Here is a 72,089-nt window from a genome sequence, read left to right as displayed (position 1 = left end):
CATACATGGCATGCCTACGCCCCCTTGATCTTTGTGTCTATATAGTGCCTATGCCTTAAAGGATCACTATAGGGTCAGGAACACAAACATGTATTCCTGACCCTTTAGTGTTAAAACCAACATCTAGCCCCCTTGGGTCCCTCATGCCTCCATAAATATAGCAAAATCTTACTATATTCAAGCCTGAAGCTCTGTAACTCTGCATGCTGTTAGACTCAGAAAAACAAGCAGTCTGCTGACATCATTAGGTGGCCTGATCCAATCACAGTGCTTCCCCATTGGATTGGCTGAGACTGATAAAGAGGCAGATCGGGGGCAGAGCCAGCATGATTCAAAAACAGCCCTGGCCAATAAGCATCTCCTCATAGAGATGAATTGAATCAATGAATCTCTATGAGGAAAGTTCAGTGTCTGCATGATGCAGAGCGAGGAGACACTGAATGTTTGGATGCATTTCAGGCAGCCATGATCCAGGAAGGATCTCTAACATCCATCTGAAGGAGTGGCCAGTGAAGTTATCACTAGGCTGTAATGTAAACACCGCATTTTCTCTGAAAAGACAGTGTTTACAGCAAAAAGCCTGAAGGTAATGATTCTATTCACCAGAACAAATTCAATAAGCTGTAGTTGTTCTGGTGACTATAATGTCCCTTTAATTCAAGTTTTTTTAATTTCCCCAAATAAATTTACTCACTACTCCTCGAAATTTTTTGCACCATACCATGGGTATTGGAATAGGTATCATTCTAAGGCAGTAAAGCCATATCGGTATTATATAGGCTTTAACCAAGTTCATTCTGCCAAACAGAGACAAGTTTAGTTTGTTCCATTCACTAGTCTGTTTTATAAGATCCCTGAACAAGGGTGTATAATTTAAGTTGAGTATTTGCTCCAATTTTTTAGGTATGTGTATGCCCAAATATCTTAAGGAGCCATTTGTCCACAAGAATGAGTATTTATTAGTTAATCTCTGAATTGTTGCTTTATCCAAGCCAAATGGCAATGCCTGGGTTTTATGTATATTAATCTTATAATTTGAAATCTTTCCATATTTATCAGCCTCCCTTAAAACTGCCTCTATAGATGTTTCAAGTTCTGTCAAAGTCATTAGCACGTCATCCGCAAACAGGTTTAATTTACATATACGTTTGCCGACTTTTACTCCTTTAATAGTTTCCAAAGCCCTGATTCTTGCTGCCAAGGTTTCCAACGATAGAATATTGGTGCCAGTGGGCAGCCCTGGCGGGTTCCATTATGGATCTGGAACCAATAAGAAATAAAATCCTGTCGCACTATCACATATCTGCTATTTTTATGCGAGTCCGCGTGTTGTCCCCGGTGTTTATAGCAATAAAGTTGGCTTGTGTTCCACGGTGGAACGCACATGCACGGCTGACACTGACGGATGGTATGTCATCACATCGGCGCACGGCTGTGCATGCGCAGACACATAGACGGGACGCCACCCGGCATATTAAAATGCTGAACTAAGAAGATACAAGCAAGCTCCTGACGAAGTCTGAACATTGGAAAAGACGAAACGCGTTGAGCAGATCCCTACCCCGAAAGGTGATTGAAGAATCAGGTGGTGAATACTTTGGTCCACTTCCATCTACCTGCACCTCTGCGCAGACCTACACACAGACTGATTAACCTGGGGATACAGCCTATTTGAGGCATCAGCTTTTAAGCACATATTGCACGATTGCAATTGTGCTACACCGTTGTGAGTGTTATTATTTTATATGTTTAACCATTTCTTAATTAAAGTTTACACTATGATGTTCTCTATTTTATCTTTTTCTATGTGAATGTTACATTTTCATCTGCTGGAGGGTAATTATACTCACCATTAAGTCTTGTGATAAGTAGTGCCCTATTTCTGTATTTTATATACAGTTTTGTTTGCAATTTGTTTTATTAAGGGACACAGGGAGCGCTTCCTCATATATACTGGCTTGCCTGCATCACTCTAAAATCCAGTTTTCTCACTATCCATATCTGACTTTCCACGATAAAAAAAAACAAAAAACCTAGTTCTCCCCTCCCCTCCCCCCGGCGCGGCGGATGGGGGCCCTAAATAACAATAAGTAGGGGGGACTTATTGTCCTCACCCCCGGCCTCCATCCCGGGGCCCTAAAGGATAATGGGGGGGTGGGACCTATTGTCCTCCCCCACTGGGGGCCACCACTGAGCGGTGGGTGGGGGCCATAAATAACAATAAGGGGGGGACATTTCTGGATCCCTGGTGGTCCGTGGGGAATCTTTGGTGGCCCCAGTGGTGAGAGGTAACTCTAGCCCGTAGCTTCAGTAGGTCCCCCCCTCCTTATTGTTATTTAGGGCCCCCACCCACCGCTCAGTGGTGGCCCCCAGTGGGAGAGGACAATAGGTCCCACCCCCCATTATCCTTTAGGGCCCCCACAAGCCGCTCAGGATTAGGGGCCGGGGGGGAGGACAATAGGTTCCCCCCCTTTTTGTTATTTAGGGCCCCCACCCACCGTTCAGGGGTGGGGGCCGGGGGCGGAGGACAATTGGTCCCCCCACCCCTTATTGGTATTTAGGGCTCCCACCCACCGCTCAGGGGTGGGAGCCGAGGTGGGGGTACTAGGGTTTTGTTTTGTTTTTTTTAACAGTGAGCAGCCACAGGCTGATCACTGTTTAGTAGACAGGCCCCTACTTGCGGAATAGCGAGTAGGTGCATTCAGGGGATTTTAATCTCCCTTATGCTATGGGGGGGGGGGGGGGAAATAAGCACCGCTCCCTGCCACTTCTATCTTTACATTTTACAAGGAGGGAGCTGCGAGCCGGTAGCTCCCTCCTTGTAATAAACTGAACGAACGAACACTGATATTCAGTGTTTGTTTGTTCATCTGACATTTCTATTCATTCATTCATCTTTCTGACGAATGAATGAATAGATGAAATTCCCGTTCGCATGCCCAAGTGTTTAACTGGGCTTGTGCGGGAATCTCACAGCGCTATCTAGTGTGGGCAGATGGCGTATCCCACAGGGACTTCATCTACCCACACAAAGATGGTGGCGCCCAGAACATAGGTCCGGGTACAAAATAAAGATTAAAAAATAGGTAATATGGGGGGTGGGGGGCTTAGGGGCATTTGGGGGTGACTGGGGGTCAGTTAGATGTAGTGGAGTCGGGAGGGGGGGTAAAAAAAATGGGATTTGGCCATGACAGTGCCGCTTTAAATAAACACTCATTTTGATCTCTTTTGTAATGAAGATCGCCACCCCCCTCTGTTTCTTATCTTGTATAGATGAGCAAAATCAAAATTAACCCCTTAAGGACCAAACTTCTGTAATAAAAGGGAATCATGACATGTCACACATGTCATGTGTCCTTAAGGGGTTAAAACGAGCAGCATCTGCCAATTTCCAGTGTGTCTCCTGGATAGCTGCAATAGCAATCCTTTCTTTACGCAACATTCCCATCAAAGTAAGACGTTTCTGAGGACTATTTAAAACCTGAATTTGAGATTACCCATACCATCTCCTCCTCCTTGACATTTCACTTTCTTCGCCGAAAATACCGACCAACAGAAACCCGAGACTAGAGGTCGCATCAAACCTAGCCTTAAACACCAAACAACATTCAACATAAAATCCACTCTTACAAGCAGCCCTTTGATCCAAAACTATTTTATGGATCCTTATCCCACAGATGCATCCAAACTGCATTCTTCATATCCCTAGTGAAAGATCTTATCGGGTGTAATCCTTACTGGATGTATTGAGGGGAGAGCTATCCTAAACATGGATCAGGGAGGATAGGAGAGGAAAAGATGATCAACTTATAGCATCACCCCCTAATCAAAATAAATTCCTAACTATTCATCTTTGTGCATTTTAGTGACTCTCAAAGTGAAGTCATTTACAGCATTCTCAATCATAACCTTAATGCCTTGTTAAAATTTTAATTTTAGGTAAAATAGTAGTGCCATTTTCGATGCTGACCCATAAGCAAAACTTTCATTAAAAATAAAACTCCAGTAGAGCAAGAAAATTCTTTAGTGTAGTAATACACCCCTTATTCTAAACTTGATCTTGACTCGTACTTATATACTAAAAAACAAACACTTACAAATTAGTGACAAACCTCTATGTCTCCTACATTCAATATCAACATCATTTTGTGAATCACTCTATTAACATTATATATTTTAGATTCCACATAGACACTAATTCCCCCTATAAAACCACTACAACTCTTAGATGGGAAAAGACTGGTATGCTTAGTGCAAAACACAGGGTAGAGGGAGTGCGACTATTGATGTGTAGCTCTGACTGGATAAAGATAGGGATTCACCAAAACCTACCTGATAAAAAAAAGTGTAGAGGTAGTGTCTTACACTGTAAGGCGTGTGTTATCCAGGAGCTAGCCCGTGGGGAAGGTACAACTTTATGTATTAAAATCAACTAAATGTACTGAAATATTTAATAATGTGTGTGAGAATAAAAAAAATAGAGATTTAAGGAATATGAATAAAATATAACATACAGTTACTGTTCCTTTAAGGAATAAGAGTAGTAGATGCTGTGCCTTTAAAAATTATTTGTTGGTTTAAAAAGGTCTAAAATTAAATGTATACAACTATGTTAATATGTTAAATAGTATATATGGGATAAAAATGAGAGAGTTAGAAATGGTTAATAACTGCGTCTTTAAAACGTATGTTTAAAAGTTATTATTGGTTTGCAAAAATCCTAGATGTGAAATGTGAATTGCAACAATTATATGTGGTGTAAGTATCTTGATCTCTGTAAGAATACAGGATTATTGATACAGTCACCAACTAGTATACTTTGAAATAAAGAGAAAAAGGTAGTATATGCTAGTAAAACAGCATGTGGAAGTGTCTACTGTGATGCAGTGCATATACACCGCTTGAAATTGTTTGGAACCACTTGAACAAAATAGATGATAAAAGTGGATAAATAAAAACCAGTTTATAAAACATAAAAGTCAAAAATATATTAAAATAATGATCTGGAACAGTTCACAAGAAAGTGGTCAGCAAGATGGAGATAAAAAAGGACAGTAAACCTGGATGAAAATTGGATTCTGTTGGTGTGTACCCTCTGGAAACCGGCTGCCTGTGAGGATGGCTTGCTTCTCAGTGTGTTCCAGCTGCAGACCTCACTCTGAGCGGTAAGCACTGCTGCGGTCCAGGGGTGTCAGAGGTCACTGACTCTGTGAATCTCCTGCTGATCTCTAGTCTGTGTCTGTATCCTGTTAGATCTGGGTGGTCTTGGTCTTACGCGTTTCGTGGGTGTCAGCCCCACTTCCTGCTACTCTTATTCTGTTATATTTTATTCATATTCCTTAAATCTCTATTTTTTTCTATTCTCACACGCATTGTTAAATATTTCAGTACATTTAGTTGATTTTAATACATAAAGTTGTACCTTCCCCACGGGCTAGCTCCTGGATAACACACGCCTTACAGTGTAAGACGCTACCTCTACACTACAACTCTTACCCTAAATTATTAATCCCTTTGTTAATGAGGTAAATACAATTCTTTGTGTCAAAATTAAATCTTAAAAATGCCCTCCCAGATCCCCCCTACATTTAACAATACCCCTCAATACTCTTCTTAACTCATATCGAGAAAAAAAAAGTTGACGTTACTGCACTCCTACTAGATTGAGATGCTTAGACATCCATTCTTTGGCCTCATCCTTAGAGTTAATAATATACGTTCTCTCACTGTTCGTGCCTAAATTAAATTTTAAAAAATATCCTCCCTAACCCCCCTTACATAATCCTTGGATCCCAAACCCTTCTTGGCTAATGTAAAAAAAATAAAAATAAAGTCGGTGTTACTGCACTCCTGCTTACTTAAGATGCTTAGACATCCAGTCTTTGGCCTCACCCTTGGAGTTAATCATAAACGTTCTATTGCTGAATCTAACAAAATATTTTAGGGGAAACCCCCAATTAAATCTAATCGGTTTTTCTCTTGTCATAGCTGATAAATCTTGGGGAAAAAATAAATTACAGAATTTTTCTTCGGGACTCCTCGCTCCTACAATTTTTTGTTTCACAAAATAGGATGATATCCTTACAATTATATCTCCCGGGAGATCATCTTTTATATTGCTTGGCTTAAAAGTTCTAGGCGCTCGTTCTATGATGGCTTCCTTATGAGCTTTAGAGATCCCATAACTTTAAATAACTCAAGGAGATAGCTACGCAGATCTGTTTTTTTATTTTTTCAGATATGCCTCTTACACAAATATTTTTCCTGCGCGCTCTATCCTCACTGTCAGTTAATTCACACTCTAGGGTTACAACTTTCCCCTTTAAGCCTTGAATCTAAATATTAACCTCTTTAAGTTCGGATTTTAGGTGTTCTATTCGTTCCTTATTTGCTTTTGTCCTACTACCAAGTGACTCAAGCTTTGCATTAAATTCAACAAAATGGTGATCTAATATCTTTTTAAATTGGGTCAACTGGGCTTCCAGACAAAGCTGGAGATATTCATGTGTTAATTGAGTACCACTGACCAGCTCCCCCTCTGCTTGAGTGAAAATACCCTCAAATGCCCCATCACTCAATGGGGAGTCAATTCCTGTGAAGGGGATTTGCATAAACTCTTGTTTTTTTAAACGTTTGAAGGGAGAATAAAGAGGCGATTTCTTTTCTTTGTCTTTGCCATAATCAGTCTCTCTTCTTATCTTTTTTTGGGGGCAATATTAACATATTTTGCCTCGTTGGCTTCCCTTGCCTCTTGGCTCCTTTTAGAGGCCATTGTTACAACTAGAGCTTACTGCAATGAATGGTGACCTATAAGACTTGTTCCCAGTAGACTTTGCTGTGCCTAATATAGCCAGTTACATTTGATTTCTAAATACTAGCTAAAGCCTGAACAGCACCTTTGTTAGATGTTTTCAACAGGTGAGAAGAACAAATACTAACTTGGGCCTAAACAGCACCTTTGTAGATATTATCAGCAGGAAGAAATTACAAATACTAGTAGGGTCTAAACAGCACCTTTGTAAGGTATATCAGTAGGCATAAAGAACAGAAAAAAAAAAAGTAAAAATTGAAAATAAAAAAGCAGACGTTTTTCTCCTGGCCGCAGAAGAGGTAAATATTATATGACCTTATCCTGTAGTTCAAACTTGAGGGCAGTCCCGGGTTCTTTTAAGGAAAGCTTAAAAACTTTCCAAAACTTCCCAATTTTAACTGGAATCCTCCGACCCTTTTTAAGGTGAAAACCGTGAGGTAGTTTTTCACTTGGTGTTCACTGTTCTTTCAGCTTCTATTCTGCAGCTACCACCAATTTTCCTCCACCGCAACGGCCGCACGCATGGAGATCTGTCCGCTCACTCTGACCTACTGAAGCCACATTACACACGGTGTGCAGAAGACGCCAACATCGCTTGTTACACCCGGATCTCTCCGACCCTCCGCCCACTCAGCGTCGTCACGTCATCACGCCCCCCTTGTCGATGTCTGTTTGGCCAAAGATGTTTCTGCTTTATGGGCAATAGAAATGTGTCCCTCTAGCACTTTTTCATATTGACAACAAACTGGTAGATCTTGAGGCGAAAGAGGCCCACAGGCACAAGAAAAACATTTTGGAGAGTCCTTCATGAAGGAATTAAACAAGCACATCAATGTGTTCACCTTTCTGAATAAGGTCTGTACCTCCATGCGCAGGAACAAGAGACTTTCCTGGATACTACAGGTCACAGAATGTTTAACCCCAGGTACATCAGACATTCCCGCTCCAGGGAGTGGACTCCACCCAAACACCTCCTTAAGTTCATGCAATATTGGTTGAGGAAGGCACTGGACAAAGAAATCCGTAAGCAAATGCGGGCTGAATACCCTGGACCATCACTGCCAGACAAAGTGACTTTTTTGCCCAAATTCGACCTAATGCTGGCATTTATGGCACAAGGAGCTTGTGACACTCGCAAAGGGGTCAAAAGGGGGTTCAGGAGAGCACAAGATAAGCTCCAAGACACTATTGGGACACTGGTTTGTGTAATGTACCTGGCGTACGATGCATACGCCCGGGCAGACTCCTTCAATGCAGATATGGTGCGAGAATGGGTGCATGATATTAGAGAATGGGCCCAAAGATGTTTCTGCTTTATGGGCAATACAAATGTAACTCTCTCAGCTGAGAGGTGCTGTGCAACACTTTTTCGCATTGACACCAAACTGTCAGATCTTGAGGCGAAAGAGCTAGGCCCACAGGCACGGGGAAAACATTTTGGAAAGGCCTACATGAAGGAATAAACAAGCATGTCAATGTGTTTACCTCTCTGAAGAAGGCCCATACCTCCATTCGCAGAGTCTTTAGAGGCGACCCCACCAGAGGTGTTTTTGACAGAGTTAGTAGGCAAATAGGCCATGCCACCAGCCGATTTTGGCTATCGGGCTCCCTGGACACTCGCAACAATTCTACCGAGAAGTGGGATCACACCTACCCCAACCACCAGGGATTGGACCGAGGCCGTAGAGGACGCGGACATACCTGCGCCAGATTCCCTACAGGTAAGAGATCATCATGTACATGTTCCTACTCTAATTGTTACCGCCAGACGTATTTCTTTTTTTTCCCCAGAATTGGGTAAAACTATCCGCAGATCTATGGGTGTTACAGACTGTCAAAAGGTTATCACATTGAATTTTCAGACGATCCCTATGCAGAAACATCTCCCTCGTCCCCTGTGCCTCTCAGCCACGGACGCACGGTCTCATACAACTGGAGCTCCGCGAATTGCGTTCGGACAAGGGTGCTTCTTCAGCAACATGTTCCTTGTCCGAAAGAAAACCAACGAATTCAGACTGGTGATCATTTTAAGGGATGTAAATGTACACATTGTATACCGTCACTTCAAGATGGAGGAAATCCACCTCCTCCGGGACTTCCTACAAGAAGGGTACTGGTTCTCAAAGACACATACCTGGCCCAATCCACAAAAACAGCCGTCCTTTCCTTCGGTTTCTATGGCACGGCATCCAGTGGCTGTTCAAGTGTCCCCTTCAGACTCTGCACCGCGGTGTTTCATGAAGATACTAAAACCAGTGGTGGACCACCTCAGAGCTCGAGGGATCTGATGCATTATATATCTGGACGGCATCCTGCTGTTCTGCCTCAACGAAATGCGTCGTGTATTTTCATATTTTATATAACAAAAAGAATATACTTTTTATCTACTTTGGACACACCTAATTCTTTTTAGAAGATTTTATCCAAGAGGACTCCAGAAATATCCTTGGTGGTGATTATACCACCTACGCTACCTGGATTGAGCAAAACTATTTTTTTTTCTTTTATGTCAAATCTGCACTGGTGAGCTGCTATTACCCACGCCGGGACCCCCACACAGTTCATCTGGATCTTGACATGATATCTGGAAAAATTGTTGCTGCACCGGTATATCCACAGGCAGGGATCATACCAGCCAAGTGCTACTATTTGGAGATAATCAGAAGCTCCAAAAAACTGTAAGTGCATTTCAATATTCTCCTCACCAAATATAAGTACTTACTACACTATATTGTGTCTCCTGTCCTTTTATCTTTCATATGCACTAAGCACCATCTGGACCAAAAGATATTCACAAGGCGCTGTGACTCCTTTTTTTCATTTTGCATCATACCAATTTTGTAGTTTTGTGTTACACTATGATTTTATTTTCTTGTTTTACACAGGCATATGTTTCTTCATTATTGTGCAAAAATAAAATATTGCACATATACAAGAATTAAATACACTCACATGAGGTAGAGCCCAAAAAATCATATTGTCACTTATTAAGCACTTATGTCTTTAAACGTAGCATGCCACCTCTCTTCCATCCTGGTTTTTCAATCTCAAAAAGAGAAACAGGGACATATGATGGTGCGGTATGTAGCAGGACAAAGTGCAATGATCTTGCTCACCTGGAAAGCATAGTAAATCCTTGGCTCCAAGGTTTATAGCCCAGTATCAATGTATGGAGTGACACCTCTGCCTCTGTACATATGGATCCTTAAAATAAAGTGCTTTTAAAACCAATAAAAATGCACTTAGCCCAATGTTCAGCCTTTAAAATCATCAAAATGCGTTTCACTGTCCCACAGAGCTTCCTAAGTCAGGATCCATCTGAAGTCTCTTTTATATTTAAAGTCATGTTACCAGTCTGTATCCAATCACACTGTACTTAGGACATCTTGCCCTGTCTTTGTGGCTTCCGGCACCATCCTGTAGATGGGACAGTTGGGAGCTTACTCCGAATGCGCCCATTTGGACGCTCGTCATAACCAGAAGTGACATTGCGATGTTCGCGATATGTCACTTCCGTTTCGCTGGCCATCCTAAAGAGTGCTTTATTTTAGTGAGAACCAAAGCGCCATATTGCGGTTGGGCATAGGAAAAAGACATTGTGCAAAGAAAAAGGAAGGGGAAATATAGGGAGTGAGGAGAGGGAGTTACTTCTTAAAGTTATATAGTGGAATAAAGAAGTTTTGTTTTGTTAATTTTTCACACACAAACAAATTTAAACGCTAACTTTGGCCAGCATTTGTGACTAAGTGGCTACTAAAAAAGACTAAACATACCCCCCTTTGAATACCCTGGGTTGTCTACTTTAGCAAATGGTGTGCCTGAAGGGGATAATTCTCGTTCCTGGGCTGCCATATGGTCTCAAAGGCAACATAGACCCCACAAACCATAAAACTTGTGCATGGGTGGTACTGTTGTACTCAGGAGACTTCTCTGAACACAAATATGAGTGCTTTAAAAAAATCAAATGCATCAATAAAATGATATTATCAGTGAATGTTCAGTTTTTATGTGAAAAATGCAAAAAATAAATATGAACGCTAACATTGGCCACTGTTTGTGATTAAGCGGCTACTAAAAAAAGATAGACATACCCCATTTGCAATATCTTGGGTTGTCTACTTTTTTAAATGGTATGCTAACATTTTCCATTACCAATCTGGCAATATTCAGTGTGTATAAACTGAGAACTGGAACATGCCATGTTTCACCCTGTAACTTTCAAAAACACCATAAAACCTGTACAACATGGAAAGTACTGTTGAACTCATTAAACATCGATGAATACAAAAAGTTTTATTTTATTGTAGTAAAAGCTAACAGCATTGACATTCACAATTAAAATGCCATGTAGAAATAAAATTTTGTAAAAAAAAATAATTTCTCACACCTTTTTAGATTGTATATCAAATTATGTTTCATGTATAAATATTTGATGTGAAATGAAAGTCCTGTTTCTCCTGAACAAAATTATATACAAAACGTGTAGGTGCAACAATATCAAAGAGGTAACTTTTGATTGAACAGACATATAGTTAAATTCCAGGTTTTGCTTTGATCAGAACATGTAGAATTGCCTTTGCCCTTAAAGGATTAACCCCTTAAGGACGGCGGGCGTTCTATACCTTCTTTTTTTGGGCGGTCCTAAACCCTGTAAGGAGGCATAGAACGTCCCCGCCGATCCCACGCCAGTGGTCGCTCTCAGGCAGCCCCCTTCTGCACGATCCGGCCCTCCAGGGCCATGTGATCACAGGGTCCTTGCGATCACATGGCCGGAATAGCCGGCTCATGCAGTGCCAGCAGGGGGACTGCCTGAGCTCTCAGGTTGTCCCCCTGCTGCCTGTAAAAAAGTATGTAAAGTTAATAAAAGCTAATGTGGGTGCATTTAATGTGAAAGAGGTGAATTACGGTTGGACAGACATATAGCGCAGATGCCAGGTTTTGTTTAAGTTTTGTTTTGATCACAACTTGTACAACTGGCTCATTCTTTAAGGGGTTAATCAACAGCGTTTCCATATTTGAACACAACATGTAACGTTAGATTGTTCACAGATACTACTTGTTCCTGCCACCACCCCAGGTGAAGGTTAGAATACAAGGTGGCACAAGCCATCTTCATCACAGTCCATCTCACCTGGTGGTAATATGTACCACTGATCATAAAGTAGTTATGTGTCAATATGAATTGAAGAAGAAACAAAGAGAAAGTTACCTGCGCTCTGGTCCAAATCCCTACGTACATTTACACAAAATGGAGGCTCTTTCATTTCATTCCAATGGCCATTTGAATATAAGCTCACCTGCCACGTCAAGGCAAGCCTCAAAAGGTGAGTCCTACACTAGCCATTAGATTTGCTGATATCAGCCAAGATTCTCCATTCCTCCAATAAGACAGGAAGGGGTATTATATAAACCCTTTCAAACACCGCTACGTTACATTGCTGCCAGCCCCCCCTATGTTTGCTCTATTAACAGTTTATAAGTATGTAGGGGCAGCACGTCTCAACAAATAAATTTGCCTTTTAGCTGATACCGGCAAGGTGATTTATATGTTGTAGACCTATTCAGGGTATGTAGGGGTTTATAAAACACCCCTTCATGTCTCATTAGAGACGTTTACACTTTGTCTGATACCAGCAAAGTTTATTGTATGTGTAGAAGCCCTATAAAGGGTTAAATGTGAAAGGGTTTCAAAAATACCCCTTCCTGTCTTACTGGAGATTACTGGCTAATATCACTAAATCTAATGGCTAGTGTAGGACTCACCTTTTGAAGCTTACCTTGACGTGGCAGGTGAGCTTATATTTAAATGGCCATTGGAATGAAACTAAAGAGCCTCCATTTTGTGTAAAGGTACATATGGATTTGGGCCAGCATTCAGTTAACATTCTCTTTGTTTTTACTATGTATTTTGAGCGGCTAGATACCAAGCCACTGCTGCTGTAAGAGCAGTGCTTTTATTTTGTGTTTATATACGAATTTAAGGAGGATGATGACGACAAATTTATTATAGACCCAACATGTGCCCCCCCCCCCCCTTTTCCAAAAAGTGAAATGCTGGCTTCATGTGAAATTGAACTATACTGCTCTTCCACATCTAGGGTACACAAAAATGCTTCATCAGGAATCTCCATCTTTGACAGTTTAAAATAGCATTTGTTTTGTATTTCTTTAACCCCTTCAGGACCGCAGACGGTTCAGGACCGTCAGCGGTAAAACGTGCATTTGGACCGCTGACGGTCCTGAACCGTCATAGCAAAAAACGGGCTGCGGGAAGCGATCAAAGATCACTCCTACTGGTATAACGCTGTAACTATCTGCCAGACATCCCAGGCAGATAGTAACAGCCAATTGCGGCGTGTGAGCGATCCGCGATCGCTCACAATTGGCTGCTGTCAAAGCGGCTGTTACAAACACTCACTTTGACAGTGATCTCTGCCCCTCTCTCCTCTGTAGCGTTTTGTGAGGCGAGAGACAGAGATTGTGATAGTTTGTTGCAGCAGATGTGTTAAAGAGCTTTATACAGTATCTAAAGTGGATTATTTTTTTGTCTGTATTTTTTTTTTTTTGCCCTTAAATGGTTAAATTTGTTTTAAAAATCTGTGTCATGGTCTGTCTTGGTCAGTCAGTTTCCTTCCCCCAAATCTTCATTGGTTTTTGTGACAGGAGTTAGTTTAGGGATTGCTGTTTAGTCTGTTTTAAGGGGGGGGGGAGGGGGAAGTATTAAAAAAAAATGTGTGTGTTTGTAATTTGTTTTAGTCATGTGTAAAACATGCAGTGTATGTATAACTTGCAGGAGGCATATGCCTTCTTGGCGTCAGGTCAGTTTTCTGACACGTCTAGTCAAGACGACATGTCATCTGTGTGTGAGCTGGCTGAAGAAAGAAGCTGTGCTTCCTCTGCTATGCCGAATGTGGAGGAGGACTGGATACCTCCACAGTTAGCCGAGCCCAACGTCCCCCTTTTAGTGCCAACACAGGCATTAATGTTAATGTGGATGGCTTCTCCCCAATGCAATATGTAAAACTATTTTTTAGGGGATACCATCTGGGAGGAGATTGCTTCCCAGACTAACTTGTATGCTACTCAATTTATTGATAACAATCCAAGTAGCTATACAGTCAGGGTAAAATATCTTATTTTACAGAAAACATTGCGGGGTCTGTTTTAAAAACGGGAAAAGGACAGACACCCCTTTTCACTGTCCTGATTTCCCTTTGAAACAAGGACTGTGTGTAGGAACATGTTTCAAGCTGTACCACACAGAACAGTTGTAAGACGTGTTCCTGAATTTTTATTTTATTTTCTGTTTCTTTGGAAAGCAGCCATCTTTTGTTAGTCAGTTTCCTTCCCCCAAATCTCCAGTTAGATTCTATTCACAGGAGTCAGTTTAAAGATTGCTGCTAAATGTACATTTGCTACCTGCACATTTGGTCTAATAAGTTTTCTGGCAGTAACACATAACCAGCTGGCCAAAACCAGATGACGTGTGCATAAAAAACAGAATAAAAAAAATTACCACTACACTTTCTTTGGGGGGCAAAAAGGTTGGGGGAAAGAAGTCAAAATACCCCATCTTCTATAACCTTTGATGTCTACTTTATAAAAATATATACTATCATGATGGTAACATTAACTGGGGGGGGGGGGGGGGGGAAGGGGGGAAATGTCAAACTGAAGATAGACCAAGCATACCTATATATCAAGTTGAAAAACTGACATGTACAAGTTCTGACTGTTGCTTTCTGGCCCCCAAACAACCCAGCAACCCTGTACATCGGGGTATCACTGTACTCGGGAGATGTTGCTGAACATATTGGGGTGTTGTTTGGCAGTGACACATAACAGGATCTGTTAAGTCATGCCTAAAGTACAATGTGTGTGAAAAAAAAACAGAAAACAAATTTACTAACTCAATGTTTGACAAAGCCTGGTGGTAGAATTAGTGCATGGAAAGTGTTAAAATACCACCATGTGAAATACCCTAGGGTGTCTACTTTTCAAAAATATATGGTTTGATGGGGGTAAAATACATTGGAGGGCTTCATAAATGTCCCAAATAGGACATGCATGCAGGTTAACTACATGTCAAAATTCCAAGCTGGGAAACTGATATCTGCACCTGCAAAATGTGGCCTTTTAGCCCCCAAACAACCCAACACACCTATAAGTATTTTGATTAGGCTGAATTTGTAAGTTACGCTCTTAAACGAGTACTATTTGCAGACCATTACCAACGCAACTTTGTTCTTATCTCTCAGATATGGTGTAAATTTACTTTTTATTCTGAGTCCCGTTGAAAATGGAGTATCAGTGTAATTACGTTCAAGTACAACATTTATAATCTTACTTCAAGCCCTCATGCATCGGGCCTTTGTTAAAAGAATACTATAGTCACCTAAATTACTTTAGATAAATAAAGCAGCTTTAGTGTATAGATCATTCCCCTGCAATTTCACTGCTCAATTCACTGTCATTTAGGAGTTAAATCACTTTGTTTCTGTTTATGCAGCCCTAGCCACACCTCCCCTGGCTATGATTGACACAGCCTGCATGAAAAAAAAGCTGGTTTCACTTTCAAACAGATGTAATTTACCTTAAATAATTGTATCTCAATCTCTAAATTGAATTTTAATCACATACAGGAGGCTCTTGCAGGGTCTAGCAAGCTATTAACATAGCAGGGGATAAGAAAATCTTAATTAAACAGAACTTGCAATAAAGAAAGCCTAAATAGGGCTCTCTTTACAGGAAGTGTTTATGGAAGGCTGTGCAAGTCACATGCAGGGAGGTGTGACTAGGGTTCATAAACAAAGGGATTTAACTGCTAAATGGCAGAGGATTGAGCAGTGAGGCTGCAGGGGCATGCTCTATACACCAAAACTGCTTCATTAAGCTAAAGTTGTTCAGGTGACTATAGTGTCCCTTTAAGTTTATGGAATTTTTGAAGGACCACATTTTGAAAGACTGAAGTGGAAACTTCAAAGGAAAACGCTTAATTTGTTCTTCTGTAATTGTCACCATAGAAAAGCTGACATTTACCCCTAGAACTTCCTTTGACTAACTATTTAGGGTTAAAAAAGGGGGAGGGGGGGGGGAAGTACACCAAGACTTGTGACATTTGTTGCAGACTTTAATTCTTCGTAAGAGTCTAACTCACTTTATATTTACATGTTGACAGTTGATCTGGATCATATAAGTTTTTTAGTATTAACTGGTATAGCAAGTTTCTCCTACTCTGAGCTTGTCATTTATGGACCAATTTTAGCACTGTAGTAACTTCATCAAAATTAAGGCATTGTAATCCACAAGCATCCCCATACTGGATGTTCACAACCAATTATATTTTTTGGTTGGTCAGTGTACACCCTGTCCAGAAGGATGCAAACCAAAGAAGAGTTTGAGTTGTTTGGCCAATTTATATAAATTATCTAGCTTTTTAAAGGGGTACTATAGTCACTAAAACCACTGCAGCCTAATGTAGTGAGTTCTGATGTCTATAGCCTGTTCCTGCAGGCTTTTCAATGTAAATGCTGCCTTGTTAACATTGGTGCCTAGAAACCCCTCTAATGGCAGTTACCAAGACTGCCACTAGAGGTGCTTCCTAATCGAGTGCCACACTGGCATTTACCAACATTCCCCATATAGATTGATTGGAGCAAAGCATTTTTCCCGCAGATGCGCAATAGCCTCCCAATGCTTTCCCCATGGAGGGGGAGCCAGCCGTGGCAAGACTGGCACTGCGTGGGGAGAAGTAGTACAACCACCTTTTTACCGAGATAGGACAGGTGCCATACACCTAAACAGCAACTTCAGGACTATAGTGACAAAAATACAAAGTTTGCATTCCTGTCACTGGAATGTTCCTTTAGGTTGTTTGGAAAACAATCACGACACTTCTACTTGCAAAGGCTCCACAGGTATGTACATCACTCTTTACACAATTGTTTAACCCCTTAAGGACACGTGACATGTCATGATTTCCTTTTATTCCAGAAGTTTGGTCCTTAAGGGGTTAATCTTGTTCCTACAAAATTATATTAGTTTTATGTAGTTTGCAACAGGACTTTTCACACACGCTTAAGTTATTCCTAAAAAGTGGCACGGCACACCTCTGCTTGTTTATATTGTGTTCACATTTTTCTTCTTTTTACCCCATCCAGGAGCATCTGTCCCTTCTCCTGAGAGACAATCATAATGGATTGAGGCCCTATGGCACATGTGCTGCAATCACAGCACATTTCAAATAGGAACTTCTAACAATTGCAAGTGCCTCAAATACTGCAAAAGCAACTCATATGAAGTGGTATTACACCTACAGTTAGTAGTAAAGAAACAGTGTATTTTAATGAGCTTTTATTGGAAACCTAGAAATTTGTATAAACCACAAGATAACATTTTAAAGTGTTTTAAAAAAGAAATAAAAAAAAAAAAACCAACAAGTCTGTTATTAAACACTCTACACAACATTTAACATCTTCACAAATGAGGGGAAAAAAAAAAAAATTATATATATATATATATATATATATATGAAACCGACTGCTACATCATCTTGAGTAGATATTTTGGGGCAAAAACAAAGACAACCCCTACAGGAGAAAAATTATACGACTCTATACAATATTTACAAAATTAACATTCCCACCTGCAATCTGGTGTTCCATCACGTTTTAGGCCACATCTGGAAAGAGAGAGACCTAGTATTCAATATTTTTTTAGTTTACAACTCATTTGCATGTTTTTTTTTTTCTTTCAATATAATGCCCTGTGTTACAATCCCTGAACACTTCTCTTATAGTAAGCCAGAGCATAAACCTGCCCTTAATTTGTCTTTTAGAAACTAGGACAGTCAAAATTCAACGAGCTCTGCTTGTGTATGAATGTTTTGGGGACAATTCACTAGAGAACGCTTTAGGACTTGTTATTGGACGCCACAGGTCATAAGTGCTTTTTTGTTTCACTTCAGCTTGTTCTTTGCTAGTACTTCCAGTGATGCTCTTAAATTTAGAATCAGTGTCCTGTAAAAAGAAAATAAGATACATTAGTGTTTATGTCACATATTACTCTAGAGTGACATTATACAAGAGTATGCTGCCTTCTTACTGGCTACATCTAGGTTTTAAAATAAAAAACACCAAGTAGCTATTCTTGTCACAGTGGATTTTTTTATAGGAGAAAATGCCAGTGCCATAACAGAGTTAACCCCTTCCCGCCGTTACGACGTGCTATGCCGTCACGGTTTAAGTGGGCTTTAAAGCCGTTGTGACGGCATAGCACGCCATAACGGCTTTAAGCCCTGGAGCGCCCGGGTTACTTACCTTCCCGGCGCTCCGCTTCGGGAGGACTGCCTCACAGCCCAGGCAGCCCTCCCACGGCAAATCAGGCCCCCGGGGGCCATGTGATCGCTCTCAAAGAGCGATCACATGGCCCCCTATAGCTGGCTGTGGATCTGCCAGCAGGGAGACTGTCTAAAATATTAGACAGTCCCCCTGCTGGTGGGAAGTATAAAAAAAAATATATTAAACATGTTTAAAAATAAATCGTATGTATGTATATATGTATATTATATATATTTAATGTCATACATAGTGTATTTTAATACTAATATAAGTACATATATTAGTATTAAAATACTTAGAATGACGTTACATATAGAATATACATATATTATATATATATATATATATATATATATATATACACACACGTAAATACGTATAATTACAATTAATAAATAAAATATTCAAACAAAATTTAATATAAATTATACATATGTAATTTCATTCTAACTGTATTTTGTTATTAATATATATATATATATATATAGGTAACAAAATACACTTAGAATGGCATTCTATATATATCTATCTATCTATCTATAAAATGCAAATAAATATATATATATATATATAAATAAATACATATAATTACATAAAATATTACATTAATATACATGTAGAATTTAAATACCTATAAATGCATATGTATTAAAATTCTACGTGTATATTTAAGTAATGTTTTAACACAATTAGGTGATTTGATTAATTAAAATTTGATTGACATGCCTGACAACACAGGGAGAAAATGCAGAGAATTTAATTCGCAAGCACTATATTTGACCCTGTAACTCTCCAAAACAACATAAAACCTGTACATGGGGGGTACTGTTTTACTCGGGAGACTTCGCTGAACTCAAATATTAGTGTTTCAAATTTGTAAATTGTATTACAACGATGATATTTTAAGTAAAAGTGAAGTTTTTTGCATTTTTTTACAAACAAACTGCACTTTTATGGACTATATTATTGTTGTAATATGTTTTACGGTTTTAAAACACTAATATTTGTGTTTAGTGAAGTCTCCCGAGAATAACAGTACCCCCCATGTACAGGTTTCATGGTGTTTTGGAAAGTTAGAGAGTCACATATAAGGCTTGCATTTCATTTTTTTTACATTGAAATTTGCCAGATTGGTTATGTTGCCTTTGAGAGCGTATGGTAGCCCAGGAATGAGAATTACCCCCATGATGGCATACCATTTGCAAAAGTAGACAACCCAAGGTATTGCAAGTGGGGTATGTCCAGTCTTTCTTAGTAGCCACGTAGTCACAAACACTGGCCAAATATTTGTTTTTTGCTTTTTTAACACAAAAACAAATATGAACGCTAACTTTGGCCAGTGTTTGTGACTAAGTGGCTACTAAAAAAGACTAAACATACCCCACTTTTTAATACCTTTGGTTGTCTACTTTTTCAAATGGTATGCCATTATGGGGGTAATTCTCATTCCTGGGCTACCACACCCTCTCAAAGGTAACATTACTAATCTGGCAAATTTCTATTTGAAAATGGAACGTTCTATATTTGACCCTGTAACTTTCCAAAACGCCCTAAAACCTGTTAATGGGGGATACTGTTGTACTCGTGAGACATCACCGATTACAAATATGTGCATTTTTGTGCAGTAAAACCTAACAGTATTATGACATTCACAGCTAAAATGTCAGACGGAAATACAAATTTAAAAAAAAAAATCTTCTTTTCTCACATTTTTTTTTAATTTTATTCATAATGAATTATGTTCCATATATGAATAGTTAATGGTAAATTAAAGCCCTGTTTCTCCTGAACAAAATGATATATAATAAGTGTGGGTGCATATAATATGGAAGAGGGGAACTACGGTTGAACAGACATGTAGCGCAAATTCTAGTTTTTGTTTACGTTTTGTTTTGATCAGAACGTGCACTATTGACTCCGTCCTGAAGGGGTTAATATTGAAAAAACAAAAACACTCATTACATAGAGGTGACAGCATAAAGAGTGGTGGCATGAATGAGATGTAGAAACAGTCAGGGGAAAATAGGTAAGTTACTTACACTGTGACTGGAAGACTGTCTTTTAGAAGATTTGTCAGGGCAGATGTTATCTTCATATTGCTAGAAATAAGGAGCAGACTGATTAGAAATAGGATAGTAAAATTTGTGGATATAACATGCACAAAATGCTAGGGTGACTTTAAAATGCTCCATTCAATATGGCTTCAGCTTAAAGCTGTACTGCATTGGACAAATAATTATGAGTGTTGGGGGATACGGTTTTAATTACTTGTTAAAATGGCAACTTCCTAGAAACAACAAATCCTATTCATCACAAAAATATATATAAGCATACTATTAAATTGCGGTTTGAGTTTAGAAAGACCCAACATTTGTTCTCACCTGCCTGGTCTAATCAACAGTAATTAAATCACACCATTATCAATTCAGTATAATAAACTTATCTGCACGGATGCATTCCTCCTCTTCTGCAGTCAAAAATAATCTGGAACATAGTTAATAAATTATGAAGTTACCTCTACCTAGTTCCAACGTTTAGCTTATTAAAATAAATGAGTTAAACACAATATATCTTATGAGTTGTGGCAGATGATGTAAAATCTAAGCTGCTTGTGTAAATATATTACAATCTAATGTTTTTCAACTTGTGACGCAAGTAGCCTATGCAGTACTACTTCTGCGGAAGACATAAGTGACTAGCTTAATTATAGAGTTATGAAGAAAATGTTAATACTAAGGACATTTTAGGTGTTTAATGTGTACTTTGACATAAAAGTGTTAAGAGTGGTTCTGGCTGAAGAGGTTAAGAAACAGCAATTAAAAGACAGTCTACATGTTAACACCTCTTTCAGCAGTGTTATTTGTTGGGTGCATGAATATCTTTTCCAGCATGCTTTACAAATACTTTTTCTACTAAATAAACAGGAATTGATAGTCACTAAAAATATCATGAAATCAAAACATCAGACCTGGGATCAATGTGTAGAGAACAATATATGAAATACCAAGGAATACCTATACACAATATAACATTACCACCTGCTTCTTATCCTCAAAGGCTGGAGTTCATATTCATTTCTAAGAAAACAGAAATAAAGCATTTAAACTGTATATTTTGTGGGGGTGAGGGGAGTAAAAGGGCCATTACCACCAGTGTTTGTCAGGTCTTGTCAGTAGAGTAGTTCATACTGCAGTTTTAGTCCTTTAATACCGTCTAGCAGTATTTCCTAAAATACTTTTCTTAAAAGGACCACTAAAGTAAGCCAGGCTGATGCAGTGGTCTTTTAAAATCTACAATGTAAGAAGCACTGGAATTTGTTTTTAAAAACTGCAATGTTTGCATTGCAGGCTTCATATCACTGATAGAGTAAAAACTCGCTCACGTAACACAGAAGCCCTTATAGGAAAGAAAACATTGATTTAATACTTTCCTATGGGGTATGCTTAGATAGTTGCACCATTCTCCGTCCATGCACATCAGGTCCCCAAAGCTCCTCTCTGAGGAGTCTCGATCGGACCATGTAGATATCGTTGCAGGAGAGGTAAGCAACACCAAAAGGAACCTCAAACACAATAAAAAAAAAAAACCCAACCTTCATTTCCACCTACAAAATTGCCAGGTCACTTCAGACATTATCTCTGCATCTACCATCACTTCATGAAATACCAAAGCCTGACCTTACTGGTGGAGATAAAATCCTTCTTTTAAACTTTAACTGGTCATCAACACACTATGTCAAACACTTATGTATGGAGTTACTTACCTCAGAGCGTTTCACACTTGAACTCTTTAATTCTTTTTTCAGGCTTTCTGGTAGTTCAATTTCTTTTCCCAGTACTTTAGATGCATTTATCTTTGCAATTTCCAGTAACTGTAACTTTTCTAAGAGAAAAGAATGGCAATACATCAGCTGCATGGTAGTCCACTAGGTGAAAGCTACATTGATTGTTAGCACATGAAGTGACCTTGTGGCAATTCGAATTCATGCCTACTGTCACTCTGTATAGACTACAGAAGTGGTATGGCCAGTATGAATTTGGCAAACCCTAGCTCAAGCTGTAAGCAGTGGTCTTATCTGAATCCAGTCACTTTGATATAACATGTGTATTAAAAGAATTGCTTGATGCAACTGAAAGAAACATACCCTTTTCACTTAGACGCAAAGGAGTTCTGCTTCTAGATCTTGTTCTTGATCTGCTCCTCCAGCTCCTGAATGTAGGAGAGTAAGGTCGTCTGACAAAGCCATAGCATCTCCTGCCACAGGATCTTGACCTGCTCCTTGAATGACGGCTTCTGAGATAGGATCCATAACGTGAGCGTGATCGGCTACGTGACTTATACCGAGGAGGAGATCTATAGTATCTTCTATAGGCATTAGAGTATCTTTTTCTCTGTCGTGGGCTGTAGGACCTTGAGCGGCTTCTAGTATAGGGCCTCGAAAGTCCTCTGGAATAAGAACGTGAACAGCTTCTACAAGAGGGCCTCGAATGTCCTCTGGAATAAGAACGTGAACAGCTTCTAGAAGAGGGCCTCGAATGTCCTCTGGAATAAGAACGTGAACAGCTTCTGGAAGAGGGCCTCGAATGTCCTCTGGAATAAGAACGTGAACGGCTTCTAGAATAGGGCTTCGAATGTCCTCTGGAATAAGAACGTGAATGGCTTCTAGAATAGGGCTTTGAATGTCCTCTGGAATAAGAACGTGAATTTTTTCGATATCTCTTATACCTGCATTTTCTGTCACGGGAATGTGATCTGCTTGAGCTTCTTGATCTTGAAGAATTAGAATCTGAGCGTGAGCTTTCAGAGGAGGACCTGGAAGATGAAGACTTCCTTTTACTGGAATGAGTTTTGGATCTTGACCGAGACTGTCGCTCTTTTGGAGAATTCAAACTCAGGTCATCCATAAAATTTGTCATTTCACTTGTTCTTTTCTTTGCTTCAGATTCAAAGACATCACTTTTCTGAACATAATCCTTTAAAGTTTGCATTTTGCCTGAAAGCAGCAGTATGATAGAAAGTTAGCACACATTAGTTTTGAAACAGAACAAATATCTATTGAGTATGAGCAAATATATTTCAAAAAGAGTGTAGCCAATGCCTCAAACATTAATTTCTCATTTGTCAAACAGGTGTTAAAGACACCAAAAAACAATACACTAATAGCACAAAAGTGCGGTCTAGCACCCCTTCGTTTAGAGCTATTCACTTACTTAAAGGGACACTCCAGGCACCCAGACCACTTCTGCCCATTGGAGTGGTCTGGGTGCCAACTCCCACCACCCTTACCCCTGCACCGTTCAAGGGCCTAAAAAAAAAAAAAAAAAAAAACACAATTAAGGGACACTATAGGCACCCAGACCACTTTTTATCATTGAATTGGCCTGGGTGCAGTGTCCCTGTCAGTTTTACCATGAAGCTGAAAGCATTGCAGTTTTAGAGAAGACTCCCTCTATAGCGCTTCCTGCAGTTTCCCCAAAGCTAATTTCATAAAACGACACTGAACGGCCTCACACTTTGCAAATCCCCATAGGAAAGCAATGACCCCCACGTACGCGGCGCTCACGGTGCATGGCATTAGTTACCCCCTTGCAATTACATGAGAAGAAGTGGAGACCTCGGCGCTGGAGTCAGTTAAGTGTTTAAAGAGTTTTAAGCCCTTTGACTGTCGCTAAGGGGTGGGTGGCATCATAGTGACATTGTGTTAGCTTGTAATCCTAACACTATAGTGCACCTTTAGCATCCTGCAGCCTTGTCCCATAAGCCATCACTTGTGTCAGGTGATGAAGGCATTCGCAATACAAGTTTGCTATTCTACATGCCACAATCCTTATACTTTCTAGTATCAATTCAAAGCCTCTATGTCAAGGTGATGGGGGAGATGATAGTACAAAGGTGACAGTGCTGCATATGAGCTACTCCCTACACCCCCAGGTTACTAGACATTTCTTGGGAGCTTTTATAGTCACCAGAAGTGGAAGTTGAGGGTTCAACTCATTTTCACGCTCCCATTGCAGACAACTATAATGAGTTTTAAGGTAGAAAAGCTAGTCCGTTAAATACTTACCATTTATGTTTTCACTTGTGCAGTATTTGTCTTGCAAAATAAGCACATCAGAATGAACTCTAAAAATAAAGAGAAAATAAAATTAGTCTTTGCTACGAATTTGTACACCTGCATTCTTCTTCAAATGGGGTGGAACAATAAATACAAGTGCCACACACATTAGACCTCCCCATACATATATCTATCTCTCTCTCTCTCTCTCTCTCTCTCTCTCTCCCCCCTGCCCCCCCCCCCCCCGGTTGGATAACAAGTTTATATTCGCACCGTTGTTTGTCTACTCGTTGACACATTTATTAACCGACGATGTAACGCGTTAACTGCGCGATATGTCAATAGTACTGATAAATCCCATTAAACCCCCACCATACTCACACACGGTCTGATGGCGAACACACCGGCTCCGGCACTTCCAGCGCAACGGTACGAGTCATCTCGCCGAACTCAAAAACAAGGAAAACCCTCCGATAAGAGTGGGAAAAGAATAGCAAGGAGCGCACCTGATCCTCACGGCTCGGCGACCTGCGAGCAACTGCAGCGCAGCGAAGCTTCCAGAAAGCTACAAATCGCACCAGCGAGGAGGCGAGCGCTTATTGGTTGAAAAAGCGAACGTGGGCTAAGCTGATTGGATGAGCCAGTTGTCTGTCAGGACTAGGCATAGCGAAGAGGCGTGGGAAGAAGATTCTAGAGTCTGAAACCACTCAATAGCAAAATGTACAAGGCCATTTGTCAGTCATAGTGCTCCTCCTGTGCTCCTATACATTTACACTCAGTAGTCTATGTTTTATGTAACTTTTGATACTTTTTTGTGGTTATAATTTGACAGCAGCACAATAAGTATGATTAAGTTTTAGTTTCTGCAAATAAAATACAGTGTGTGACAGTTCTTAAAGTGGAGCCACAAACTAACTTTAATTTTATTTAGGACAGCTTAATCAGGGGTGTGGAAATTAAAAAAAATAAATAAATCTACTTGTCAAGGTACTAAAGAGTTTGCCCAATTTATTTGTCCGCCATGACAATCTACTTGTCCTGATACAATTTTTTTTAATCAAAACCATATTTAAATAAGGTCTGTCACCAGTCACCACCTCACTCTGTCACCCCCTCCATAACCCTCACTATCATCAGTCACTCCTTCCTCCACTTGTGAATAGAGGGAGGGGGTGATTGGTGACAGAGAGCGGGGGTGAATGTTGGCAGAGTGAGGGATGAGGGGATAACTGGTGACAGGTGACTGAGGTGTAGAAGTGATCAGCCAAAACATTAAAACCTTACATTCTTTTTTAAAACCACGGACTGCAACACATCAATACAACATACTAGTTTACACCATGCCTCCTGGTTGGCAAACATTCCCAAAAGCCAATTCATTCGCCTCAGGAGGAATTGTACTGGTGAAACAACATTTTCCACTCAATCCAACATCATAAAGAATAGATACATTGAGAAAGGTTATAACAGAGAAAAAATAGAGAAGGACGAACTTGAAATTAAGAATACAGACAGATCTTTGTTTTTTAAGAATACTAAAAAGAAAAAAAATCGATTTTACATTTATTACTAAATATAGTGCTCATGCCCAAACAATAGAGAGAGCCATAAAAAAAACATTTGCATGTATTGAAAAAAGATGAGATTTTAGGAAACATCATCCCTGATGTTTCCACCATCATTTTTAACACTGCAATTCATGTGCTAAATTTAACTTAACCCCTTCAGGACGGAGTCAATAGTGCACGTTCTGATCAAAACAAAACGTAAACAAAAACTAGAATTTCTAACGTAAACAAAAACTAGAATTTCTAACGTAAACAAAAACTAGAATTTACTAGTTCACCCGTAGTTCCCCTCTTCCATATTATATGCAACCACACTTATTATATATAATTTTGTTCAGGAGAAACATGGCTTTAATTTATCATTAACTATTCATATATGGAACATAATTTATTATGAATAAAATGAAAAAAAATGTGAGAAAAGAAGATTTTTTTTTACATTTGCATTTCCGTCTGACATTTTAGCTGTGAATGTCATAACACGGTTTTACTGCAAAAAAATGCACATATTTGTAATCAGCGATGTCTCACGAGTACAACAGTACCCCCCATTAACAAGTTTTATGGTGTTTTGGAAAGTTACAGGGTCAAATATAGAACATTCCATTTTTAAATTGAAATTTTCCAGATTAGTAATGTTACCATTGAGACGGTGTGGTAGCCCAGGAATGAGAATTACCCCCATAATGGCATAGCATTTGAAAAAGTAGACAAGCCACGGTATTGAAAGTGGGGTATGTTTAGTCTTTTTTAGTAGCCACTTAGTCACAAACACTGGGCAAAGTTAGCGTTCATATTTGTTTTTGTGTGGAAAAAGCAAAAAACGAATATTTGGCCAGTGTTTGTGACTACGTGGCTACTAAGAAAGACTGGACATACCCCACTTGCAATACCTCGGGTTGTCTACTTTTGCAAATGGTATGCCATCATGGGGGTAATTCTCATTCCTGGGCTACCATACGCTCTCAAAGGCAACATAACCAATCTGGCAAATTTCAATGACAAAAAAATGAAATGCAAGCCTTATATGTGACTCTCTAACTTTCCGAAACACCATAAAACCTGTACATGAGGGGTACTGTTATTCTCGGGAGACTTCACTAAACACAAATATTAGTGTTTTAAAACAGTATAACATATTACAACAATAATATAGACCATAAAAGTGCCGTTCGCTTGTAAAAAAATGTGAAAAACTTCACTTTTACTTAAAATATCATCGTTGTAATACAATTTACCAGTTTGAAACACTAATATTTGAGTTCAGCGAGGTCTCCCGAGTACAACAGTACCCCCTATGTACAGGTTTTATGGTGTCTTGGAGAGTTACAGGGTCAAATATAGTGCTTGCAAATTAAATTCTCTGCACTTTCTCCCTGTGTTGTCAGGCTTGTCAATCAAATTTTAATTAATCAAATCACATAATTACGTTAAAAGATTATTTAAATATACACGTAGAATTTTTGGATATGATCCATTCTTGGACCCCAGAAAATTTGCTTTTACATCTGAATTTACCGCAATTAACTAAAGATAAGAGAGATCTTTTGATCCAGGCCTCGATGGCCTTTAAAATTAATAGATTCATGGCCACAAATTAAGGCATCTATTATCATTCAATGTAAAATGGAAAGAGGAATAGCCTCTAATTTAAGTATTAATATTAGACAATATGAGATATGGGATGATTGGTTAAAGGTCCTTGGGAATTAATGTTGGAATGTATATATTGGGCAGCAATTTTTCGGTAATTTCTGATTGGTAATTTTGGGGGGAGTGGAAAATTAATCTAACTCTATGTAATTTGAGGGCAGAGTTGAATGAATAAGATAGGATGGTCAACTTTGTTATATGTTTTCTAGTCTATATGTATGTCCTTATTTATTGTATTTATTTGTATACATTGTAAGATATGTAGGATATGTATGCAATGTATGATGATATGTATATATATATATATATATATATATATATATATATATGTTGTTTGTAAAAAAAAAGAAAACTAATAATTAAATAAATTATATATAAAAAAAATATACACGTAGAATTTTAATATATATGCATTTATAGGTATTTAAATTCTACGTGTATACTAATGTAATCTTTTATGTAATTATATGTATTTATCTCTATATATATATTTGCGGTTATTTGTATTATATATATATATATATATATATATATATATATATATATATATATATAGATAGATAGATATATATAGAATGTCATTCTAAGTGTATTTTGTTACCGATATATATATATATTAATAACAAAATACAGTTAGAATGAAATTACATATGCATATATAATTTACATTAAATTTTGTTTCAATATTTTATTTATTTATTTTATTAATGTATTATTTTAATTATACGTATTTATATATATATATATATATATATACATACATACATCTATTATATATATAATATATATATACACATATTATATATATGTAACGTCATTCTAAGTGTATTTTAATATTAATATATATACTTATATTTATATTAAAATACACTTTGTATGAAGTTTTATATATATATATATATATATATATATATATATATATATATATATATATATATATATATATATATAATATATACATAAAAATATATTTATTTTATAACATGTTAATTTTTTTTTTTTTACACTACCTACCAGCAGGGGGACTGTCTTATATTTTAGACAGTCCCCCTGCTGGCAGTTCCATAGCCAGCTATAGGGGGCCATGTGATCGCTCTTTGAGAGCGATCACATGGCCCCCGGGGGCCTCATTTGCCGGAGGGGGGCTGCCTGGGCTGTCAGGCAGCCCCCCGGAAGAGGATCGCGGCGGAGGTGAGTATATATATATTAATAGTAAAATACACCTAGACAGTGTATGTGTGTGTGTGTGTATATATATACACACTTAGATTATATATATATATATATATATATATATGATCTAAGTATATAATTATTTTTTTTTACACTTATTTAACTTTTTTTTTTTTTTTTTATTTGATTTCAGCCAGCAGGGGGACTGTCATTACAGTTAGTCCCCTTGCTGGCAATGCCTGAGCCAGCTTTACCGGCCATGTGATTGTGAGGTCCTCACATGGCCTGGGTGGCTGCTGGAGGGCGGACGTGCCGCGGGGGGCTCCCTGGGAGTCCCCCCACCTGTGATCGCCGGCGTGGGATCGCCGGCGACCAGGCAAGTAAAAAAAAAAAACCGGAGGGCGTACAATTACGCCCAGCGGCGTTTAGAAACGCTTAAAAAAAGGACGTAATTGTACGCCCTCCGGTCTTAAGGGGTTAATGCATTATAGAGACAACACATCAACTATGTTTAGAAAAGATGAGATGCTCAACTCAGGAGGTCCCAGATTTGCTGCTGATCAGAACTGAGAAGGAATGCGCACTTTATCAATGGGTTACTCCAACTCTATTTGCCACTTTTGGGTTTTAAGCACTGAATTGAGCAGTGAAACTTCAGAGGCATGATCTATACACCAAAACTGCTTCATTAAGCTAAAGTTGTCTTGGTGACTATAGTGTCCCTTTAAGCTGTGGTGGTTTTGGTTACTATAGTTCCCCTTTAACTAGAGCCAAGAAGATTGTGTTAGGGTTATACATGTATTCATGGTGCCAGAGAAAAATCACATTTTTTTTTCTGTAAAAAACAAACAAAAAAACTTCAGTAAGTAATACAGACATGTAAAGATATTTACCTTTTATACATCTTCAATAAATGTAATACAATGTGCCTTAGTAAATAAATAGTTTACCTTTGGCGTTGGTCCCCCCCTTTTTAAAAAAAAATTACGGTGAGACCTATACGGTGAGACCTGTTCTAACACATATTATGGTAGAGCTGCAAGAATCACCATCCAATATACTGTACATATATACTTTTTATCATTATGAGAAAAGGGGGGTAAAAAAATCTAAAAAACTGAACTAAACAAATCTACATGTATAGATAATCCGTATCTGGGCTTGGGTAGCAGAGAATCAAACTACATGTATAGGTAATGGTTATGACATATTCATAGTGCATGGCCTTCCTGTTTTTTCCTACAGTTAGAGGGTGGGTCTAGATTCATATATCGAATGTCTGCACTGTTCCAGCACGTTGTGTAGAATGCTGCACTCACTGCCAAGTGATGCAAGACTGTGATAATGGGCGCTCCGCCCACCCGCATAAATAGTGCATGGGAAGCAGGCATCGAACAGTTGCAGCATAGTTAGTGGCTGAGAGCTGTAAAGATGACGGATATCGAAGACTTGCTGCCCCAGAATTTTGCCTATGTCATCCTGACTTTCATCTACAGCTATGTAATGCTGATGTACCTCGGTATAAATGTGGGGAAAGCAAGGAAAAAGTACGGAGTGAAGGTATTGTAGGTGCACGCTTTTCCCTGAAGACACTACATTGTTTACTTGAATTATTTAGTGGGAGTTTATCTTCTGTCACGCTTGAGTCTATGTATCAATATTATTTGTGTGTTATACTAAAAAAAGGGCTTATTCACTAAACTCCTGATTATCATACATGTTTTTTTTAAATAATCAATATGTGACTATAGGTCAGTTCTTTCAAGCCATTGGAAATTGTATTTGTTACAGTTGGGAGTTTATCATTATTTGTGTGGTATACTAAAAAAGGGCTTATTCACTAAACTCCTAATTGTCATACATTTTCAAAAATTAGGTAAAAATAATCAATATGTAGGTCAGTTTTTCAGGCCATTGGAAATTGTATTTGTTACAGTTGGGAGTTTATCATTATTTGTGTGGTATACTAAAAAAGGGCTTATTCACTAAACTCCTAATTGTCATACATTTTCAAAAAATAGGTAAAAATAATCAATATGTAGGTCAGTTTTTTTCAGGCCATTGGAAATTGTATTTGTTACAGTTGGGAGTTTAGAGAATATACCCCTAGTACTTGCAAAGCCCTTTTCAGAAACATGTTAAGATGCATGTTTATCTGCAGAAATACAAATGAGCTCTGAGTCCAACCCTCAAAACAGACCAGGTTTAAAGTTCTCTATTTTTGAGCACTCCAGGCTTGATCCCACTACCACGCCCACACACATATTTAATGCATTATAGAGAAAATACATCAACTATATTTAGAAAAGATGAGATGCTCAACTCAGAATGTCCCAGATTTGCTGCTGATCAGAACTGAGAAGGAATGCGCACTCTCAGTGGGTGTCGGGCTTATGCAATGTATGATCATATACTGTAACTAAACCCCCATAGTTTTTTTGCCTAGGTGAGGTTTGTAAATAAAACTATAACATTCTGTGAGACCTGAAATTGATGTTTAGTGAATGACCGAATGCGTTGGATTTTGTATGGTGTATAAATGGGCCCCAGCAGCACCCTATAATGTATGCATGTTCAGGTGAGTGCATATATGTTGAATACCGTGACCATTTCAGCCATTTAGGAGTAGTAGGAATTTGAGCACAATTTTTATTTCTATGTTGTTTTGTCTGAAGTTTGAAATTTGGTTGAATCCCTAATCATTCATTCTTTCACAAATAACCCGGTTTGTTTAAATAAAATAAGTTTACTTTTATAGGGAGGATAGTCATTGCTGTAACATCGTATCATGTGTGATTTGACAATATTTAGTTAGAATTTTCACTTGTGGCCGGTTTCTTTGTAGCTCTCGGTCTCTTCTTCTTGGTGTTTCTTGAAAACCACTCATTTAACGTTGCAAAACTGCTTGTCATTCTGCCTACACAGAAAATTCTGTAATTGAACTTTTAACCAGTTGTCTAATACTACAGAACACAACCCTGTAGAAACCTGTTAGACTAGAAACAGATTCAGGGAAAACATTCAATATGTAGTATTGAATAGTATCTACTAACAATATATAGCATTTGAAATTCGACAAAACAATAAGTTTGTAAAATTTGGAAACTGAAATGAGCACCTTCCAAATATGATTCTGTAACCTCTAGAAAAATTATGGGCATCAGTATTGTGCTTAGTAGCGCAGCTGAATTCTTTTATTTTTACAGTTCCTCATTCTCTCATCAGACTCACAAAATTCATAGCAACTACGCAAAGTGTGTGCAAAAATAGATCTATAGAAATCTATACATTGTGTCCATAATTCTATTTTGGATAGGTAGGCAGGTAGATTTAATCCAGGTGTTTTCCCCACCAAGTTTGCATATGTATCCTGTGCACAAAATTTACAGTGGGACTGTGACCTCATAAAACCCCCCTGGAGCAGGGTATTAAAAGAGCTTAAAGACTTAGCAAATGAATATTTCGAAGACCATTTCCTAGCTGTTTTTTGGATTTCAACATATTTCATTTTCCATGATAGAGAAGATTTCATATAATTGAATTGACGATGGCCACAAAAGTTCTAATCTCAAAATACTGGCTTAAACATGATATCCCCTCTTGGCTACAGGTTGTAAATCAGGTTGAATAACCATGTAACATGGAAAAGGACATCTATCAGGAAAATATTAAATGGTATGATAAAAAATGGACACCTTGGCTGGGACGGCTGATATTAAAACAAGACTAGTCCTTTCATTCACAACCTTCATCATTTGTACTAGAGTCCAACAGGCCAATAGCCTCGTCAGAGACTATAAATAAATACTCCCAATTTATTTGTCTTCTACAATCTAATATATATAAAAAGCAACAAATGTAGCTGCACTTGCGGTCTGTAGTTAAAATCTACAATTCTTTATTGGTTCACATTAAAATAAGGATCGACGTTTCAGTCCTTCTTGTGGACTTTCCTCAGGATCAGAACAGGAATACTGATGTACAGAAACTCAAATATATGCATACATAATTAGTAACAAGAGTGAAATAGGTTAGATATTCTAACTTACCCCAGGTGTGATGCCGTCGCCGTTTATCTGAATGCCGGGCGCATGCGTGTAGTGACTCCTCCCCCCTTGTGATGTCATCACAAATTAATGTGATGACGATCAACACTTTCTTATGGCAACGCTTGTATACAAATAATACGTGCTCATAAAATTTGATGAGAGGATGATTATGGATCATCTAGATTTAAGGTGCATGGAGTTATATTTAGATTAAAGTGAACGGATGAACAAGAAGTGAAATATTAACATTTTATGTGTATTTAAAACGCCTATTTAGGGTGCAGACACACTTCATGAGAGCTCCCGGCAATCAAAGAATATTACACCCCATCTGGGTCGCAAAAACACCCAATACCTACCCCATTGGAGTCCCATAACCATAGGGAACAGGGATGGGACGAAAAACTAAAAAATTAAAGCCTGACAAACCACATCCGAGCCAGAATATCGGCGACCTTCTGCGCCGGGCTAACAGCATGGCTAGGCCCAAGATGGCTGACTACCCCGAGAACTTCTCGGATGTATCGGATGACTTCTACCTGGAGGGTGAGGAAGACGAAATGTCCGTACCGCAACCCACCAAAACGGTCCCCAAAGCATCTGACTCCTCACCGGTCACCACTGAGGTCCTCACAACGCTTCTAGCGACCCTCCAGAATACTATACTGGCGGACACAGCTAAGATCCGCGAGGACATAAGGGGCCTGTCGGGCAGGTTGGGCACCCTGGAGGGAACCTCCGGGGAACACACCAAGCAAATCTCCTCCCTACAACGAGAGACCAACTTCATCGGCAGCACAAATCATATGACCAACACCTGGCCACAATGGAAGACACAAGGCGCAAAAACAACGTGAAAATAAGGGGAATCAAGGAGGACATACCGAACGATGAGTTACCTCACCTCCTGCGGCGACTATTTACAGAACTACTACCCACGAGACAAGGCCGAACGGTAGGCCTAGAAGAATCCTTCCGGATCCCCAAGTCGCCCAAAGCGCCAAAAGGGACCCCCAGGGACCTGGTGGTCCGCTTCCTGACCAGTAAAGACAGAGCTGCAGTAATGTCCGCGGTCAGAGACCACACGCCATATGTTTTCGAAGGCATGCACCTCACCTTCTTTGCGGATCTATCAGGATACACTCTAGCGTGGAGAAGAACCATGGCACCATTTACTGCCATACTTAGACAACACAAGATTTCATACCGCTGGCGAAGGGCACACAGCCTACAGATCCTGAAGGATAATGTCACACAAGACGCTAAAGACCTCACGGAAGCTGCAGGACTGCTAGCCACCAATGGACAGAGCAGGGCAGAACAAACCCCCCCATAGATTGAATCCCTCCACAGCGAAACCATTTGCACCCAGGGGACAACAACTGGCCTCCAGCTCAGCGGACAATACCTGAGCTCACCGACAACAGGAGGGGGACTCTACCCTAGTAACCAACGTTTACAGACAAAATTTCATTTCCAGTTGATATTAGACAGGTGGATCTCCACCGCTTCCCAACAGTCTCCACGGGCTCCTAAGCGCCGGCATCAGATGACACCAGACTGTAAGATGAACTTGTCCCTCCTAACATGCCTCATCTTTTCACTATTTATCCCTCCTAACATTATAACCTAAAATGAGCACTGTCGGTTTATACAATGACTCTCTAGTAAGATTGATCTGTCAAGATTTATTTTTCTCTAGTCGCAATAGTTACAAAAATTACTATGCCAATAGCTATGAGAGTATTACTCTATTCTCCAATTTGTAAATGGTTTATTCCTCCTAAATGATGTTATGCTGTGTAAAGGCTATGTATTCCGTAGGTATCTGCACTGTTGAAAATTATATATGCAAACGTAACACATTGGGCTCACCACGATGGGTACACCTAAACGATGTCTGCACCTGAGCACACCATCTTACCTGCAAGCAACATAACTTGAATAATCGCTAGAAATAGCTTAATAATCAACACGCAGACACTCATAAGCAACAGCCAGTACACCTTTATTATCATAACTCAGTGTCTTAATGCTTTTGTATTTTTGATTTATGTTCTCAAATTTTAACCAACGACTCTACCTAGGATTTAGCGTGATATTTCGCCCTTCCATGGGCAACATAGATATAAATGAAGGAACACGGCCCCAGGAGCTACCCCCATCTACAGCAGCTTAGCAAGTTTACTTACCACGTGTAAATCACCTAGCCTTGTCAGTACACTAGGCCAGTTCTCCTGCACTCTCCTACGCGGCACTACATGGCTCCTCGTAGGCCACCAGGCACACCACACACTTAACCCCCTCAACTGTCTAACCAGGATTAACGTGCTTAGCGCAAGCTCAAACACGATAATGAACCTCTACCTGAAATCAACTGACGAGTTTACACCTTGCTTAACCGTAACGTTGGCGCTATAACATTATAAGCCTGTTTGTTATACCAGTCTATGTCATTATGTTTCACGTTCAACCGTGACGTGTTACCATTAGACGTTTATGCTTCCATTATGCATCTATATATAAAAAATGTGCACTACTTAAATGCCATAGTTGTGAATCGCTGTATTATGACCATGCTTACGAAAGCTATTGTGGCAGAGTAAGCTGTTTTGTTCACTCATGCACTCAAAAATAAAGAATTAAGGGGGCGGAGCCTAACCAGCGAGCTAACAAGACGCACTCTGTCAGAGCTCCCGTCACAAGGCTACAAAAAGCGACGAATAAACCGGGCTGCAGAGCTACAAACCCCCTAAGTACTAAGGCTCACGGCACTAGGGTAACCCGCCGGAACAGAATGCCACCCAACTAGACACCCGGGATGACTGGGCAAAGTAACAGCAAACTGAGGCCTAACATGGGAGGTGGCGAGGAGAGACTGCCGCTTTCCCGCCAACCGCAAGCAGCCATAAACAAGCAGAACATGCAACCCCCCCCATGGACCGGTGGGGGACATCCCGGTCCCCGCCAGAAGGAGGGCCTCGGGCCCTAGACCCCATGTCTAAACCTGTGATTTATCCAAGCAAAGTGGGACCCTGGACCTCCAAGATGGCGGACACACTCAGCCCAGCAAAACGAAACAAGCAATCAACTAACCGTTCGGGCGCTGACTATAATAACTACATCACAGCGGAAGGTTCACTAACCGCAACCCAACAAGAGGTCAGGGTACAGCCGCATCTTTAAAGCACTGTGGAAAAAGCTGGAGGCCCTCATGCAGACCCCCTTGTCGGGGACAACACTAGGCGGCACACCACAGGGCCCAACAAGCAGCCGTGGCACCCGAGCACCGCGGGCACGGGCTAATGGTTCAGCGGCCCGAAGGAGCCCTCGCAACCCACGACATCACCTGCACATGCGGCGTCCACATGCAGCAGCAACCAAGCAAAGAGAACTTAAACGCCAGGCAGCGGGGCAGGGGCAACAAGCAAGAAATGACCGACCAAATCCGACAAGCAGAACCCGGGGGTAAGAGCACCACGGCGACACACGGGTAGATCTCACAAACCCCCCCTGACCTGGAAGAAGAATAGACCACCAAAACGTGAAAGGCACCGGCATCAAGAAGGGGGGCTACAGAGACCACCAGACCCTGTCACTGTCAGCTCTGACAAGAAAGGCTTGAGGCGCCCACAAACTAAGCATCTCGCCATGCTCCCAGCCAGCTACAGCCCACCCCCACAGCCTGGACCTGAGAAGCCACGTCTGCTGCCACAAGTCACCAAGCTAGTACAAGGGAAAGCCACAGCATCACCTGAACGGAAGAGACACCAACCGAACACCGGAGTGGGATGAAGCCCCAACCTGTGAACCCAGAGACTGAAAGCCACAAACCCACTAGACACAGAAAAATATTAAGACTAAACTTTGTCACAACACTATCACCCAAGGGCAAACCACACAGCACACACTCCCATACTTGATACCAACCTACCCAAAACCAACGCACATTCCAACATGCCACTACAACATAACATAACCCACCAAGCTACACATTTAGTGTTAAGATGTCTGTGCATGTAATGCCTTGCCTCTTTGTCACTCCGCTAACCTCTTCTACCGCTAAGCTACATACCTTCCTATGAGCATAATCTCAAGCGTACCAAACTATTTCATATGCATACCTAGCCTTGAATGATTCCTACTTACCATGAATTGTCGACGTCTCATAGCTAGTTAACCTCATGTTATAATATAATATGTTTATTACCTACTATAATCTGCTGATGTTTCAGAACATAGTAATTTCACTTACTATAAAATGTGCTGTTCAATAAGCCGCAAAACAAAATGCTATGTCTATGCTTGCAGCAGCTGTTGTGGCTCTGCATACTCACTGTTACCCTAAGCACAAATAAAATAAAGAATTTGAAAAAAAATAAGAATTAAAAAAAACACCTATTTTGGATAGATTCCACTAACTTTCTCTGTTTTAAGAAGGAATATTGAAAGTACGGTAAGTTATAAATTAATTTACTTTATTTGCCCCACAACTATGTGACAGGGTTCTAACCAATTGGTATCTATATGTAATAACATTATTATGTAGACACTATTAGTAATGTATTTTTAACATTATATTCCTCCACTAGCATAAGAGATAACAGTATCATTCTGATGTTTGTCACTTATATGGGAGTTTGCTTGGCACTTTTTATGCACTTTAATTTTTATACATTAGCACCATAAGCACTTTATGCACTTTTATCTCGTAAGCAGTGTCACTTTAATTATCGCAAGTATCACTTTATAGTATAGTGGTTATACCCACTTATACTCTAGTGGAATCTATCCTAACCCTATAGTGTTCCTTTAAAGTCAATTGTGTGTCTTGTCAAAGAAAGGGTTGGAGAAGAAATATATTAAGGCAGAGGGTAAAATGGGCATGAACCCAATTATCTAAAAAACAAGGACTGGACAAGTGCCCTGTCCACTAGATGGAAACGGAGTTTAAACTTAAATCCTTATTGGGTATCTGTTAAGAAGAATAAGAAATATAGTAGGAAAGGTGGACAGAATCAATACTACCACATTTACATAAAAACATGAAAACAATGTGAGGTGTGTGTGTGTGGGTGGGGAGAGAGAGAGAGAGAGAGAGAGAGAGAGATAAAATCTACACACACATATACATAAATCTCATGTTAACCAAGGTATTTACAAGTGTGTATAGATAAAAGTATAATAAAACATAACTAACTATATACAAAGTATGTCCACCGGTGTTAGAGTCTAAATGTTGTAAACACAGAACTTTATCTTAATTGTTGTAGGGTATTCAGTCTAAAGGTAATATTGGCTCTGTGACAAGCTGTTAGATCTAACTATGTGTACAAGTTGGGCAACTTGTGCAAAGTCTCTATTCCTGCAGCATCCTTGTGAAACCTAGCAAACCGAAGAGCAACAATGTTGCAAGCAGGTTATCTAGAAAAAAACCCAAGTAGAAACCTCAACTAAATATTGCTATCAAATGAGCATATATTACCAAGTTAGTTTACTCTAAAATCTACACCAAACTAATGCATGTGGTCCTCCAATACTCTAAAAGTAAGTATCACTGTCTTGTGCCCACAGGGACACCTGGGTGGGGAATATAAGCCAAAGCTAATAGTCTCTTGGATACCAAATAATGTGGTGACAGAGCAAAAAAGACATACTGCACTGCTACTATACCTCTATTCTGTGCCTTCGAACTCTCTCTAATAACAGCAGTGCCGTAATAAACCGAGCATACCTGAACCTGTCGAAACAATAGAGAAGGGGGATCCTGCCTTCTCTGAATTGTCGAGTGGTATGAATACTATGACACCAGGTTTGGCTACGATCTAAGGTGTCCAAAGTATAACTGAGCCCCGATGCGCGTTTCCCCGGTTGGGCGAATAAGAGATGCATTTTGTCAACTTTGGCTTTTACCATAAGTCAAAGTAATTCCTGTTTGGTCGTATGATAGCTTTTATTAGCATGGCCAATATGGACAAAGCAGCCAACATAAACATTTAATAAAGATTTTATATTTCTCTGAGAAGAATTATTAGCCATATGTATTTAACTAATATCGCAATGCTTTCATTTGTCTCACTGCAGGCACAGGGCATATGCACCACAACCACTGCATTAGGTTGATACTAGTAATGTGTGGTGTGTGGATAGAATTCCAAGTAGTGGGGCTATTTTGTTTGTGTATATGAAAAATGCAACAGAGGATTTAAATGGGAATTAAGCACCCATATAAAGAAATGCAGATAATTATAGAGAGTTTGCAGAAATATCCACATCCACTTTGTCTACCATTGTTCCACGTATTTAGGTCTATTCGCTAAACAAACAAGTTGATGTACATCTAAATTAGACTTTAGTACACACCTCCAGTTAGTTTCCTTTTTATGTTGGTACTGTGCAATCCGTTTTCTAACAGTCCTTCCTTTCTCATTGCAGTATCCACAGATGTACTCTGACAAGGAGAACGTGTTTAATTGTATCCAGAGAGCACATCAGAACACCCTGGAAGCATATCCCGCATGGTTGATCTTCCAACTGATAGCAGGTCTTGCATATCCAGTAAGTTAATGCATTTGTGTATGTATGAACACTATTGTGAGACCCAGCATTTTTGTTTGTGTCCTAGAACATCATATAATATATGCCACAAACCCTGTCTAAATGAAAAGCTGCACTTCAATGTCAGATTGGTTTGAATTCTAATCTGACATTGCACAGTTGCTCTGATTCACTATAATTTGTAGAAATTCTAAATGTTGTTCATACAGTGGGACATGGATCTAGACAAGGGGTTCCCAATTGATGTTTTCCTGTGGAACCCTTTGACATAGTGTATCAACGTTGTGGAACTCCCCCACACAGACACACACACCTTGAAACAGTGTGTGTGTGCGCATATGTATGTTTGAAGGTGTGTGTATCTGTGTTTGTATGTGTCTGTGTATCAAGGTGTGCAGATACACCTTGACACACAGATACACACAACTTGACTCACAAATACACCCAGTGACATATACACACACTTGCACCCACAGATACACACACTGACACTCAGATCTACACACACACACACACTGGCACATACTAACACACATACACTCTCACTGACAAACAGACATACAAACTCTCTAACAGACACACATTTTTTTTTACAATTTACTCCACCCAGCTCCCCTACCTTTATGAGTGCTGGCATGCAGTCCATGGGGTCCACTTGGGCTGCTGGCGTGCTGAGCATGAAGTCCCTGGGGTCCAGAGGGGCTGCTGAGCGGCTTAGCGGCGAGGGAGCAGTGGTCTCCCTGCTAAACTCCTTTGCGCGCCACTTATTGATGCCGGAGTGACGTCATATTCCGGCTCCAGCAACTCTGCAGTGCGCGCGAGGGATCTGAGAAGGGAGCTCACTGCTCCCTCGCCCATTTTATTTTTTAAACTTTTGGCGGAACACCAATTGGGAAACGCTGATCTAGACGAACTAGGTTCACTAAACAGTACATGGTGCTAAATGAAAAACTGAATTGCATGATTCAGACTAAACTAGCAATTCTGTAGGTAAAGTCCAGTATGAGATTTTTTTCAAATCTGTTATTTTAGACTACATTTTGCAATTTTCTAAAATTAGTGTTTAGTGAATTAATCCCATTCTAATTGAAAAGGGCTTTTCCATTTATCTATTTGTTTGTTTACTGATAAATTATGTATAAAAAGAGATGAATGGGGGGGGCGGAGCCTAGCTTCCTAGCAGGGTGGACGTGCTCCACGAGTGCTCCTGCACACCGACGACTAAAACGGGGGATATACCCCGATTCATCGCTCACTCACTGCTGAGAAGGTGCCTACTGATTGGGGGAGGCCCAGGGAATCGTTTTGATGTCAGACACACACCCGTACCCCATCGGGCCCCCACAATTCCGACCTGAGGCCTAACCGCGATCGAGCCAGGGAGAGGCGGCCGCTCTCCTGGATGGTAACCTCGCAGGTGATACCCATACAGTGCTCACCTCCAACCCCCCCCCCCTCTGGACCGGCGGGGGTCATCCCGGTCCTCGCTGGGGACGATCACCCCCACATCACGACTAGCACGAGAGACAACGACTGAAAAGAGGAGAAGCAACCAGGCCCTGATCAAGATGGCGGCGCAAGCACGGTCTAACAGGAACCGCATACTCAACACGCCACCCCAGCACATAGGGGTGTTCTTTGACAGGATTTGTGCCAGCCTGTGGACCACGCTTCACACTCAGAGACCGGCCTACATGAGGGCGATACAGGAGGTGGCAGCATGGATTCGCCCGGCAACACGACGCCATTTTGGCGGGAATCCCCCTCCACGCAAACACAAGCGGGAAAAAGCCCAATTAAGGCGACAGCTCCAGCACCCAAGCCGACTGTTGCCAGCCAATTCCCTGAACCAGCAGACCGGCACACCCCGGACTGTTTATCGGTCAACACTCTTATGCTCACCGTTAAGTAAACAGCAGACCCGCTCATCACGGCAGACAGGGGCGGAAAGAAGGCGCAAGATTAGATTCACGGATCCCTGGGACTGCTACTCCCATCATCACCATTTGGACATACTAAGATCCAAAAGCCCACAGCATCCTGCCTCACCTCGGGTCCCCATCACAGATGACCGGATTAAAAGCAATATGATAAGTCACTGCATGGACTACCTGCTCCAGCACACCAGTGGCGTAGGGTGAAGGTTTGCGGTAGCCTCTCTCCCTGCCACCACTTCGGTCGGCAGAGCAGAACTAAATAAGTACTTTCTTGCTTATTATTTTATTATTTTATAACCAACGGTCTCTAAAATATAGATTGAGCTGTATACATTAGCTTGCTTTTTCTGCTTTCTAGAGCCGACAGGAACTGTTTGTACATGAATGCTAGATCTGGCTAACTACACCCGTACATTTTGCATACCATGCATCACAAGCGTCTGCATTATCTTGCTTACTTTAAAAATGCTACAAATAGGCAACCTTGAACACATACCCACAGGTTTCCTAGCCTCTCTGTTTAAATTGCCCACAAAATGCTCGCTTGTTTTAGCAAGAAATGTCGGTACAGTGCTTTAGTTCAGAGCATGAATATCCTGTTTCTGTTACATATGTTAAGCCTTTGCTTTGCTTTACTTTAGTCCGGATAACTGGAATGTTAGCCACAGGAGTTAACCTCCACTACTGACTTACCTGTGTAATCCTTCTTAGATAAGCTTTTAACACAGGTGAACATCAGTCTACTCACCTACTTAATCGACCTGGGGTCTTCAGCTGAGTACTAATAACCACCTAGCCTATATAAAGGGGGTAGCCCACACCGGGTTAGAACCTGCATTAGACCTACTCACTCTTATAAAGCGACATAAACAGACCAGACAAGCGACCTCACAGTCTACCTGTAATGGCAACAGCTCAGGTCTTGCACTACATAACTTCGATGGGTACAGAGGAATTTCTTGCAATCACAGAAATGCTTAACTATGCGACTGGTTCCAGTAGTATAAGCCTGTAGATTATGCCTAGTATCCCTGCTCTCCAGGTGATCACTCCATTATATGTTATGTAGGAGACTATAAGCAAATATACCACGCCTGCGATTATCTTTTTATTGCACCTCATAAATATTGTGTTTGAATTTAGCTTGATTCACAGACGCGCTAACTGTTTTAGCATAATGTTTTAGCATAAATTCTACTACTTGTCAAAATTGTTACTAGATTGTTACCACGTACAAAAAAAAAAAGTGCAGTTTCTTTTGAGTACCACATTGTCAATACTGGTGCTTAATCCATGCGTGCTGTTGTGGCACTTGATATATGCTTGTAACTCTTCATGCACAAACAAAATAAAGAATTAAAAAAAAAAAAAGAGATGAATGGGAAATATTACATTGTAGAATTGCTGTTTAAATTGCTGATTCAAAATGTCATAGTAGTAATCTGTTTATTTTAAACAGACATGCCAGTAAATAGTTGACATAGCAGTACAAAGTAGTCTGCACAGATGGCAGCTAGCGAAAACAGGTGGTGTATGATTTTTGTTTGGCCAACATTAGGTGTAAAAATATAATGTACATGGCGGGATTTATCAAGGTGACAATTACCATGGAAACCAATAGATTGCATCTCATAAATTGTTACTCTGCACTTAAAATAAACACCTGTTTTTGCCTTTATAAATCTCACATAAAGTGTAAGTTCCAAATAATTTGTGTGTGTTTTTTGTTTTTTTTGGGTTCTCAAGTAATTCAATCTTTTTTTTTTTTGCAAACACTCCTGCATGCTTGTCAATCCTAAAGCGTAGCAAGGATAATGACTTTGCTCTGTACACAGAAGCACTTTACTCCTCTGCACTCACACCAGTAAAAGCTTAATTAGCATTTACTGGGCTGAAGGGATGTATAAACGTGGAAACGTTGCCCCGGTTGGACTTCAATTATGACATGCTTACTGCAAGCCTGCTTACAATTCTCTGTGTTAATTTGTCTTTGGATTATTTGTTTTTACTACAGATAGACTGACTACCTTTGACAATTCTCTTGTGTCTTTAATGCTGTTCCTGTAACCGAGCTAATGCTGTTATTTTTATATTCTCCCCCCCCAGTTGTCTGCATCGGTATTGGGTGCTATTTGGGTAACCAGCCGCTTTTCCTACGCCTGGGGATATTACACAGGAGGTGAGAGCCTACTTATGTTATACTGGCTAGAGGAGACAGAATCAGGACAGTATAACAATACAATCATTTACTTGGGTAATCAAGCAAATAGTGGGATGTCTGAAAGTATGTTTGTCTGTTTGAGCTTACAAAATAAGCTCATGGAACACACCACTGAAATGTTGACGAGTCTACTGGGCTTCAACTATCCACCAACAATACATGGATAATCCTGACATACCTTAGTGCAGTTATATATTATTATTTGTTTATATTCGTATCTGCTACATAGATAATCTTTTGTATTTTAGGTAATACTATCCCAAATATCAATTAAATATATTACTTGTGGGGTGACAATGCACCATTTATTTTCCACACTGCATGATATGTATGTGAATGTTCCTGAACGGTGTTTCTAATTCTGTTGCTCTACTTGCAGATCCACAGAAAAGAATGAAAGGCGCTTATGGTTATATAGGACTCTTCGGGGTTATCCTGATCTCTCTTGCTACAGCTCTGCAACTTCTCGATGTTATTTGATTAAATAGCTTACTCTTTTTGATAACATTCCAGTTTGTCTTTAGAAATTCCTTTTCAGAATAGGTATGGAAATATATAGCTGGGTTAGCTCGTGTTACTATCAATATAGATTTCTGAAACACATTTTGTTTTATCATTACGTTTGTACTAAAAAATAAAATACTAATTATTCCATCTTACGTGTTGTACTGGAGGTGTTTGTCAGTTTTGTTTTCTTTTTAAAGGGTTACTTCAGACTCCTAGCCAACTTTAGTTTGCTAAAAAGCTTTACATGTGAACAATGTGTAATTTTTTTTAGTTGTCTGGCTTTCAAGCAGACAACCGTTAATATTACTTCCTGGTTTTGTTAGCTCTATGCAGCTGACCTCAAGACGCAGCAATTGCCCAGAGCACCTGACTTACAAAGACTTCTCATTGCGCTGTGATGGACAGCCACAGAAAGTCTAGGCTGGGTTAGAAGGGGAGAGCTTGCAAAGGCAGCAGACACGAGAACTAAAGGTTCTGCAAACTGTTTTTAGATATAACTCCAATGAAAAATACATAATTAAATGCATGCAAGTTTTCATTGGGGTATATTTACTAAACCATGATTTTGTATTTGGGCAGTGGAGTGTCCCTATAAGTTCTTACAGGAAATACCAGTCATGGACTTAAGATTATTTTAGGACTGGTGCTGACAATTATGGTGCTCTTGGGCCTAATTACAGAATCTTACAGACAGAAAACACTATAACAGCCTTGTATCTGGTTGACCTGGTACTAGAGGAACACTTGCAGGATACATTTTAAGTCTTAATACCCTATGTCAATCTTTCTCTCCTACCAATAAGTTCAGTCTGTCTGTCCATTAAACAAGACCCAAAAGCTCTCATCTCCTCTCTCTCTCACTAATCACAAACTGTGAACCTTCTCTTATCAGGATTTACTTTTCCACTTCCTTCCTGGTATACAGACTAAAGCAGAGAAGGTGGATGTAGTAGAAAGTACATATGCCACAAGGTTGACCGGAGGATGTTGGACAGTTAGAAGCAGCAAGAGGATTTGTGCTTAGCTTGCTATCAGTAAGTTAATTTTTAGGATCAATGTCCTATTTAATGGGCATGGGTCATTAGTCCTTATACTAATGCCAGCCCTGAGCACTATATATCCAAACTGCAAGAATGCTTTAGAACACAGCAAGTGTATCTTGCTTAAAAGGTTACTCCAATTAAAAAAAAACTAGTATTTTAATTTAACACCATTTTTGGTTAGCTTACTGTAATATTCTCCCCTCACTAAAGGGGATGGATGTTAGGGAGGACGGGTTGAGAGAAGGATGTATGGCAGAGATCATACCACCACTGGTCAAATTTCACCATTATGCTATGCGTGCTGAAGACAGACGCCAAATATGCACAGAATTAACATTAACTAATGACACTGCTGGAGGTAGAGTTACACCTACTGTAGCAAAGGGCTTTAATTCTGTATGTGCATTGTTTTAGACTGAAATACACATACAGACTCCAAGCACCTTAGACCTGTAAACGTCTATGTCCAAATGTTGCATTATTACACTGTAAATAAGATTGTTACGATTTCTGCATTGAGGCAAATGGTTTTATGGAAATGCAAGTCATTTTTAAGCAGGGTTTGTACATTTCATCTGACCAAAGTTAAGTCAAGGCTGCATGTTTAATTTTATTGTCAGATGTGTACATACGTGTGTGTGTGTGTGTGTGTTTTGTCTTATCTTAAAGAAACACAACCTTTGGAGTTTAGTTTTTGCACTAATAAAATATTTAATATATTTAGAGTTTTACAGATTAGCAAGATAAATAGGCCTGGACTCTAGGACAAACATATTCAAATACTGAACTCCCAACAATTTGCATACTATAGACCCATCGAATCTTTGCCAGTTGCAAAGCAGTTTGCCAAATAACACCTAGAGCAGGGGTTCTCAACCCAGTCCTCAGGACCCCCTACCAGTCCAGGATTTGGGGATTACCTGGGTGTGTCTAAGGTGTTTAAAAGAAAAAAGGGAAAAAAAAAAAACACCTTAGACTCTAAGGTGTTTTTTTCTTCTTTTTCTAAACACCTTAGACACACCCAGGTAATCCCTAAACCCTGGACTGGTAGGGGGTCCTTGAGGACAAGGTTGAGAACCCCTGACCTAGAGAATCTGAATATGTTGGAAAGTAATGTTTAAGGGGGGGGGGGGGTGCTATAGAACTCTGGAATGACCCATGAATCAATTGGCAGGGGGGGGGGGGGGGGCTATAATGCATTGCAATAAACAAATGTAATCTGCAGTGGTTAAAATCATGTATACACAATTGCAGAGTATGACTGCATACCCTGGTAATTGAGTATAAACAATTGTTGGCATGAAGGGGTAAATTGTTTGCAAGGATTTAAGGGATACTTTAAGCACCAAAACCACTACACTAAGATGCATATTCATTTTCTTTTTGGTCTGGTAATGTAAAACATTGCCATCTTAGAGAAAACACAGTCTGGCATTCACACATGAACTTTTAAAATAAAAATAAAAGCAACTTTACTATTAAGATGAGATTAAAAAAAAATCCACTCCTAGAGGAAATGGAATATGAATTTTATTTAGTTTAAAAAGTATATAAAACAAGCATTGCAGCAAGGGGTACTCAGTGTCAGGATTAGTGTTGGCATAGTGCTGAGAGAGAATGTCTCACTACTGAGAGGGTTAGTAGAGATCTAAAAGGGTTCTTAATGCACCATGACTATACCTGGAGTCTGTATGTACAGCATTTAGCTATGAGACGCAACAGATACAGAGTTTAACCCCTTTACTGCCGAAGGTATAACCCCACCTGGCAGCATCGCTGGTGTCAGACAGATCGGAACAAGAGTTCTGTGCTCGCTAATATCCATGCTGTACATATTTCAATGCACAGAATTGTATTCATTGGCTGTGAGAATTCCACTAATGCTCTTACTCAGTGGATGGCGACACTCAAAAACACGGATGTCATTCACCCAGCACCAGAAGAGATAACAAACCTGGTTTGCTCTATTACCGGGTAAGGAGTGAGGCTACTCCTAGCATCATAATCACTTCAGGAGGCTTTAAGGAAACGTAGATCTAACTGGATTTTCGTGAAAGAGAATACCAGAAGCAGGGAATGTGCAAAAGACACCCAGTAGATCCCAGGTAAGTTGTCAAACCGTTCCAAAATAGTTCAACAATTTATACTAGACAGCAGAGCAACAGGACTCGTAACCCCACAGGGTTATATTCTCAGGATTACAGTATGATCCAGCATGTAAAATTGTGTAACACAGAGGACTGATAGGCAACATATACCGGACCTTAGAATGGCTGGACTTACCTACCAAAGATTGGTCAGGAATAGCCGAGGTCAAAGGACACAGAAAGAGACACAACGATAAGGAAAAGTCAGGGATGCCAGAAAACAGGGAAGTCAAACTCAATGCCAAAGTCAAAATACCAGAATAACCAAAATCAATAACGCGCTCTCAAACAACGACAGGGCACTGAGCAAAAGGAGAACTGGGCCTAAATAGCACGCCTGTGCATCTGATTGGTTGTAACTGGCCTATGACCCAAAAGGCAGTTACCAGGTTCCTATTTGCATGATTGCTGCTCTGCACAAACCCTCCTGTGGATTGATTGCTGCTTGGCACAACTTTTCCTGTCAGGACAGCATTGTTGCCCGGCACAACTTTTCCTGCCAGAACTGTATATGCCATTAATCACATTTCTATGTGCGGATGAATACGAGACATATATTACCTGGAGTGTTCCTTTAAGAGGAGGAACAGAGGAAATACAGGAATATGCACAAGCTTCCAGAACAGTTAAAGGGACACTCCAGGCACCCAGACCACTTCTGCTCATTGGAGTGGTCTGGGTGCCAACTCCCACTACCCTTAACCCTGCAAGTGTAATTATTGCAGTTTTTTTTAAACTGCAATAATTACCTTGCAGGGTTAAGTCCTCCCCTAGTGGCTGTCTATCAGACAGCCACTAGAGGGAACTTCCTGGTCCCTAGCACAGGTTTTCTGTGCTAGAGCGTCGCTGGATGTCCTCACGCTGTGTGAGGACCTCCAGCGTCGCTCTATTCCCCATAGGGAAGCATTGAAAATAATTTTCAATGCTTTCCTATGGGGTGCGCTAATGCGCATGCGCGGCATTGCCGCGCATGCGCATTAGGTCTCCTCGGCCGGCGGGCGAGATCAGTCTCGCCCACCGGCCGACGTAAGCAGAAGGAGGAGCGGCGGGGAGGAGGAAGCAGCGACGTGGGACCTGTCGCTGCCTCTGGTAAGTCACTGAAGGGGTTTTCACCCCTTCAGCAACTGGGGATTGAGGGGTGGGAGGGAGAGGGACCCTCCAGTGCCAGGAAAACGGATCGTTTTCCTGGCCCTGGAGTTTCCCTTTAAGACACACATACGTTGGGTCCTCACATGAACAGCCTCCCCACATGTGGATCCTTTGGGTTAGGCAGCCACTGGGACCTTATGCTAATACATAAGTAGGGCATCAGGAAAGGCAACAGATCTTTCAAGGTTTCTAAGCAAGCAAACAGTGATAGAAGGTTTGGTCTATAAAGCCAAATTAATTGGCTCAGGACCAGCTGTCAGCAAATTCATATCAATCCAGTCTGAGTGCAAAAGGCTGCAACAGTATCACAGTGAGCAAATAGTCTTGGTAGGTATTACACCAGACTTAAAGGCGCAGGAAATCTGAGGAATTTTCTTTGAATAACCTTGATAAATACAGTCATATATGCATATTGCACATGTCAAAGCGGCACTGACGGTGACATTGTCGCTGTGGGGAAACAAAGGTGAGTTCTATTTACCTTACCTGTCCCCCATGAATGCCACTATCCTTTTCCGGATGGTCCTCTTCTGCTTCTAGCGCTTCAGCTGAGAAGAACCGATGGATCCTTCATAGAAAGAGGCAATTTTCCTGCAACCATTATTGGTGATTGGTGTGATGTGCACTTCTTGACGGCGGTAGCTCAGTGTCAAGAAGTGTCAGGTGTAAGAAAAATACCAAAACAAATAGTCCCTGCTATGTCTTAGTAAATCATTTGACAGGGTTGAAATTTCAGTCAAATTCTAACACAGTCAATATGATTATTTCATAAAGATTCTTTACAGTACCACTTGCCACATATGTAAATATGCACAGACAAATGTATTCAATTTAAAAACCACGCTTAGTTTATCAGATGCATCCGTATAGCAAGGTAGTACACACGCAAGGTAAAACAAAAATACTTAAAGGGAAACTAATGGCACCAATAAAACTTTAGCTTAATGAAGCAGTTTTGGTGTATAGAACATGCCCCTGCAGCCTCACTGCTCAATTCTCTGCCAGTTAGGAGTTAAATCACTTTATGAACCCAAGTCACACCTCACAGCATGTGACTTGCACAGCCTTCCATAAACACTTCCTGCAAAGAGTCATCTAAAGTTTATCCTTCCTTTATTGCAAGTTCTGTTTAATTTAGTTTTTTTTATCCCCTGCTATGTTAATAGCTTGCTAGACCCTGCAAGAGCCTCCTGTATGTGATTAAAGTTCAATTTACAGAGCAAGCTATAAAATTGTTCAAGGTAAATTACATCTGATTGAAAGTGAAACCAGGTTTTTTTTTTTTTCATGCAGGCTGTGTCAATCATAGCCAGAGAAGGTATGGAAAGGACTGCATAAACAGAAACAAAGTGATTTAACGCCTAAATGGCAGTGAATTGAGCAATAAAACCTGAGAGGCATGAGCTATATACTAAAACTGCTTCATTAAGCTTAAGTTGTTTAGGTTACTATAGTGTTCCTTTAATGAAGCAGTTTTGGTGTATAGATCATGCCTGCGGTCTCACTGCTCAATTCTCTGCCATTTAGGGGTTAAATAATTTTGTTTATACAGCCCTAGTCACACCTTCATGCATGTGACTTACACTTTCTGCAAAGGGATATCTAATGTTCTAAGAATCAAGCTTCCTTTATTGCACATTCTGTTTAATTTTGAATTATTTAACTCCTGCTTTGTTAATCACTGTCTAGACCCCGCAAGAGCCTCCTGTGCGTGATTAAAGTTGAATTAACAGAGCAGGAAATAAAAAAATTCTAAAGCAGCTTAACATCTGATTGAAAATGAAAAGAAAAGGTTTCATGCCGGCTGTGTGTATTACAGCAGTGAGACTGCAGGGACATGATCAAAACTGCTTCATTAAGCTAAAGTTGTTTTGATGCATATAGTATCCCTTTAAATGGTGCATGAATATAATCCCAAAGGTTTTGAAAAGCCCCATTGCCTTTACACTTGATAAAGGCAACACATGTTTGCTAAAATAAAATCTACACCTGTGGTTAGCAGTACAAGCAGCCATACACTACCAGTAGAAAAACCCTACACAAGTCGTTCCCATCCAAGGTCACAAGGCATACCAGTGGTGCAGGTTTTCCCCAATGGAACAGAATTGAACAGCTACCTAGCTTTCCCCAATGGAACAGCTACCTAAATCCTGGACTTTTAGTGTGCTAGGTTGAGAAGTTACCACTGCCCTAAACCACAAGTTCCTGCGCATGACTTTCACAGGTTCCCCTCATTCTGGGAAGTCTTCTCACTAAGCCTCAACCATAACTGGAAGCCAATTAAGCATTGGCCTCTCATGGGTTCCAGTCCTACAAAGAGGCCTTCTGATTGAACCCAGACTTCTCACAATTGAATTACCCTCTATGAGATACTTTTTCCACTGGGCCAAGTCTCTTGTAGGCCCCGATACCAGTGAAATGCTCACTGGGTGAGCTGGCCCAGAAGGCGCCCTAGTGCTAAGAGCCCTTCATAACTGAGCACCAGCCTTCCACTGTTACCACCCTTTCACTTGTTACATGCTACAAGACTCATTCACTTCTAAATATGTTTCACTCCCACTGGAAGGCCCTCTCCAAGCATTAAAACGTGTCTACATCTTTGAAAGAAGGTTTATAGATATTTGTAAAGGTGACCATGCATTATAGTGTCCATGTATATCAAGCATGTCAAACTCAAAGGCTAGCACGGGCCACATAAACAAGGTTTACGTTTATGTAGGCTGCAAAAAAACAAAAACAAAAACAAAAAAATTACATTTTCATAGAAACGTAGGTTTGTTTTGAAAAGTACAGTATAGAAAAAAAACAGCACCCACTTCTCAATACTAAATCCAAGCCCTTGCTTAAAAAACAAACAAACAAAAAATATAAGCCAACAAGCAGACTCCACTTCCATTGCCGCTGCCAGTATGTGACTCCGGAGCCCAGCCTCTGGTATACCCCCAATGGCGCTGTCCGCACACTGTGCTAAAGCTGATCCTCCCGTTACTCCTTGAAACCCTGTGAAGGTGGAGCATGTTGGCGTAATGTCGGAATGTGACGTGGCGTTGTATGCCTCCATGCACCGCCAGGTCCACCACTGTCGAGCCGCGGCCATCGCAACACTGACAGACACACACAATGACAGACACACTCACATACATTATTGCACACTCTCACATAATTTTATTTATTTTCCCCTACCTTTAGGAGCTGGTGAGGGGCCTCTCCCTAGGGTCCAGTGGGGATCTTCTCTTGGGAGGTCTCCTACCTGCTCTTCACTGCTCCCTCACGCGCGCAGTTTAGTGATGCCAGGTGCTGGAATGTCATTCCGGCATCACTACAGAGGTAGTGCGCCAGGAAGCAGTGAGGAGCAGGAAGAACAGACTGAGTTCCCCGCTGCTGCCAGCGACTTCTCCTCCCCGGCCGCGTAAATTTTAGCAGCGTAGGCACCTGTAATGTGGGGACAGCAGGTGCCTACTCTGACTAAGTAAGCATGTCAAACTCGCGGCTCGCTGGGCCGCAAAGATATGCATTGTGGGCTGCAAGTTTGACCTGCTTGATGTATATAATCACCTATGACATTATTGGCAGGATATGCTTATGTTGTGTGTTAAAGATACAGGAAAAGCCAAGAGTCAGTGATAGCAGATAACCAAATATAAGCCAAGGTCAGACTCAGTAACCAGAAAGAAAATGGTGCAGAAATGATGTTCACTAGTCTGAAAATATGAACTTATGTTTTTTTAGTCCTAAGTAGGATCTGATGTAGAATTATTAAAAATCTTTATTGAACTTGTATTGAATTATTGTACTAACTCCATTTTAACCTTACACTGTGACAGACCCTCCATTTTGTCCTCATTACCTGACAGATCCTCCATCTTAAACTACATTACATGACAGAATTTCCCAGCAACATTTAATACAATGAACAGAGACTGTATTTTCTATAAAGACATAGCTGACTCCGGAATTATTGAATCTCCTGTAACATGCAACAAAGTATAACCAAGGCCAGAGCCAAGGCCATGAGAACACTGTACTAATGAAATGTTCTATTCATAAAAGAACCTTGCACCTGACCACAAGATTGACATCACTGACTGTGTAAAATGACGCTCAAGCCCCCCTTTCCACCGAGTAAACCTCATGCTGGGAAAGATGGCGCTTGAGCCGTCTGTCCACACCCGTGTCCAGAACAATACCACCTCCCGGTGGGAGGACACCTAGCTAGTCACTCAAATCCCTGAGCCAATTAATAATATTGATGGGTGGACACTGATATAGTCACATAACATTTAATCCAATTAATGATGTTTATTTGTTATTATCTGATATTCAATGATGATGTCATTTTGCCTTTAACCCCTTAAGGACCAAACTTCTGGAATAAAAGGGAATCATGACGTGTCACACACGTCATGTGTCCTTAAGGGGTTAAAAGGGTCTGCATAACTGTTTTCTAACCAGATGCCATTAAATTTTCTGAAGTGCTTTTAACCTGAACTCCATGTGTCAGTGTGAACTTACTTCTGCGTATACGCAATTTAATCATCTCAGATTTGGACAGGAACAGATAGACATTTAAACATATTTGTTTATTTCTAAATTAATCTACATCAGATCCATATCAGGTAACTGGTCCATACCAGACTAAATACACAACATTATACAAAGGAAATAATGTGCACAGTGACTGAACCAGCAGACAAATAAACATAGATTGTACTGTAATACTGAGTGGTGCAGGTGTGACCCAGCATGGGGTTTATTCATTAAATAAAGAGTTGTAACCTATTAAAAAAAATAATTGCAAAATGTAGGCTAAAATATCCATGCTGTAACTATAGTGGAATTTCAGAATCAACTGCTTGGTCTTCAGCTTTGCAAAAGGCAGTATTTTGTACTTGCGGTTTTATTACCCGTTTTTAATATTCTAAAGTTCTGTGAAATATACTTGCACTATATAAATAATTAACAATATTGCATGCCTGGGCAATTAATTAAGTGCTTCAGAATTCTTTAAACAGATATCCCCTTTTGTGTCTTTCTTGTGTAAAATTGTTCTTATGTAAAAGGTAAACACCTATATCAAATATAGTATTTTGGATGACACACTTTGAATCTCGAAAATACAAAATATTTGACTCTTTAACCCCTTAAGGACCAAACTTATGGAATAAAAGGGAATCATGATATGTCACGTGTCCTTAAGGGGTTAAAGAACTGGAGTTCCAAACCTTATATGGAGGAAGGATATATTTACCTGTACTCAACCATTCCAGGTTGTTTCCCCAAAGCAGGACACACTATAGAAATGTCCATACAGAGGGCAGTGCAAGTGAATGTTTAAACTTCCTTCTGTTTACACTAGTTAATTCCAAGGCGTTTCTGTTTATAGAGGAGAACACCAGCAGCAATGTGAACGAAGCAAATGTTCCCAAACTAACACTAAACCCCTATTTCAGACAGCCATGTGGGTTGACCCACAGATAACCATGTACCATTGTTCAAAATACTCAGAGAGATACCCAATTCAACATTGCACTTTGATTTTGGGCCACAAAAACGCACTCTATGGAATTTATGGCGTTTTATTTTCCTCATTCACATTTTGCCTATTGCTTTGCATTCCCATTACCAGTATGGCTACTCCCTCTGTTTTGCCATTACCAATATGGCCGCTCTTTCTGTTTTGCCATTACCAATATGGCCGCTCTTTCTGTTTTGCCATTACCAATATGGCCGCTCTTTCTGTTTTGCCATTACCAATATGGCCGCTCTTTCTGTTTTGCCATTACCAATATGGCTTCTCTCCATAGACATGTCTATGCTGCTCTCTTTGTTTTCCCATTGCCAGTATGGCCGCTTCATCAGTCACGTGACTGAACCCATGACAGGAAGTGGTTACTCAGAGCATGCGTGTGAAGCTATAACTAGTGTTTATTACAGGGTCGGGTCTCAAAGGTACGACTGTTAACCATCATCGTCTTTTGTATTTTAATTTGTACTTATTATTAACGGAAGGTGTTCTAGTGTTTTGTTTCACAGCTCTTCGTTACTGATTAGTAATGTCATTGTTATGTAGAATGTTAGGTAGTAATATTCTTTGTCTTTGTTCTAAAGCCATAGTTATGTGTACACCATCATACTGGGGGTTCTGTCTTATGATACAGAGAGGGGTATTTTTATTTTTTATTAAAAGCTCCTACATACTTATTAACTATTAAAAGGGAATACGTGGTGGGTGACAGCATTGTAACATGGCTGTCAAACATACAAAATTAAGCATGACTGGTGGATTGGAGTATAATTATCATTTTAAAAAAAGTTATTTAAGTGCTATTTGGTATAATGTGCAAGTACCTTTTTTCTATGTGTACACGTTGATGTGTACTATAGTCATTCCTGCCTTCCAGCTGTAGTGGGAGTTTGAGCGCAGGGCTTAATTTTTGTATTTGCTTTTGTATTACACAGCCATGTTACAGTGCTGCTGCCCACCCCAGTATTATTATTGGCATCTATATAGCGCCAACATATTCTGTAGCACTTTACAGTATTAGGGGGAGGGGGGGGAGAGAGACTCTTGCAAACCCTTTCAGGAACAAAAGGTTGAAGAGAACAAAAAGTAGGTAGGGATTTCGAAAAACACCCCATTCTGTGTCATTAGAGATTTTAGCTTAAAACAGCAAGGTGGATTGTTAGTGTAGGACTCTCTTAAGAGGTTTGCCTTGACATGGCAGGCGAGCTTACGCGTTAATGGCCATTAGAGTGATACTAAAAAACCTTGATATTTAAATGTGCATAGGGATTTGGTATAGTGAAAATGAAATGAAAGCCTGCAGGGACAGGCTATAGACACCAGAACCACTACATTATGCTGTAGGGTTCTTGTGACAATCGTGTCTCTTGAAAACAGCAGAGAATGGTGTGTTGCCACCATCTACTGGCTGATTTCAGCTTACAGGAATATCTCAGTAATGGTAAAAATCAAGCATACCGATTACTCTTTGATTCATGCAGGCAAAGCCCAGCACCACATTTGGCATGGGGAGACCCTTTTAGAGTCTGTTCGGACCCTGTGGGTTTGTTTGTTTTTTGACCACTTGCCAATCCAGAATCATGCGCTTAGCCGCCTTGTTCTCAATAAATTTAAAAGGCTATATGCAGCGTTTACTTTGAGCACTGCACACAGCTCATCTTCTAAAGGAAAACCTTTAAAAACAAAAGTCACATGATCACATTATAGCGGTGTTATTGTAATAGCTGAGTTTTAAACTTTTCTTGGAATGTAGTTTAAAAAAACACAAGAAAAAAACTATCACAATGTCATGTGAAGTCTACATGACCACTGATTAGTGGTTTATGTATATGCTATAATAGTGTTCTTTGTAAACAAGAGTAAACTTGTTTGTTGGGGTAACCAGGTTAATTACTGAGGTGCCAATTTCTATTGAAATGTTCACTTTTTGAAAATTTCTAAAAACGCTAACACATATAAAGTAGCAAGCTATCTGCTTTAAGTGTGTGAATAGTTACTTTAAGACCAAAGTAGGTAAAATGGAAAACACCTAAATCAGTTATGCCACTTACATTTGGCTTTGCTTTCCCACTGCAATAACATTAGGCAGGCCTAACCATACTTCCCACTGTGCTGCTCCCCACTCCACCCACACTTTTCCTGTGTTATTTGCTCATTTGACCTGCTTGCAAATCCTTCCGCAAGCAGGGCAAACCTCCTCCGTGACGCCAACACGCTGGCTTCGTTGCCAGCATGTCGGCTTCTGAATGGAACAACGTCATGTGACTCCATTTCTACACTCCAATGCCGACACTAGTAGCACTGGCATTTGCCACACCTGCGCACTCTCGTCACAGGACGTCGGAAGAGGATGAGCTGCAACCCAGCATCGATGCTGGGATCAGGTAAGTAAATAAAGAGTTTTAAACCCTCTGAACCACAGAGTGAGCTATAGTGCCAGGAATACAGCTTTGTATTCCTAGCAGTTATAGTATCCCTTCAAATAGGTTTCTATCTCCATCTATACATTGTATTAGCAAAACTGCTAGCAATGTATATGTGATGTTGAACGCTCTTTTTAAAAAGCTAAAGTTGTCTTGGGTACTATAGATGCCATTTAAAGGGATACTATAGGCACCCAGACCACTTCATCTCATTAAAGTGGTCTGGATGTAGTGTTCCTGTCCCCTAAACCCTGCTATGTAAAACACTGTTGAAGCACTTCCGGCAGTTTCATGGAGTTTGACTCCTGAAACAAGGGACGTGGGTGCTGGAATCAGGTAATTGTTTAACGTTTTTTTTGTTTTTTAAACCCTTTACTTGGTGTTCATTTTAAGTGCATAGGGATGCTATAGTGTTAGGATTACACTTTGGATTCCTAACACTATAATGTAAGTTTGAAGTTCATTTTGAATTCCTCCATTAGTAAATAACTGAATATTGAGTTGCAGTGCATTAGAGAATGAAAAATATTCTGCAATTCTTAAAATTTTCCAGTTCTATACAATTTGATGCTTAGTAATAAACCCTTTTGTCTAAATAATGAATGACCCATTTCACATATCTCTTATTATACGGATGCCAGACATATTTAGACTAATTTGAATCTTGTTACATTTCGTCCACAGCTCTCTTCAAGATGTCTGGGTTCTTTGATAGCTTGCGATGCTCTGAGTGTATTGATTGGGGCGAGAAGAGGAATACAGTAGCTTCCATCGGGGCTGGCGTTCTAGTGAGTGCTTGGAGCGCAGTATAATGTCTAAATGTTCAAATATTCATGTGAGAGACCTAAAAATAAAGTAGTTTGAATTATAATCCATCTCCATAGAGCATGGTGCCCACTATAAAGTGTACAAGTATTATTGTGTTATGAATTCACACAGCACATTTGAATATTCTTGTACTGCTTGAAGGTATGTATAGGGCTGCAAAACAAAGTGATTTAACTCCCAAATGGAAGAGAATTGAGCAGCGAGACAGCAGCAGCATGATCTGTTCACTAAAACTGCTTCGTTAAGCTAAAGTTGTTTTGGTGACTATAGTGCTCTGTCAATACAATACAATCTTCAACGTTGTCTTGATGGATGTAGATAAATTTGCGTCTATGAAATAATCTTTTAGCTGACATACTGAAGATATTCTATCTGGTATCTTCCATTAGCATCTGCTTCTGAACATTATACAATCCACCCCGTTCAAATGGCTCTGTCACTTCTGAGTATTTCATAAAAAGATATCATCTTTATGAAATACTCATGATGACTGGGTTTGAATTTCCAAATGCAATCCAAAGACAGTATAAGACAAAATAGGGTCAAACCTGAGGTTGACACAGAGTGCCACCACAAACTTCCCAATCCCAACAGCTGTTACAATACCTCAGTGTTGTACTCTCGTGATGTGTGCAAGTACAGCACTGACGTGGCTCCTGGCAGATGACATGTCAGGAGCAGCGGACCCTAACTGGAGATGTCACCCTCTGGGATCTTTGTGAAATATGTAAAGAGTCCTGAAAGTGACACACACACTTTCAATAGTTGGATAACACTATTTATTTTATTTTTATATATTTTTTTTGTAATTTAAAGGGACACTCCAGGCACCCAGACCACTTCAACTAATTGAAGTAGTCTGGGTGCTGTGACCCTTTTGTACTTAGTGCTGCAATGTAAAACAATGTAGTTCCAGAGAACTGCAGTGTTTACATTGCAGCACAAAGTCTGCCCTCTGTGGCTGTCAGCCACTAGAAGGCTTCCGAAATCCAAACCAACCTTTGGTTGGTTATCTGACGCTGGACGTCCTCACGGACCTCCAGCGTCAGATTTTCTCCCTAGGAAAGCATTAAATATACGCTTTAGTTCTCCGGGGGAGGAGCGTGGCCGGAACTTGACCCAGTGCCTAGGGATATCGACACTGGATTCAGGTAAGAAGCTGTTTGGGGTTTTAACCCCTTCAGCGACATGGGGTACGGGGCACTCCAGGATTCTCTAGTGCCAGGAAAATGGGTTTGTTTTCCTGGCACTGGAGAGGCCCTTTAAATTGTTTATTGCAAATATTAAATACAAAAGTTAATTCATCATGTATGCATGCATACAAAGAATAACTGGCAATGAAACGTGCATCAAACAACAATTATCCTATTCTACAAATAGTTATATAAGGAGCCACATCTCACAAAATTAGAAAAGAAAAAAAGTACCAGTATAGATGGGTAAGAGGGGAATTGGTAGGGCCAAGGGAAGGAGAGAAAAAAAGGGTCAACCTAACAAGTGTCAGAAGTGTCATTCTCTGGATGTTTCCCAAGGGTTACACTGTTTTTTTTTATTTTTATTTTTTGTTGTGCAGAGAAATATGACAATGTTCGCGAGGTACCCCAATGGCATTCCTCGCGTTACTTTTCAACATTAGTTACAATGGGGTAGTTATGATTACATGCACATTTTTCTTGTTTTGTTAGTCGCTAGCAAGAGATTTATACAACAGTTATATCTGAGCTCGTCATGCTTAGGTGAGGAGCAATTACAATAATATATGATTGGTAAGTCATAAACTAATATCGGGTATGGATTTCTCCCTTATTTGTCCTGATGGGTGTTTGAGCGTTTCGGTACTTGCCGGTCAGGGGTTCGTTTGTGTCATTTGCCAGCATCAGCCTTGGGTGCAGAATAATGCCTGTATGTTGCGATCGCTGCTCCTCTCAGTGTAGGCAGAGTGAGAGTCCTGGTAAAGTCCCTTTAGGTCTGCCAGTATCACAGGGAGTTGTAGCTTCCGATTCTGTATTTGGGAGCTTGATCTCCGGCTTGCATTAAGCGCCGCGGCCATCTTGGATTTTGCCACGCGGTTCTTGTGTGATCGTGTCGCCGCTCAGATGATAGAAGCGGTCACTGCCTCTCCGGTGGGGTCCGGGATAACCCCCCCGGCCCACGGGGGGGGGGGGGGAAACGGGGCCCTCAGTAGGTGTGCGAGAGGTCCCGCCGGATTAAGCATGGGAGATCGGCCGCCTCTCCCGCCAGAGCCTTGCGACAGGCCTCAATCTCAGTCGCCCAGCAGTCCGCTTTGCTGGCAGGACTGGGGCTGATATTGTCCCCTTTGCCTTCGTGTGGCTGTTGAACATTTTTTCCGGGGAAGAAAGGTAGGTTTTGCCTGATTTTGCTATTTTCATAACGGAGCCGAAGTGCCCCACGTCCATCCGGCTCGGCGGTCAGGCCCCGCCCCCCTACACTGTTTTTTAACTTGCATATAGTTCACAAAACATATTATGAAATTTAAGCTTATAGGTTGTGCAGATATTTGTTTTAAGCAGAGCCTCAATAAATTATAGCATTGTGTACAGTAGTTCTGTATATGATACTTTACACCAGTGTTTATATATATTTCTATTTATAAATGTCTTCTCATAGTATGGTATTTCTTAGTTCTTCACAGGTTGGTGGATCATCATTGATGCAGCTGTTAAATATCCCAGTACAGATTCACTGAATCATTCATACCATGCATGTGGGGTCATAGCCACAGTTGCCTTTTTAATGTAAGTAAAAGTGACATTAATGGCTCTAATTGTTGGGAATTGTAGTCAAACAGTAGAACAACAGGCAAGCTGCTGTTGAAGGATGTTGAGAATTCCATGTGCAAATGTCTGTTTATTTGCGGAGTGGACACCACCTCCCTCGTGCAGTCGTGGCTTATAAAAATGTCAAAACCTATATTGATCAGAAAAAAACATGTTTGATATATATACACATACATACAATTATATATAATTGTTATTGGGAAAATAAAGAACCCAAACATGTCAATATATATAACATGCATATTTACAAGATGCATTTCTGTTACGGTTTACATTACCCTTATTTTATTCTTAATAATTTAGTAGATATACCCCCAAAGAAAACACGCAGAATAGTGCATGTATGTTTTTTTTTAAGGTATATGAAAAAACTGTTTGGAAAAGCTGCAGAACTGCCGTCTGCAGCCTTTGCAAGCTTTCCACTTATTCTGCTGCTTATGAGAAGCTTCTGTGCTAGAGGCATGAGGAAGTGCTTTATTTGAGTAAAGTGAATTGAGACGCAGATGCTCCATAAAAAAACTAATAATATATAATAGTAATCCGGCCAACAAAATATACAACCACAAATTTCTATTGCACTCCTGCTTAACATTTCCGTTGCTCTACTTACCTACCCTTTCTACTTTCTTTATTTTATTTGTTCAATTGTTTTTACAATTCTCTGCCTCCACCTCACTAATCTATTGCACCTTCACATTTCATATCTTTCTGTCGTGCTACACAAAGCTGCCTTTTCCTTGGTGTGTAGCATGGTAGTGTGGTCTCTGCTCTCTGTGGCAGATAAAAGAATTAGGCTTCCTGTCACTTATTCAAGCATTCTTAAGAGCTCTCATTTATTAGACAGTCCTCTTTGTTGTATGAAATTTTATTATTATTATTTATTTATTTTAGGATAAATGCTGTGTCTAATGGGCAAGTTCGTGGAGACAGCTACAGTGAAGGATGCATGGGGCAAACTGGTAATGGTTTCAGATCATAATGGAGAATGCACATATTATTATAGCTGTTCTTACATCCCATGTAAAATGTTGTTGATCTGGTTGGGTGGCAGTATTAAAGGCTCATCCCAAGCAAAAGTGACCAATTCAAGGCTGCAGTCATTAGCTGAGAGCATCAGCTGAGCACTTTAAGCAAGTGTGTTTGGTTCTGCTTTGCTTTAAAGAAACATACAGCTTGATTGGATGATTTGCAGGTGCCTGGCAGAACCCAGGTAACTTGTTAAATCATGCTATAACCGTATGTCATCTTACTATGGGATGGAACCAGGGCAATTCTGGCACAATAACTTATGCAGCAGGCTGTAATGGAGTATCCCTTTAATTTTCATGTGGAAAACTGTTTATTTCAAGAACTGGGGTGGCCCAGGACGAGTCTTTTAAAATGAAATCTAAAGCAAACTTCAACCTCAAAGAATTTTCCTATGCTGTAGTACTGCATAATAATGTATCTGGTTAAGAAGCCATGGCACTTGCTAATCATATCATAAAGTATGTATGTTTTCTGAAACAGTTTATTTGTAAACCATGAGCTGACAAATGACCAAAGTAATAACATTTTTATGTGGAGATTGTGACCCCCTCAACCTGTCTACTGAAGTCTGAATTTAGATGACAGAATAAGACTGGTGTTAGGAGCCAACTCACACTTTTGAGAGCCAGACATTGTGTGCTGCACTACACTTATTCTACAAAACTAAAGCTGTATGATGTAGAGCATCTATGTCACACACTCACTTTTCATAACTGATGATATTACTTAAATGTAGCTCTCTGCATGCTCCATATACATGTATTCCCTTCCAAGCACTGTTGTAGTGGCTGCTTAGAGGGGAGGAAGATGTTGCCCTGGACCAGGTTGGCAATTAGACCTATGTGTAAGACGTGATCACATCCCTCAGTACATGTCACATGTGGGACACACTGTACCATGCATAAACAGGATACTCTCCAATCCACATACTCCTTTAACCCCTTAAGGACCAAACTTCTGGAATAAAAGGGAATCATGACGTCACACATGTCATGTGTCCTTAAGGGGTTAACAAGAGTCCCTTTCTCGACACCTGCATTCTCTAAAAGGTAGAAGTAGATCTTTTATCTGCATTATCATTATAAATCTCCTCTTTTTTTAAATGTATTTATTATTATTATTATGCAATACCCAACTCACTAAACACCAATTATAAAATATTTTTTATCCACTTAACTTAGGCAAAAATAATGGGGGAGGAGGGGGAGGAGCTAGTTGCCGTATATGATCATACACTGCATAAGCCTGCCACAACATCAATGTACCCCATTCTAGCAACCTAATGCCTGCTCTTATGAGACTAATCCACTTACTTGGGGAATACGTCCTCCTTGGACTATCTGCAGTGCAAAGTTAAATAGGGCCCTGCAACAAGGCACCTGTGAGAAGTGCAAAACCACAGGAGCTGGCTTAGACTCCCAAATATATGTACATATTAAACATACTCACCTAAACATGCATAAATTATAAGGGGCATGCAGGGGCCAATTTATTACAACATACAAGATCCAGTGCACTCACTACACACCAAACTCAAAGCTCACAAATTAAAAAACAAACCTATTAAACGCCTCACTTAAGCAAAACTAGTGGGGATTTGGTTACAGTATATTATAATTCATTGCATAAGCCTAGCACAGCACAAATGTATGCCATTTTTGGCAGATATACACAAACACGTGTATATATATTAAACAGAAACAACATTTCCCATGATTGTCATTTAAAACCAGTTATGGTTACTTTTCAGGTGCTCGTATTTGGCTGTTCATTGGTTTCATGTTGGCCTTTGGTTCCCTGATTGCATCCATGTGGATTCTGTTTGGAGGTTATGTAGCAAAAGGTAAGTAGATTACACCATCCTCGTTATACTAGGTATGCTTTCATAAGTTGTAAATTGTATGAATGCAGCAATGTCACAGAATGCGCACATTTTTGAAATTTGAAACTGACAATCCTGAAGATCTCCTTGCTGGGACTACATGAAGACTGTGTGTTTTCTTAGTCAAAGCAAGGTTGTTATGCCAGTGGAAAGGCAGCCAAAGCCAAAATGGTAAAATGGCTTAGAAGTTAAGAGGGGTGGGCTAAAGTGTTGTGTTCCTTTAAACAAAATGTCCAGTGGGTTGACATCCATTAACATTCTGATACAATTGTAACAAATAGTGCAGAGCTTGCAAATCATGTTTTTCATTTGCGTTTGGTGTTTCAAAAGTCAAAAGCATTATTTCTTGTCTATTAACAGGTAGCTCAGAGGTGTATCCAGGAATAGCTGTATTTTTTCAGAATGCTTTCATTTTTTTTGGGTAAGTTGATTTTCTTATTATGTTCTGTTAAAACAAATATTTAGCATTTCTATATACAATCCTTTTTGAGGTATGCATCAATTATTGGCAATAAATAAATGCTAGTAAAAACCATAATGATTTAATTTGGATGGAGGAAAATTCAAGTTTTTTTCTACATAGTCACTCTGTGAGTCACATTTGTGCAAGTGAGAAATTGAGAGAAATTCCCCCAGCCCTAGACTTGCTAAGGGGTTATTTACTTGACAATGGACCCCAAAGTTTAATGCCTTATAAAGATATTGCTTTAAAAAATATTGCAAAGAAAAAGTTAGTTGCCTGTAAAGTCATGCCTGGTTTGCTGATTAGTGAGTTTGTCCACAATTGCAGACTGGTATATGGGGTCTGGTTTTATCCCATGTCCAGAAGGGATTTTTGATATATCTAGTTTCTCACCTACCCACAATTGGAATTATCACAAAGTATGTTTGGAACTGCATTATATTAATAACCGACATATGGCTGCCATCAGTTTATACACAGATTAGTTCACTGTTTAGTGGACCGTTCTATGTTCTATTCTTGGCCACACTCATTGTGCTGCAGTGTCAGTTAAAAGCTGCTGATAATTTAAAAGGTAACATAAAACAGATGTCTTTGAAATGTGACTAATATTGAAGTGTGCTGCCGCTAGGGAACCATTTACCAAAGAGTTGTCAAAACTGTTATAATTTTACTATTTGCTTTTTTTTTCTGCTTATTATAGGGGGCTTGTATTCAAGTTTGGCCGTACTGAAGATTTATGGCAGTAAATTCATGAAAACTGAGCATCTTACACCGTCTTTTCTAATGCACATTCCTAACAATAATGTATTGAGACAAAAAGCTCTGATATTTTAAAAGAGCATATAAATACATGTAATATTAACAATAAACCTTACTTAATATGATCTTTTGCACTTATTTTGTTTTGAAGTATGTATTGTATTCTTGTTTATGTGTGATTTTGTCAAGAAGAAAAATTTTAATAAAGTGGTTATTAGTTGCACATATATGTTTTGTTTTAATCAGTATTCGTTTAGTGTAATTTCTAAAACAATAACATGTTTTACAAGTTGCATTTTTGGGTTGTTCTATTATTAAGGGGGAACGCCACACACCTTAAGTAATTTAGCTTGCTGAAGTGCTTTATGTGTGAATTGTGAGTCTTATTTTTTACATTTTACAAAAAGTAAAGATTTTTAGAAATAGAAATGGAAACTTTTATTTATTAACCTTGTTACACCCCCCCACCGTGGCTGTCAATTATACAACTGGTCCTGCTTACTTCCTGGTTGTTTAGCTCAGTAGAGCTAAACTCAAGAGGCAAACAATTTCCAAAAGCACCTGCCTTGCAAAGAGCTGCATTAGGAAGTATTTGATTGGACAGTGACAGGAAGTCTGGGGAAGAATGGCAGGGCTTGTAAAAGCTGTTCTTAGATAAGCCCCAATTAAAAAAAAAAAAAACTTAAATGCGTGTAAGATTTTGCTTAGGGTATCTCTATTAAATCATTTCCCCCATTTTTTTTTAATGAAAGACACCGTGTAACTTTCAAATGGATCTGCATTTTGCAATGGTAATAGGTGACTCTTAGCACTTGATATGGTCAAACTGTTTGCAAGTGGAGAAATAGTTCCCAGATATTGCAGAGCTGTCTGATACTAGCACAATGTTGCATTATCATTCTGACTGACTGGAGTGTGATAATGCAGGCAAATAAATCATAAGACGGTCCCCTCACACATTTGTGGACTGTCACTATACCCCAACAAGCAGTGCCTCTAATACCTTGATCATTACCAGCTGTTTGTAGAACACATTGTAGTTCTGTAACATCTAGGGATCTTCCTTTCCCACATTTGCTATGTAATGTGTCCATGCTGCTTTTTCAGTTGGCAGTTGGATTTCAAATAAAGTATATGTTATGTTATTGGGGACCATACAAAATACTCCTGGATGTTGTGACAGTGCTCTGATTTTTAAAGGAACACTGCTTCTGCTCCAATATCTTCTTATAAGCACCAGAGGTCTTTCAGAACTACATATCTAATGATGCTTTGCCATGCTTTAGTTGTTAATTTAAACCTTCTGGGGATCTATCCTTATGTAGATTTTCTCTTCCACATCATGCAAGATTGTGATAGCTATTTCCATGCCAATTTGTAATTCTCTGGTTAAAGGAATGCATACACCTGTATTTCTAAAGCTTCTGAGATAACCGGAACATTAGGAGTGGCCACATCAACAGTTTGGTACATTCTGAGAAAAAAAAAAGAATGTACTAGTAAACTCTGCAACACAAAATGGCCTGGATGTAGAAAACAACTGGTGGATGATCATGGGATCATTTCCATGGCAAAGAAAAACCTTCACTACATCTCCTGCTGGAGAGTGAGGAACACTCTCCAGCAGGTAGGCATGTCATTATCCAAGTCTCCATAAAGAGATGACTTCACAAGAGCAAATACAGAGTGTTCACCACAAGGTGCAAACCTTTCGTAAGCCTCAAAAATGGAAAGGCCAGGTTAGATTTTTCCTAAACAAAAATCTAAAAAGGCAACCTTAGTTCTAGAACAGCATTATATGTACAGATGAAACTAAGGTTAACCTGTACCAAAATGATGGGAAGAAAAAAGTATGGAGATGGCTTGGAACAGCTCATGATCTGGAGCTTACCACATAATCTGTAAAAACACAGATGTATTGTGATGACATGGGCACCCATGGTTCCAATGGCACTGGGTCACTAGTGTTTATTGATGATGTGACGGAACAGAAGAAGCTGGTGAATTCTGAAGTGTATAGGGATTTGTCTGCTCAGATTCAGCCAAATTCAATGAAGCTGATCGGACAGTGCTTCACTTTACAGATGGACGATGACCCAAAATACTCTGCGAAAGCAAACCATACGTTGTTTTTTTTTAAGTCAAAGAAGTGGAATATTCTGCAATGGCCGATTGAGCATGCATTTTACTTGGTGCAAATAAAACTTAAAGCAGAAAGACCCACAAACAAAAAACAACTGAAGTTTTAAATTTAAGACAGCTGCAGTAAAGGCCTGGCAAAGCATCAAAAAGGAGGAAACTCAGTGTTTTTGGTGATGTCAATGCATCCCAGACTTCAAGCCGTCATTGTTTGCAAAGGATTCTTGACAAAGTATTAGGAATTAACATTTTATTTATGATTGTATTAACTTGTTAAATTATATCTGAGCCCTAGAAATAAGCGGACTGTGTATGAAAATTGTTGAAATTTCTAAAGATTTCATACAATATTTTTGTTCAACCCCTTGAATTAAAGCTGAAAGTGTGCACTTCAGTTGCATCTTGGTTGTTTCATTTAAAAATCTATTGTGGTGATATACAGAACCAAAATTAGGAAAATGTATCAGTGTCCAAATATTGTCTGACCTAACTGTAGATAATAAAAATGTAGTCACAATTGACATACATTTGTAGTCTGTAAAACCACTGTAATCATAAAATATAATAATTTGCAATGCTTGCCTCTAATCCAGCACTGAGAAGGAAGGTCTCCTCACTGCAGTTCAGCTGTTCTTCTGGCAGAGCATCACTAGCTCTGAACTCCAAGCTATTCCAGAACTTCTCATAGATAAGTTTTGGGATGCAGAATGCATGAACTGCAATGTTATTATTTTTTTATTCTGCATTTTCCAAAGCAAGCTGGGAGATTTTACCAAGAGGGTTCTAAAATAAGGCTGCAGGACATTCTGTTAACCATTTAGCCTTATGACAAGGTAAACTGCATCTGTGGATTAACCGGTTCCTTTACTAAATGAGGTACAAAATACATTGTTTTTGTTCTCTCTAATGATTACCTGGCTAGACAAGGAAAGACAATTCAGAAGATTTTTATTTTTCACTAGATAATGATCTAACCCAAACTGACAAAAATAATTAATAAACTTAATGGGGGTTGGCGCACTTTGTCAATGCAGTGGGGCTATGTTTTTTTTTTCTTTATAATGCAGACACATTATGTGCATGACATTTGATTAGAGACCATTCCTCAATAGAAAATTATTCTGCGATCCATCCTTGCATTTTATTATAATAAACATTAAATAAAACTATAATAAAAATAAACAAAAACATCTAAAACTTTGAATCCCATTATTTCCACCCCCTGAGAAACACACTGAAGCTTCAATGAACTTCATTTGAGCAGTTGCCATTGGTCCTGATGAGGGACTCTGCGGCTCAGTAAGCTGTCTATTAACTCATCATGCAGCTCCCATGGACCCATGCCATCTCCCTGAGCCAGCTTTGTTTACATCCTCCGGCAGTCCTCGGCATCACGTGACCACTGGAGTCACATGACCCGCTGGTGTTCTACGTGACGTCACAGGTTCACCCGGACAGGAAGTTGTTGTTGATGCTGCTGCTGGCCAGCACACTCAGGCAGGTATCATGGCAGCTGCAGCCCCTTCCTTCAACGTGGACGCCCTGCGGGAGGTGCTGGAGTGCCCCATCTGTATGGAGACCTACACAGAGGAGCAGCTGCGGCCCAAGCTCCTGCACTGCGGGCACTCCACCTGTAGGCAGTGTCTGGAGAAGCTCCTGGCCAGCACCATCAATGGCGTCCGCTGCCCTTTCTGCAGCAGAGTGACCCATGTGGGCAGTGTGAGCCAGCTGTCAGACAACCTGACCGTGCTGAAGATCATTAACACGGCAGAGCTGGGCCAAGCTGTCACCAGGCTCATGTGCAAGGACTGTGGCCGCAGGTTGCCCAGGGGCTTCTGCAAGAGCTGTGCTGTGCTGCTGTGTGAGGCCTGCAGGGAAGAGGGCCACAGCCAGCCTGGACACCCTGTGCTCTCATTGAGGGATGCTGCCAATGAGTCCAGGAGGCTGCTGGAGGGGAGGCTCACACGGCTTAGACAACGAATGCTGGACATACAGAAGAGGAAGGCCTCCCTGGAAGGCATCTCAGCCATGCTAAAGTGCAAGTACAAGGCAGTGCTACAGGACTACAACAAGGAAGAGTCCCGTGTCCAGGAAGAGCTAGCCAGGTCTCGCAAACTCTTCACTGCTTCTCTGTCTGAAGTGGAGAAGATCAACACACAGCTCCTGGACGAGCAGGCATACCTGCTGAACATCACCGAGGTCCAGTTGGTGTCCAGATGTGATTACCTTCTTCTCAAGATAAAACAATCAGACACCGCTCTTTTGGAAGAATCTGTGGATGAAGAGGAACCTGAACTTGCAGCTGATTTGCCCAAAGAGATCACCTTGCAAGATGCAGAATTCTTTAAAGTAGGTTATGTTGACCCTCTGCAGGTAGGAGAAGTGGTCAAGAAACCATACACTGTGAATGTGCAGGAGATTCAGCCTGAAATTTCGGGTTTTTCACTGGTTCCGTGTAATGATCTAGAGATGTTGTCAGAAGAAGTTAGCACTGTGGTGGCACAGTGTCCTTCACCTCCCATCAACCGGATACCAGAAGCAGCCTGCAACTTGCAGCAGTGCCAGTTCCTCAGGAAGATGGGGTCGAAAGGCAATATGCCAGGCATGTTTAATCTCCCTGTCAGTCTGCACATAACTCCACTGGGAGAAGTGCTTGTGGCTGACAGGGGTAACCATAGAATCCAGCTTTTTAACAGGAAAGGCTTTCATAAAGAAATCAGACGAAGCCCAAGTGGCATTGACACTTTTGTGCTGAGTTTCTTGGGGGCAGATCTCCCCAATTTAATTCCACTTTCGGTAACTGTAAACTGCCATGGACTGATTGGAGTTACAGACCACTATGATAACTCTGTGAAGGTGTATACAATGGAGGGACGCTGTATCACTTGTCACAGGAGCCAACTGAGCAAGCCATGGGGCATCACAGCCATGCCATCCGGTCAATTTGTAGTCACTGATGTGGAAGGGGGGAAACTGTGGTGTCTTACTGTAGATCGCAGTCTGGGAGTTGTCAAATACAGTCGTCTCTGTAGTGCTGTTCGTCCAAAATTTGTAACTTGTGATCAGGAAGGTACTGTGTACTTTACCCAAGGTCTAGGCCTGAACCTGGAGAACCGGCAATGTGAGCATCATCTTGAAGGAGGCTTTTCTATTGGCTCTGTGGGGCCTGATGGCCAGCTGGGTCGACAAATTAGTCATTTTTTCTCTGAGAATGAGGACTTCCGATGCATTGCGGGAATGTGTGTTGGTGCCAGGGGAGATTTGATTGTTGCAGATAGTGGTCGCAAAGAAATTCTTAATTTTCCTAAAAGTGGAGGATATAGTGTATTAATTAAAGAGGGATTGATTTGTCCTGTAGGTGTTTCTGTCACCCCAAAGGGGCAATTGTTGGTCCTTGATTGTTGGGATCACTGTATTAAAATATACAGTTATAATATACGCAGGTACTCTACACCTTAGGAATAAAGTTATAAAAATCATGAGCTGTGCCCAAGTCAACGTGAATTTTTTAAAAAAATATCCATTCCAGTAATGTGAACCCATGTAGTGAGCTACGAGTATTTTTTTCATACGGCTCCTAATATGAAGTCTTTTATTTGTATCCTCTAGGTTCTGTTTAGACAATGTTTGAATTCTATCCTATTTGTTTAGGTCCTCTAAATGTTGATAGGCACTGAACATTTTTCAGATCACTACATGCACCTTCCACTATCAATGTTCATTTGTTCTAACATACATTGTGCATGTTGCTATAATTAGGAGAATGCATGGTTTAATACGTTTTAATTAAGAGTAAGTTATCTCAGATAATGTTTATAGACTTCTCGAAAGACGCATTTCTTTTAAATGGGGGCCAACAACCAAGGTACTCTGTTTTCACTGACACAAATTGTGTCATTAAAAAGAAAGTCTCCAAATGTTTTTACTTAATTGCAATGTTCATTGTTTGGGAAGCATATCTTATTTCCCCTCATTAATTGGTATATTACACAATATATAAAAACATGGATATGCCAGGATGGAAGAAGGTTTTTGGTTTTTTTGCATGCTGATAAAGAAAATGTTCAATTTTGAGTACAAAAGGGTATTGCATATTTCCCTTCATTGCGAGTATTCATATTCTCCAATATTTATTTCATGCATGAATCACTAATTTCTGGTAATGCAATATTATTTTGCTTTAGTTGAGGATGTTATTATGGAATATGGTTTATAAAAGGAAAACAACTGAAAGCTTAATTTTTTAAAAACTATTTATTAACAGTAGTAATCACAACATGGGTTCTGGTTGATCACTCATACAATAAATTAATCTCATGTAAATATGCCCATACTAAATGTCACAAGAACATACTATAATGTTGCTATTTCTTCTAATACCCATTTGATGTTATATATATATATATATAATGGTGAAAAAAGATTTACATTTACACGTTTTAGTAGGCATCTCTGTGCCAATCACTCAGAAAAATTATTGAATTTAAGATCTCAGAATGAAAGCGATTTAGAAATTTAAATTGCATTAAAGGACCATTCTAGTCACCCAGACCACTTCAGCTCAATGAAGTGGTCTGGGTGCCAGGTTCCCCAGGTTTTAACCCTGCAGCTGTAAACATAGCTGTTTCAGAGAAACGGCTATGTTTACATTGCAGGGGTAATCCAACCTCTAGTGGCTGTCTTCCTGACAACAGCTAGAGGCGCTTCCCCGACTCTCAATGCAAAAATCGCATTGAGCATGCAGAACGTCCATAGGAATGCATTGAGAAATGCTTTCCTATGGGTGTTTTTTGATGCGCGCACGGCTCTTGCCGCGCATGCAAATTTGGCTCCACTTTGGAGCTGACGTCAGAGTGGGAGGAGAGGTCCCCAGCGCCGAGGGAGCCTGGCGCTGGGTAAAGGTAAGTGGCTGAAGGGGTTTTAACCCCTTCAGCCCAGCGGGAGGGGGGACCTAAGGATTATATAGTGTCAGGAAAACAAGTTTGTTTTCTTGACACTATAGTGGTCCTTTAAGATACAGTCACTGTTCCCCATGTTCTGCTGCAATAAGATTGTACTTTTCCACAGTGGCTATCATGTTAGAACTTAAATTGCTAGAACTTCAAAATTTGCATGTATCCCTGTGTGAAAACAAGGGATCTCTAGAGTGGTTTGAGAATTGGTTCTGTACAATAAGACATCTTACGTGATTATCCCACGTACCATATTCTATATTTCAAGTGGAATAGAGTGTGCCTATTTAATTGGATGAAGCCCTCAACAACAAATACAGACCAATTAGAAAGTAAAATTAATTTTCTAAAACAATCAGTTATTAACACTGACGACTCACGTTAGTGTCACCTTTTAAAGTTTATGCTGTGTGACACATGCCATGCAGAAAAGCCTGTATGATTCCGATCAAAACAATGTATTCAAGGGTATGTATTATATTATTAAGCAGAGATGAATTTGCACATTTAATCAATGTAGATCAGAGTAACCATTTTTTTCATGGGAGCTCCAGTTTAACAACAAATTGGAAAGGCTACCTGTTCGTTTCCCTTTGTCTGGGAAAAACATATCTGTATTTGCTGTTGTAAAAATGTGGCATATTTGATAAGTTTAATGTTTTGAACAGTTTGTTACATTGCTGGTATATTTTGGCCTAATGCCATAGAATAGGAAAGAGTAGCTTACAATATTAGCAATATTACCGATGTGAGTCTGCTCTTCCATTGTATTCTGTAAGTTTCATTGGTGAATAAAGGTGCCTTATATTTGTAAATTCACTGGTGATTTTTTTTTCTTATCCTTACATTTAATGATTTGTCATAAGCGCAAATAAAGATGTATGTAAATTATCATAAACTTGGAACGATAGATGATTTATTACTTTAGGTTCGATTAGTCCTATTTGACCCAAACACTTTCTTGAGCAGGTCGGTTTTCCTCTATGGTCGAATTGCTAGTGTTGGTATTAAAACTCAGTGTCATATGTCAACCTGTCCAATGTATTCTAATATGTTAGAGGAGTAACCATGACCACTAC

At 40.0% G+C, this 72,089-nt stretch overlaps 4 protein-coding genes across 4 annotated transcripts; 3 read left to right on the top strand and 1 right to left on the bottom strand.

The window, feature by feature from the left end:
• Positions 1 to 17,330: 17,330 nt before the first annotated feature.
• RSRP1 (arginine and serine rich protein 1) lies at positions 17,331 to 24,754 on the bottom strand. The gene is made up of 6 exons (XM_063456493.1): positions 24,587 to 24,754; positions 24,215 to 24,273; positions 22,295 to 23,143; positions 21,914 to 22,032; positions 20,190 to 20,249; positions 17,331 to 17,829 (listed from the first exon to the last, which is right to left on the bottom strand). Exons 1-6 carry the CDS (start codon positions 24,643 to 24,645, stop codon positions 17,668 to 17,670), a joined length of 1,308 nt encoding a protein of 435 aa, XP_063312563.1. The 5' UTR covers positions 24,646 to 24,754; the 3' UTR covers positions 17,331 to 17,667.
• A 5,155-nt stretch (positions 24,755 to 29,909) lies between these two features.
• LOC134593016 (glutathione S-transferase 3, mitochondrial-like) lies at positions 29,910 to 43,973 on the top strand. The gene is made up of 4 exons (XM_063444558.1): positions 29,910 to 30,159; positions 39,084 to 39,206; positions 43,250 to 43,322; positions 43,744 to 43,973. Exons 1-4 carry the CDS (start codon positions 30,031 to 30,033, stop codon positions 43,842 to 43,844), a joined length of 426 nt encoding a protein of 141 aa, XP_063300628.1. The 5' UTR covers positions 29,910 to 30,030; the 3' UTR covers positions 43,845 to 43,973.
• Positions 43,974 to 54,102: 10,129 nt separating this feature from the next.
• Positions 54,103 to 64,042, top strand: TMEM50A (transmembrane protein 50A). The gene is made up of 7 exons (XM_063444559.1): positions 54,103 to 54,159; positions 56,842 to 56,945; positions 59,629 to 59,741; positions 60,675 to 60,742; positions 62,563 to 62,655; positions 63,055 to 63,115; positions 63,861 to 64,042. Exons 2-7 carry the CDS (start codon positions 56,853 to 56,855, stop codon positions 63,904 to 63,906), a joined length of 474 nt encoding a protein of 157 aa, XP_063300629.1. The 5' UTR covers positions 54,103 to 54,159; positions 56,842 to 56,852; the 3' UTR covers positions 63,907 to 64,042.
• A 3,397-nt stretch (positions 64,043 to 67,439) lies between these two features.
• Positions 67,440 to 71,825, top strand: TRIM32 (tripartite motif containing 32). The gene has a single exon (XM_063456481.1). It carries the CDS (start codon positions 67,565 to 67,567, stop codon positions 69,515 to 69,517), a length of 1,953 nt encoding a protein of 650 aa, XP_063312551.1. The 5' UTR covers positions 67,440 to 67,564; the 3' UTR covers positions 69,518 to 71,825.
• The last annotated feature ends 264 nt before the right edge of the window (positions 71,826 to 72,089 follow it).

The sequence above is a fragment of the Pelobates fuscus genome, chromosome 1 (assembly GCF_036172605.1).
Source record: "Pelobates fuscus isolate aPelFus1 chromosome 1, aPelFus1.pri, whole genome shotgun sequence".
In the NCBI taxonomy this organism is placed as follows: domain Eukaryota; kingdom Metazoa; phylum Chordata; class Amphibia; order Anura; family Pelobatidae; genus Pelobates; species Pelobates fuscus.
The sequence above is the reverse complement of the archived record's forward strand: the minus strand, read 5'-3'. Positions and strand labels throughout refer to the sequence as shown.

Excerpts from the sequence above, each read along its gene's own strand:
- RSRP1 (XM_063456493.1), bottom strand. The coding sequence starts at position 24,645 with ATGACTCGTACCGTTGCGCTGGAAGTGCCGGAGCCGGTGTGTTCGCCA. Across the intron at positions 24,274-24,586 it reads TGTTCGCCATCAGACCGTGT|AGTTCATTCTGATGTGCTTA; the intron begins GTGAGTATGGTG and ends CTTTATTTTTAG. Across the intron at positions 17,830-20,189 it reads GACAGTCTTCCAGTCACAGT|GACACTGATTCTAAATTTAA; the intron begins GTAAGTAACTTA and ends TTCTTTTTACAG.
- LOC134593016 (XM_063444558.1), top strand. The coding sequence starts at position 30,031 with ATGACGGATATCGAAGACTTGCTGCCCCAGAATTTTGCCTATGTCATC. Across the intron at positions 30,160-39,083 it reads GGAAAAAGTACGGAGTGAAG|TATCCACAGATGTACTCTGA; the intron begins GTATTGTAGGTG and ends TTCTCATTGCAG. Across the intron at positions 39,207-43,249 it reads TAGCAGGTCTTGCATATCCA|TTGTCTGCATCGGTATTGGG; the intron begins GTAAGTTAATGC and ends CTCCCCCCCCAG.
- TMEM50A (XM_063444559.1), top strand. The coding sequence starts at position 56,853 with ATGTCTGGGTTCTTTGATAGCTTGCGATGCTCTGAGTGTATTGATTGG. Across the intron at positions 60,743-62,562 it reads AGGATGCATGGGGCAAACTG|GTGCTCGTATTTGGCTGTTC; the intron begins GTAATGGTTTCA and ends GTTACTTTTCAG. Across the intron at positions 62,656-63,054 it reads TGGAGGTTATGTAGCAAAAG|GTAGCTCAGAGGTGTATCCA; the intron begins GTAAGTAGATTA and ends GTCTATTAACAG.
- TRIM32 (XM_063456481.1), top strand. The coding sequence starts at position 67,565 with ATGGCAGCTGCAGCCCCTTCCTTCAACGTGGACGCCCTGCGGGAGGTG.